Genomic DNA, 72,089 nt, shown 5'->3' on the forward strand with positions numbered 1-72,089 from the left:
ATATGTAAAAATTGGGCTTTGTAAATGGGCGAATTAGCCTGCAATTATTTGCTTTGCAGAATTGAGCACCGTGGGGTTTCTTTGGATGGCAGGCTCCCATAGGTGCACTTTAAAAAGAAAGAGCAAAGCTGCCAAGGGCGATTTAGTCACCAATGTTAACAAACTGTGGCAGAAGCTCACAGATCTTTCTCTTCCGTGTGGGGGCGGGTGGGTGAGTGAAAAGAGAGAATTAAGGCGTAATCACCCAGACTAGTCAGGGCTCCTCAAAGCTCCAAGAGCCTGGCATCTCCCGCTGCTGTTAAGTATTGCCCAATGTGGGTGGAGGGAAAGCCCGTGGAGAAGGCCGGGATGAGACTGTGGTAAACCCAGCTGTCTCAGAAACCCAGTGTCTCAGCAGGGAAAGCGGGAGACGCCTGAGGAACACCCAGTCCCAGCTTCTGCGTGTATCTCAAGAGAACTCTGCAGATGCAGATTCTGGGAAGGGTCTAAGATACTGGGAGGAGACGGAGGTGCTTAAAGGGACCTGAGATGCTGGGAGGGGCCAGAGTGATAAAAGAGGTCTGAGGTGCTGGGTCTTGTTTTTTTTCTTAAACACCCGATGAGGCTACCCATGTGTGCACCACACACCAGACAAGTACCTCACATGGACTAGGCCGCTTAATCCTTCACACACTCTAAATGCACATTGCTGTCCCCAATGTACAGGTAAGAAAACTGAGGCCGAGAGTGGCTAAGTCATCTATATATCAGGTAACTCTGGATTCAGGCCTATCTGACTCTAGTTACAGCTGCCAGACAGCCAGCCAGGGATAGAGCAGAGCCAGAGGCTATGGAGTCTTCCACTGTCCCCCAAGATCCACCCTAGTACTCCAAGGGTGGACATTCAGCCAGAGGCCAGCCTGGAGCCCCATGCCTCCAACTGTTCAGTTAGAATCCCAGCACTCTTGGCGACAGCATGCGGAGAGGACCCTTGTAACCTTCCTCTTCCTGCTGCAGGCTGGAGTTCCCAGAGAGCACAAGATAATTTACTGGTTGGCTAGAGGCCGACTTCACACGATCCCCATTTTTCATGGGTGAGTTTGGTTCCTTGGTGTGTATATGTCTTTTTCACTTCCTCTGCTGTTCCCAACCCTGGAGACTTTTTAAAATAATCACATCTTCAGCCCATTCCCCTACCTTTCTTCCTACTTGAGAAAAAAAAAAAAAAAGCTGATCTCCAGTAAGGAGTCAATAGATTAGCAGGACTTGAGGGACCTGTGATGGAGGGGGAGGGTGACTAACGGGTACAGGGTCCGAATGGGCAGGAGAAATAACTTACTGTGTTTTACAGCGCAGTGGGATAATTGTGGTTGGCAAGCAATTAAGATTTATTTCAAAAGAGCTGGGAGAGCGACCGAATGCTTCCAACACAAAGAAGTGGTATCTTAGGTGACAGTTATGACAATTGCCATGACCCCAGTATGGCACTCTGTATGGGTGCACTGAAAGTCCCACTAGACCGCACAAGTATGTGTTTTCATTGCTGCTAGAGTTAGGATCAAAGCCTCTCTTAGTCACAGTTACCATTGTCATGAGGAAACATAGTAACACATCGACAAAAACACTCCGGGGAGGAAAGGGTTTATTTCATTCACAGGTTGGTAGAAAAGTTCATCATCAAAAGCATTGGGGGGGGGGGGCAGGAACTCAAGCGAGGCAGGAACCTGGAGGCAGGAGCTGATGCAGAGGCTGTAAGGGGTGCAGTTATTAGCTTGTTCCTTATGGCTCACTCAGCCTGCTTTCTCATAGAACCCAGGCAGGACTGCCAGGCCAGAGATGGCATCATTCACAGTGGACTCCCACATCAATGGCTCCCTCCTGTCTGATAACTCTATCTTGTGTCAAGTTGACCTAAAACTGGTCCCAGACACCTGGGGCCAGGCAGCTACCTCCACTGCACTGATAAAAGAGACAGTAATGGTGAGGGGCAGAGAAAGCAGGTGGAGTCGGTGTGACCATCCCTCCCCCTCCCCCAGTCTCAGGAGTCCTGGCAAAGGTTTAGGCTTAAATAGATGGAACTGAGTCTGCGTTATTCGGAAGTTCTAACTAAGGTGGGGTCCTGAACACAGGGGCCCACGTCTCACCTTTAAGCTCTCCTGGAAAGTGGTCCCACCTGTCACAACTGTTGAAATGTCTTCCTGGGAGGCCGGTTCCTCCTCTGGCCAGCATCCCCTAGCATGGGCAGATTTTAGTCCCCTGAGCGTCATTGTTCCAACAGTCTGACAGTCAAGGGACGAATGTACACGTCTCTCTTTAGAATACTTTTTCTGAAGCCAGACCTACACCATCTTCACTTGTCAAAAAAAATTTGAAGATCCATTAAAATATATTATTAATAATCTCTAAAATAAAATTAAAGGTGCCATGAGAGGCCCAGGACAGACAGAATCAGTATGAGGGGAAAAGTTGCAGAAGTCGCATGGCTCTGCTTCAAGACTCACTACGGATTGACCGTGACAGAGATGAATGGGCCCGGTGAGGGGACAGCCAGATTCACAGATCAGCGGAAAGGGCCAGAGTCAGCAGTGGCCATACACGGCAGTGGCGGCCGATTGAGGGAAATGTGTTTCCGTGGGAAATAGGTGCTCTTGCCCCAAACTGCTGATATATGTGAGCATTCGCAGAAGGCATTCACTGTCCTTACACCAAATTTAACACATACCCAAGTATCCTCAGATTGGATCCCCACAATGCACATGAAGTCAGGACTTCAATACTCCTAAAGCTCAGACACTGCTGGCAACACTGAATAACTCGCCTCAAGTCACACAGCACATGGTAGAGTACCAAAGTCTAGTGGTTCCTTAGAAACCTCACCTTCTTCATTCATAGCAGGCACATTGGCCCCAACTTCTAAGGGTCAGTTACCAGGACAGATATGGTGGAAGGAGAAAACCTAGTCTCACAAATTGTCCTTGACTTCCACATGTATGCTGTAGCACATGCACATACACAGGGACACACACACACACACACACACACACATGTCATAGGGTTTTACTACTATGAACAGACACGATGACCAAGGCAACTCTTATAAGATAACTCAATACTTAATTGGGGCTGGCTTACAGGTTCAGAGGTTCAGTCCATTATCATCAAGGCAGGAGCATGGCAGCATCCAGGCAGGCATGGTGCAGGAGGAGCTGAGAGTTCTACATCTTCATCTAAAGACAGCTAGGAGAATACTGACTTTGAAGTAGCTAGGATGAGGGTCTTAAAGCCCATGCCCACACTGACACACCTACCTCAACAAGGCCACACCCATGCCAACAAGGCCACACCCACTCCAACAAGGCCACACCTTCTAATAGTGCCACTCCCTGGGTCAAACATATTCAAACTATGACAACATATGTGTGTGTGTGTGTGTGTGTGTGTGTGTGTATACATGAACACACAAAATAACTAACCAAATAGATGTAATAAAAGAGGTAAGTCAGAGAGCAAGAACACCTAGCATTCACTTCTTTTTTACATGCGTGTGTTCATATGTGAGGACACATACATGCATGTCTGGTATTGTTCCTCACATGCCATCCACCTAGCCTTTTTGAGACAAGGCCTCTCCTGGTCCGGAACTTGCCGAGTAGGCTGGGCCGGCTGGCTGCAATGCACTTGGAACGGTCAGAACAACTTACCATTCAGTTTTCTCCTGCTATGTGAGTGTCAGGGATCAAACTCTGGTTGTTGGGATTGGCTGCAAACCCCCTTACCTACTAAGCCATCTTGTCAGCCCTTGTATTGTCCTTTGTATATGGTGCAGGACCCCAGCCCAGGAGTGGTGCCACCCACAGTGATCCTAATCTAGATAACCCCTCAGTCACATTCGGGCATTTGTCCAGGGATGATTTTTAGATCCCATCAAGTTGACACTGGAGATGAACCATCACAAACTCCTCTGAGGTGGAGTTTTATTAGTCTTTATATATCTAGTGCTTTATGTCACAGAGGCTCAGAGAAGGGAAGTAACTTACCCAAGATTTCACAGCTTCTGAGAGTCCGTACTCCCGAGCATGATACCCACTCACAGCCTTACTTGGGGGTCTGTGGGTTTAGACCCTGAAAGAATGGGTGTCTTCTAAGCATGGCACAAGCTTCAAAAATCAGCAGACGCTGGAAAGTACTTAGCATGTGTCTCAACAGCACCCAGAGGTCACAATAAGACAGAAATCCCCAGAGTTTTTGGAGAAGTGCACACACTCAGGTTTTAAAATGTTTGTATCTTGAGCATAGGGCAGCCCTCTGTAGGAGAAACAGTTGTGTTTACACTGTAGGCTTAAGTTATTTATTTATTTATTTATTTTAAGAGCACAAAAAAAGTAGGCTAGGAGAAAAAAGTTAATAGTGGCTGTCTTTGCCTGACAGGACAATGGGTGGATTTTCCCCCCTCATTAGTGATTTTTCCGTATTGTACCATTTTTTTTTTTCTCCAAGAAAAAAATGTCGCAAAGAAGGGCATCGGGTGCAGCAAGGGCAGGTCTCTAACACTGTCTGTATGGCCCGAGACTCTGCTCCCTGCTCGGTCTTTAAGGGGCAGTGGGAGCCCGATGCTCAGAGTCCCTGCTTCAGAGCCCAGCCCTGAGGCCACTCGGTCCCTCCTTGTGGACCCAACGATTCCCTATCGTTCTTGACATTCAATTTCATCCAGAAAAAGAATGAGACGGGGATTCTAAATTAGAACACACAAATGACGTTCCTATTCATTATTTAATCTGCTCTCGGATTTGAGCGAACATCTCCAGGGGTAATTACTGCCCGGCTCCAAATTCATTTCTAGGAAGCAGTTGCCAGAGGCCTGCACAGAAGGTAAGGACATGATTCAATATTTATGAGGCAGTGTTTCCGGAGAATCTCAGCCCCAGGAGGAATCTGGGAAAAATGCACCCAGTGTACAAGGAAAATATTGGCTTAGCTTTGTTTTTTACTGTTTCAGTAAAGAAATAAACCTGCCCCATCCTCAGTGCATGCGCACTGATGAAGCCCTGTCATCCTGAGAAGGGACCAGGGCAGGTGATGCCACCTGACTATGCCTCTGAGTTGTAGAAGGAGTGTGGGCAGGTGGCCTCTTCAAGGACAGGCAAGTCACTCCTGTGCCCAGTTGAATTCAGTGAGCAGCCATCCCTCCATTCCCTCCACAGCAGGTACATGGTATGCTTTTACAATGTGACGCTCGGTGCCAGCCAACAATGCAGACGCGGGTAGGTTAATCTCTATCAAAATTTGAATCTTCAGCCGAGATCGCTCAGTGGATAATGATGCTCACTGCCAAGCCTGGGTCTGAGCTCCAGGACCTCCATGGTGGAAGGAGAGAACAGACCCCCTCCACAAGCGCACTGTAATATGTCAGTACCCACAACATACACACCCCCACACACAGTATAAATGAGCTTAAATGTAATGATTGTTTTAAATCATTTTAAAATCATTTAAAAATAGTAACTCTTGCCTTGGCAAAGGCCTATTTAAAAACAAGCAAACAAACAAACAAACAGAAATAGAAGGAAAGAAGAAGAGGAAAGACGGGGTGCCATCCGGAATGGACTGATCTTCACAACATGTCTCTGCCAGAGGATAAATGTGACACTTAATTTGTCAACTTGACTATATCTAGAAACAACCAAATCCCAAGCCTCTGGGCAGATCCGAGAGGATGTTCCTGATTGGCTCATCTGAGATGGAAGTCCCACTGTAAATCTGGCCACACCTTCTGGTGGCAGCCCACATAAAAGGACATGGAAGAGGAAGGCATCTGCCTTTTGCCTGCTTGCCCTCACTCTCGCTGGCAAGTTCATCTACTCTGCTGCTGAGGCAGACATGTCTTCACCGGTCCTAGAACCCGCTTCCTTGCAATTTCCACACAGGGGGAGGACCAGCAGTTCTCTAGGAATTCTCCAAGAAGCCAGCTCCAGGCTGGGACAACTGACACATCCAGTCTCAGAAGCGGAACAACTGGACTCTGGCTGTTCTGACAGTAGGTAGCCATTGTTGGACCAGCTGTAAACCAGTCATATATATCTCATTATCAATCATGATGAGCTCCTAAATGCTAAGCTTTACCTGATGCTCTCTCCCTATAGAGAAAATGAAGAATATAGACCTGGCGCACAGGCCAGCGGGTCTCAGGAGTGGCCATGCTCAATCTATCTCCCATGGATCTGTACTTACAGAGTCCTTCCTGTGTGTGTGCACATTTGTGTATTGTGGGAAAACTAATTAAGGTTGAAGTCTACCATTGACTGGATAGGCTTCTGGGCCCATTGCAATGTAGAGCACTCTCTTCATTGACAGGATTTCTCTTTCTGACCTTCTCCAGGGAGTTCAAACCCCCACCCCCATACACCTACATAGCCTTAATTAAGATTACAGGTTCAATTTTTTTTTCTCCCAGTAAGAGCCCACTCAGCTAGCACCCGAGGTTCCTGAGATGCTTCCCCATGCTAAGGAGGCGCTTTGGTGCTCATAGTCTTCAGCCAATGGACTTCCCTTCCTGGGTATTCCTTCTTCCAAAGGCATATAATCCCTGGTTGATCCCAAATAAAGTGTTTTTGTTCATATTCACGACCAAATAAAGCAATATGAACAAGCAAGGATAGTCCAGAGAGCTGAGTCTTTAAAGATTGCCACGGGGAAGGCCTTTGCCTAACAGAGTCTAAGACTCCCGGAGAAGGCTTTCTCTCCTTCAGCCCCTCTGGCACTGACTCCCAATAAGACCAGATCCTGTTAGTCTCTGGTTCTGCTCTTCCTTACTGCCTGGCAGGTAGACGCCTCAAGGAAAAGTAGACCTCAGACCCCCATTTCTGATTTCCTTTTCTGGCTGGCCTATACCAGAGGTAGAAGGAGGGGCAGGGAAGGAGAGGGAGGGGGAAAGGAAGAGGGGGAGGAGGAGGGAAAGAGGAGGGGAGAGGAGGAGGGGGAGGAGGACCGAAGAAGGTGGACAGAGGTGAGGTAGTTAACATGGGGTCTGGGTTGTGGCCCCTCTAGGCCCTGTGCAGGGCTTGGGACTCTGCCCAGAAAACATTCAGAAGCCAGTGGGTGAAGCCAAGTGCTAAAGATTAGGTCAGCATCTAGTCAAGCATAGCCCCTGTAGGGATTCCCATCACAGGCACCAGACACCCTCCCCTCTGCTCACCCACAGTATGCGTATCACAGCAGGAGGGTGCTTTCTAGGCTGAGAGTTAACTAGGCATCATGGGAGGGAGATGCAGCCAGCCTTAAGGTCCTGGGGAAGAAAATGGCTGACAAATGAGGCTGAGGAGCTGTGGCTGGAGAAATGAGCGGAGTAAAGATGGCAGACATGTGGGGGTGTGCTGGGATGAAGGATTGGAATTTGGGGCTGGAGAGATGCTCACTGGATAAGAGCACTGGCTGCTCCTCCAAGGATCTGGAGGGCCCAGCATCCACATGGCATCTCACAACTGTCTATAACTGCAGTTCCAGGGGATGCGATGTTATCTTCCAACCTACACAGGCACTGCATGTATGGAGCACACAGATAAAGATGCAGTCAAAGCTTCCGTTCACAAACAATTAGAAACTAAACCAAACTGGGATCTTATCTTCAGAATAGAACACAAAAGATCCTGAAGTGGTTGGGGAGAAACCTTGACCTTCTTACAGAAGGTAAGAAAAGAGGTCACCTGGGGCCAGGTAATTTCTGCCTGCAGAGCTTAGGGAACGGCTTTGTGTTTTTACTGCGAGAAGAACACAGCACTTTGTATTCCTGAGGCAGGATGGATGGAGCAGGGAGCGGCTGGTGCCAGCAAGGCTGGGCTGAGTTTCTATTAGATCAGCTCAGACCTGATGGAGAACTGGAGGGAAGGTATCAGGCAGAAGTGAGAGGAGGAAGGTCGGGCGCCTGTCAGAGGTGCATTGCAGAAGGGGGCTGGAAGCTGGACAGGGTTGGTCATCTGTAGAGGGGAAGATCCCAGGTCCCTATGGTGTCCCGATGGATGGACAGGCTGGGGGGGGGTGCACTGGGAGGAGGGAGCGCCACGTGTTGCTCTTGAGTAACAAGCCCTGAGTAACCCACTCAGAAAACATGGGCTCGCTGATATGAAATAAAGAACAACCTTTGCGTCTCTCAATTATTCAAAGCCATCTAAATTATTTATCCTGGACTGTCTGGGAGGCCAGGGATAGAAATGTCTCCACACACACTGAGAAGTGTTGTGGAAAAGCCCCAGCAGCCCCTCTCTCCTCCCCATGCCTCCTGCGGTGACGCTTTTTATCTTGGACAGCTCCTGAGGACCAGTTGCCCACCTCATCTTGTCCTGACACTGAAAGCACTGAGGCAGAGGACCTTGTGAAGTCAAGGTCAGTATGGGCTACACGGGGAGACCTTGAGTCTGGGCCCTCAGCTAAGTGGTAGACGGTTTCCCCAGCCACGTGCAAGACCCAGCAAGAATAAATAGCCTCCTCAATGCCACCACCCCACCTCCCTGTCCTCTATAGACACCTCAAAGTCGTCTTCATTTACAACTCCTTCCCCCACCTCTATGGACTGACTCCATTTAGGATTGCCCCCCCCCCAGTCATCCCTGGAGACAGTTTTTGTCCATGTCTCATGTTCTATAGACAGTGACCCCACGCATGGAGATCAGGGGACAGCAGCTCTTCCCTTGTCCCGGTAGGGAACAGGTTGGCACACAAAGTCCAGAAGCCACCTGCTGGGAGAAACACTGAGGTGTCAGTGGAGAGACAGGCAGACCAGGAACAATACCCTAGGAGGCTTCCCGAGACCATTTCGCAGGACAGGAGTCGAGAAACCCCCATTTGGATCCGGCATGGTGGCTGAAACCACTTGTGTCCCAGAAGCCACCTGACCTATTCCTTCACAAAATGGGTTGTAATGATCCAATGACGTGACTTGCCTGCACCACACCCTTGGTGGGCTGGAGGGTGACAAAAATGACCACCTCAGTGACAGGCCCATTGTCTGTCCAGCTCCCAGCCCTTGGCAGCCTATTTATCACCAAACATCCCCACGAAAGTGTCCTAGGAATTCCCTACGCCCAAGCTGCTTCCCTTTGGAAAGTCTTACTACACACACACAGAGAGAGGGGGGGGGAGGGAGGGAGAGCAAGCTACCCCTCCACCTCTGCTTCCTTTCTGGAGGATTCTTTGGGAGCAGCTCCCAAAGCTCATATTAAACCTCCACAGAATTCCATCTGCTGCACAGCATAGCGATCAGAGCAGAGAGACATGGTGGTTTGGAAAAGGCAGACTAGACTGCAGCCATCTCTCTCCTTAAAAAGGTCTCTGGGGAGATGATTAGCAAAGGCTCTGCTGCTGGGGGGTGACGGGAGTGACAGCTCCTTGGTTTTCCAGATGTCTTCAGCAAGCTGACCATGACTTGGAACCGGCATCCGGGCGGGGAGGTGGATGTGAGGGACAGCCGATAGCTTCTGCTGCCACTGAGTGCTCCCACCCCCCCAACCCCCGTGTGAGACACAGAAAACACAGTCATGCTGCCACAGGGCCTAGGCCTGCCTGAGATAGGAGTTTCCACAGCCTCCGTAGCCAGGACAGTCTCACACTGTGAGATGCTTCACGGCCGTAGCTCGGCTGACTGCCTGTGTATGTGGTGAGATCAGACACCGAGGAGGAAATACTTTCTAAGTGCCAGGAACCTCACGATGGCAGGCCACACCCCTCTCCCTACCCCCACCCTGGACTTTTCTCCTTAGAAACCACCCACCTTGAGTAGGCTAGGCTGAGCTGGACAGCCAGTGGGGCCACAGATCCATTTGGCTGCCTCCCCAGCACTGGGGTTCCAACCTTGTGACCCCGCCCGGTTCTTTTCCACGGGGTCTGGGGATCTGAATGCTGTCTCACTTGTGGAAGGAGCACGTTACCCACTGGGCTGTTCCCCCCCCCCACGCATTTCTTGACTTCCTGCCCCTTCCACACACATATCTTGACCCCTTTTCCAAATCAGGGTGCTGTCACCCTGTTCTGTTGTGAGGACACCAAACCTGAAAAGGGTCCTGGGGCTGAGCAGTCACCATCAGATAGGGCCAGGACAGAAAGTCACTTGGTCCCAGGGACACCATTTCAAGTGTCCTCTAGGGCAGGTAAGGAGGGTGGTGACAGAAAACACCCCCCCACTGGAGACAGCAGGCTCGGCTGCTCTGGGTGAGTCAACATTACACAGAAAATCAGCTTCAGGCTGAACCTGGCCTCAAATGACTCTGGTTTACAAGGAAACAGCTTTGACCTGGTAACGGGTCAGTGGCATCTCCACTACACGAACAAACAAAACCACTGGCCTGAATACCGAAGGCTCAAACTGATAACTCATCTGCACTAATAAATTGTAAGGGTCTGAAGAATGAAACCCTGGACACGAATAGTCTGTAAATACACAGAGTGTTTTTATTCTGTAGAAGTCTGACATATTGGGGTCTACCATCTACCAAGATGGAGAGACCCTGAAGTGAGCTCACAGGCCTGATTTAAAGCATATTAGGGGAATTCTGGGAGGGGCAGGTGACCTCTATCTTAATTTTGGATCTATCTCTAGGGACATTTCAGAACCATTGTTAGTGCCTGGGGGTCTGAAAACTGTTGCTGGGGAAGTCTGGAAACTGTTGCTGACCCATTGTCGTTGTCTCAGGCCAGGTGGTGGGGTGCTTTTTTTAAAATTCAGACATTTATTCTAACAAATGTGAGCTGAGAAATTGAGGTGTGTTCCATGTTGCCAGGCACAGGTATTCTGTGTTCCCCATGAGGGGGGAGGAGAGGGAGAGAGGGAGTGAGTACACAAGTGCTCGTGCGCGCTCGCGTGCGCGCACATACTCACACATACATCAATACACAACACACTAAATACACATAAACACACACAAACATACAACCACTAAATACACACACATGAATATACAACACACACACACACACACACACACACACACACCCCTCTACCTCCCAGGAACTAAGATTACAGACATATACCCATACTTTGAGTAAAAACCCTCCCAATGGCCATGACCACTTACTTCATAAATTCTGTTGAGAGTGCCCAGTGAGGAACAAGCCCTTCAGTGCCTTATCAGAGTCAGCACAATTTGGATCATCACAGTGGGTACTGTTGACAGATGGCACCCTAAAGACACCAGAGCAGCACACAACATGTCCCCTACCATGAGGCATAGCCTGATTTTGGACTCTACAGTGTCAGTGCCTTTGACAGACACAAAGTAGGCAAGATCCAAAAGCCATAGCTCCCAAGAAGGTATGAAGCATTAGGCATCCAGGAAGGAAGAACCAAGCTTTGGAAACAGCACACACACACACACACACACACACACACACACACACACACGCCCCACATGACATCACCAAGTATGTCAGCAGTGGGACCCAAGAAGACCCCACTTCCCCCAAAGTTTTCTCGGATGGTTGTAGCCTGCTCCAACCCTATTGCCACCTCCCTGAAAGAAATCTGTAGTGATGAGATGGGACCAGAGGATGAGAAAGGAGCAGAAAAGAAATCTTTAGGGAAAGACCCATGGCCAGACTCTCTAACTGAAGACCAGAAAACCCTGTCCTCAGACATCACAGTGTTGCTTTGTCCAACCCAGGGGAGCTGTGGAGACAAGAGAAGATCAGATGTTCTCATTTCTGACTCAAACGACATCATGCTAATGTGGACAGCGCTCTCCAGTGTGACGTGGGCATCAGGATGAAGGAATGGGTTCCAACCCCTGCTCAGATCTCCTTGGCAGGTTCCTTCTGCCTGGAGCAGGAATTCCATCTACCAACACCATCCCCCTTTATTCCTGGAGCCAACTCCATCTCTGTAAGCACTGAGCCCTGAAACTGTCTTCCTTTATCCTATATGCACACACACGCATACACACACACACAGTACATGTACACAAACACACTCACACGAATGTATGCACACACATGCACATTTATGAGCATGCTCACATACATATGCACACACACAAACTCACACATATACACACACATGCACACGCACGCAGGCACACTCTCACCCATTCCTGCCCACTCCCTCTTTCAGAGAGAAGCCAATAACCACAGAGGAAGTCTGCTCAGCTGTGGGGCTCTGCCCAAAACACCCTTCAAATGGCCCGGGTAAGAAGACAAAGCACCATTTATTTCTGAGCTGTCATCTTCCCTGATCATCTAAACATGAACCCCTTACCCTCTGTCCAGCCTCCTGGGTCCTCTCAGGATGAGCTACACTGACTCAGGGCCTCTTGATCTCCAGCAAGATCCATTGCTTATCATATGAGAGCCGCCTCCTCTGACAAGAACCCTGTCCTCAGACTTCCACTTTGGGTCTTCCCTCCGAAAGGCCTGCTTCCCTCTGTTCTTTTATGGGTTTTTTTGTTTGTTTGTTTGTTTGTTTTGTTTCAGTTTTGTTTCCTGACAGGGTCTCATGTCACCCAGGCTGGCACCTCGAACCCCCTACATCCCCACGGATGACTTTGAGCTTCTGATTCTTCTGTCTCCACTTCCCAAGGACTGGGATTACAGGTGTGGCTTCTGGGCAAGCAGTCCTTCCAAAAGCATTTTTAAAATAATGTAAAAACATTTAGAACATCATTTTTACAATGCCAAAAATCTTGGGCAGAAATATACAAAGCACATCTCTGAGCAGAGGGGGCACTCTGGGAAAATGGACATCATGTGACCCACCCCTATCCCAGCTGTCTCGGGGAATCCATGTGGCAAGCTGAGGGTCAGCAGCAGAGCCACCAGGTACCTACATCCGTATGAGCTGAGCAGCCCATGGCCTGCTCTGACCCTGTCTTATCTTTGGATAAACAGAAACAACAGTACACACTGCTAAGGGGAGATGAGCCAGTCACATAGCGCATGTCACAGGATTAAAACAGCCTGGTACAAGACGAACACTTGGTGTTTTCTTGTGGTTACCATGACAAGTGCTTGGTAACGTATTAATATTTTATTACGAAGTTGCAATGTAATATTGAATCACTTTCAATGGTCTTGTCAGCTTGCCATAAGCTGATTTTTTTTTTGTCCCCACAAGGTCTGTTGGTGGGGGACAGCCACCAGCTACTCAATATGCATTGATGAGTTTGTTCCAATTCCAAGATTAACAACTGCTCTGAACGCTGTCCTCTGGACACAACGTGTCTGTCACCATCTTGACCTCAGGGCAGTTACAATGACCCTCAGAAGCCCCTCACGAGATCAGGCCTGTTACCACCACTTTGTAGGAATGAGGGGAGCATCCGATCCTTATGTGAGGTCCCAGCCACGTGTTCCCGAGCCCCACACCAGCATCCTGCCTATACTCGGTTTCTGGAGGGGTCCTAGAAGTAGGGCATTGGCTGAGTGGGGGCGGGGACCCACCCCAGCTCTGGGGAGGGCATCACTCCTGCAGGTATAAGACGTTCCAGTGATACAGCTGCTGGAGAATTCTGTAAGCCCCTCCCCCAACCTAAGCACACCGGACTTGAGTGAGATCTGTAGACGCTTTTGCACGGCTCCTCAGAAAATGTCACACAATAGCTGCAGATTCATTCCCAGCAGGGACAGCAGGCTGTTGCTGACCTAGCCGAGGGGCACACACTGTGTCATGGACTCCTCCCTCCATGTGGTCCTAGGACCTTGTTCCGGGCTCAGAGGACTCCTTCTTCCTCTCACTTCAAGGCTGATGCCTGCTCACCCCTCGGCCCTGCGCATTCCACTCCTGCCCCCTTAAATTGGTGAACTTTACACTGATTGAAGTCATTGGGAGGGTCACAATTTGTCACACAGAACTACATAACCAGTACAGCATGTAGTGACTAAATGTCTGACCCTTGAGTAAAAGACACAAGAGGATGGCAAAAGAAATACACAGGACAGCAGATGCACAGATGTTTAAAAACTGGCTTCTGGGAAAGTTTCTCTGCCTTCTCCAGAGTCCTGTCTTCTCCACAGGCGAGCCCTCAACGTCCACCTCTCCAGTCGTCCCGGCCACGCCTCCCTGGATGTCTTCTGATATATCCAGGGTTATTTTTTGTTGCTGTTTTGTCTTTTTAATCTGTGACCGCGGCTGGGTCCATCCAGAAGAACTCCAGGAACCCGTCACATGGGGACCCAGAAACCACCTCAGTCAGATTTATAACAACATCCTCTCGGGACACACCAGCTGCTCTAGGGATAACAGAATGCCTTCTGTGTCCCTGTGCCTCAGATGCTGTGAGGTCTGCAATGCCTTGCACTCGGTGGTGGTTTGAATGAGATGTCCCCCACAGGTTCAGGTCCCCTGTTGGTGGTGCTGTTTAGGTAAATTTAGGAGGTGTGGCCCTGCTGGAGGAAGTACATCGCTGAGAGCTGGTGTCTTAGTTATGGTTTCATTGCTGTGAAGAGACACGTGACTGTGAAAACTCTTATAATGGCAAACATTTAGTTGGGGCTGGCTTACAGTTTCTGAGGTTCGGTCCATTATCATCATGGCAGGAAGCATGGTGGCGTGCAGGCAGACATGGTGCTCGGGAAGCTGAGAGGTCTACATCTTGATGACCCAAAGACCGACAGAAAAAGACTCTCAAAATCTCCCAAAGACCCTGGGTGTGGCTTGAGCACCAGGAACCCTCAAAACCTCCCTACCTGGTGACACACTTCCCCCAACTAGGCTATACCTCCTAATAGTGCCACTTCCTATGGACCATGCATATTCAAACCACCATGTGTGCCTTGGGGATTTCAAGGCCACAGCCTTCCTAGTTTGCCCTCTCTCTGCTTCCTGCTTGTAGTTTAGATGTGAGTTCTCAGCTCTTCCTGCAGCCCGGCTGCCTGCTCTCGGCTCCCTACTCCCTGATGTCTGCTGCCTGCTGCCCGCTGCCTGCTCCCTACTTCCTGCTCCCTGATGCCCTCTGCCTACTGCCCACCGCCTGCTGCCCACTGCCCATTATGATGGACTCTTATTGCTCTGGACCCATAACCAGACAAACCCTTCATAAGCTGCCTTGGTGATGACAATCTGTCACAGCAGCAGAAGTGTAGCCTCACCCCCCATGGCTCTTCCCCAGCTTTTAGGTGCATATTTTATAAATTTAAGTAGCATTTTTTGAGTACCAACTGTGTCTCCAGATCCATGCTGGATGTTTCATCTCTGTTTCCTCGCTGGCCCTTACATAGCAGGCAGATGGGAAGTGGTGATTCCATTTGAGATGGGATTGCAAGTAGCCAAGGCTGACCCTTTAATGGCCTTCATGAAAATGACCTCCATCTCTGAATCTCCTGCCTCTGCCTTCTAAGTGCTGCAATTAAAGTCACGTCCTACTGACGTGGTTATAAAAGATAAAGGGGGGAATATATTCTATGGAGGTGTGATGAGGTGTGGGGGAAGGGGGATGCCATGTTGGGAATCCCTTCACCCTGAGGGACCAGCCACATGACGGTATAATATGGTATAAAGTTTATTCAGGGCATGGGGAGGGGACTTAAGAGGATAGTAGAGGAGCGGGGGTGGGGGACAGAGAGAGAGAGACAGACAGAGACAGACAGAGATGGACAGAGAGAAAAGAAAAAGAAGAACGAGGAAAAGGAGAGGAGGAGGAAGAGGAAGAAGAGTAGTGAGGCAGGCCATGAGCACATGGAGGGGAGGGGCAGGGAATGGGGAGAGAAGGGGCAAAAGGAAAAGAGGGTAAGAGAGCAAGAGACGCAAGAGAGTGAGGAGGGGCAAGCATAGGGTCGGGCATACTGGCTGTTGCCAGGTAACTGTGGGGTGGAGCTTAGACAGAATGCTAACACCTACCCTACCCAGTTTTGTGTGGTGCTAGGAATTGATCCCAGGACTTTCTGCATGCTAGGGGAATGCTCTACCAACCAAACTACTTTCTGGCCTCATGGTATCCTTTTGGTTTAAAGGTGAGAAGCTCACACAAACTGGCAATGACAGAGTAGGTGGAATGGTGCCTTTCCCACTCTGAGTGGAAGCGCTTGCTCGTGGAACAGTATACTTTCCTCTTGGCTGTTGGAAGCTTCTCCTGTCCCCTTCCTGCCTTCCAGAGCATTGAAACTGCCTCTTGTTCACTCCACAATAATAAATGCACTGTCAGCGAGGACATTAAACAGGAGTATCCCCAACAGCCTCTGGAGAATCCCTTGCTGTTTGGTTGAGATTCTCAAGCCTGACTGTCACTCTGTAACGGTTAGTGACCAATTGCTATGCCTATGCCTGGAGGTGCTAGGAGTCGCCTCTGGCTCTGAGGACCTTAGGATCAGATTGAGTAGTCCGTGCCTCTTAGGCCCACCCTTGCCCATGGGGTCAGTAAAAATGACAAGGAAAATCTATTCTTGGAGACATGATCCACCCAGCAAACCTCTAACCATGTAGTCAGTAAACAGCCTTGTTTCTGAGGGCTGGAACACAGGACAGCTCTGAGGGTGTGTCTCACGGGCACCGGAAAAGTGGAAAAAGCTTGCCAAGCCATTGGAACGTTTCTGTATCATCTGCATGGTTTGCCTTCTTCCAGCATGTCCCGTGATATCACACGATAGTTAAAAGTTAAACCCCTAAGTCAAAAATATAAGAGCAGACAGAGTTAATAAGTTAAGCAAGCAAAGTAACTTCTAAAAACATGAATCACACAACACCCGTGTGGGAGGTGGGCTTGGTATGGTGCTCAGGTCACCCACTCAGGGATGTCACTTATATAACGACACACACCACGTTAAGGCCAGTTTTCCTGAAGCAAATGGAAGTGTGGTATATACTCCATCCACAGTTATGCTCAGATGAGACACAAAAGTCTCAGAAACACTCAAGAAGGACCCTTCCCCTCCCTTTTGACCCTTGTCCCTTCCTGCTTCCTTTCCCCCTTCTTTCTGTTCCTCCCTCCTTTCACCCCTGCAGTCGGAGTTAAAATGAATATGTCACTTAAGTGAAGCATCTCTTTCCCTCTGTGTAATAACATTTATAACTCTTCTCTGAGTTCCTGTTTTAAAACCGTGACATTTTTCTCCAGCGGTGTTTGGAGAAGGGTTTACATTTAATATTAAAGGCAATAAAAGCCTTGTCAATTAGGGAGAAAGGGTTTTCTTAGGTTTGTAATTTCTCTTCCAGCTTGTGTCTGTTAGGTCTCACGGGCAAGCCAAATATGAAGAAACGAGCTCACCCTGGAATATATATGAGGATTTCTGGCAGTCAGATAAAGACCAGCATCCCTTGGGAACTTCCAATGTGCCAAAATGAAGCATTTCCCTTACCTCTGATAGAAGATACACTCCGTTGACATATGTCTGTGGTGCCTGTTAGCAGAGCAGAACCATGCTGGCCTCCGGCTCTCGCAGTAACGGGAGTACCTGTTACACATCTCAGAGTCCTTGCTAGCAACCTTCTCAGCTCCTTCCCTACCCTTCCTCTCTCCCTCCAGCTCATGGGCTTCCAACCCCTCAGCTAGGCCTCCTTCTCACAACCTGGACATTCTTACTATTCTGCACTATTGTTCTCACATTCCTTACTCTGTCTGTCCGTCCATCTATCTCTTAGTCTTTCTCTCTCTAATTCTCTCTCTTGCTATCTCTCCACTATTCTCTGTCTCTGTCCCTCTGTCGTCTCTCTTACTCTGACTTTCTCTTATTCTCTCCCTTCTCCCATCCCCCTCCCCCACTCTCCCACTCTCCTTAGCACTAGCTATTTCCAGGCTTCGGGCCAGGCTGTCTTCTTTTTCTCTCCTCTCTGGACTCCTCCAGACACCCTGGCTGTTCTCTCTCACATCTACAGTAAAATCTTTAAGCACACCATGGAACAGTCTCCCCAGCAGTGTCCTTACTGCGCCCCCTCCCATGCAGCTTCTCTTGGCTTTCTCCAGAAACAGCAATGATCCTTCCAAACCTGTGGTCACCCTGAATTCCAAGAAAAGCAAGCGCTTGAGACAGATGTCCTATAGCTGGAGTAGTCACTTACCGAGGACCGGCTTGTCACCTTCTGGGGACTGGCTAGGGACCTCCTGGAAACCAGCTTGTCACCTCCTGGGGACCAGCTTGTCACTTTCTGGAAACCTGCTTGCCACCTTCTGGGGACTGGCTAAGGACCTCCTAGGGACCACCTTATCCTTTAAACAATAAGGAATCCTTCACACTACCTCATAGAACCAGTTTGGAGAAAATGAACAACCTACACCCACTGACCTAGACAGACAGACCCTTGGTCAGGATGGACAAAGGTGGGAAAAGCTTAGGCTCTTGCATCTCAGACAGCAGCTAACCACCAGCCCACTTGATTCACCCAAGTCCAGTAGGCAGGCCCTCCCACCAAGTGCCTCCCCCACCCTAGGCCCAGCTGCCTGCACATCCCCAGAGCTTCTGGCCTCAGCAAGGACTACTTCCTGTGTGAGGCTCCCTGGACTGATCCCTATTCAAAGCTCTTTGCTGAGCCTTCTATTCCCACATGTGCTGCTGCTTCGGCTGTTCTGTGTGATGTGTGTGTGTGTGTGTGTGTGTGTGTGTGTGTGTGTGTGTTTATGTGTATGTATATGTGTATGTGTGCGAGCACATGCCCTAAGGGCACAGTGACTTTCCTGAACATTCGCCTGAGGTCCTAGCGGCTGCCTGATGGCCTTGGCCAGATTCCTTGAGGAGCCTAGAGGACCCCATGAACCACGTGTTCCCAGAGTTCTTCTGCAACTTTAATGCTGTTGCCTCTAGACGGAGAGCAAATAAGCAGCTATTGGTGATTTAGCTGAAAGGTCATTTTAAAGCAACCCCACCCCCAGCCAGCCTCTTCACCCACAGACTCCCTCCAACCCCACCCCCAGCCAGCCTCTTCACCCACAGACTCCCTCCAACCCCACCCCAGCCAGCCTCTTCACCCACAGACTCCCTCCCTTCCAGATGCATAGTGATTGTAAAATGCATTTTAATGGGCAAATGTTTAAATCTGTCTCTATAATAGCAAATATTGTTATAAAGGACTTTTAACTGGGATAGCTAAAATTCTAAAGCAGTAACAGAGTTTCCTCAAAGAATAAAGAAAAACCAGATGACCTTAGGACAGAAGATCGGGGCTGCATAAGGACACCTCTCTGTCAATGCCTGCCTGAAAATGACCCTCGCTCTGCAGCAGTGACTCTGGTTTTCCCTTGAAAAAGATGAGGCTGTAGCTGCTGCTGCTGGTGGTGGTGTTGGAAACAAGCGGTGGATGCCTCCTGCTGGAATTAAAGGTCCCTGCTGCCAGCTCAGGCCTTGGATCCCAGCAGGAGGCAGAGGCAGGTGGATTTCTGTGAGTTCAAGGCCAGTCTGGTTTTCAGAGCAAGTTCCAGGACAGCCAGGGCTAGCTCCACACTTATCTTGACAAACAAAAATTAAACAAGAAAGACGGTGTTGTAGGAGCAAAAAGATTCTAAAGAGAGACTACTGCTAGTCATCAGAGGCTCAAACAATGGGCCCCAAAGAACTGGAATCTTCCAAGAGTCTCGTGGGAGTGAGGTGTTCCCACAGTGGGCACTTGTCTCTAGGAAGAGATTCTACACTGTGATGGTTTTCATATGCTTGGCCCAGGGAGTGGCACTATTAGGAGGTGTGGCCTTGTTGGAGTAGGTGTGGCACTGTGGGTGTGGGCATAAGACCCTCAAACTAGCTATCTGGAAGCTAGGATTCTGCTAGCAGACTTCAGATGAAGATGTAGAACTCTCAGAAAAATTAAATTTTGTCCTTATGAGAGTTGCCTTGGTCATGGTATCTGTTCACAGCAGTAAAACCCTAACTGAGACAGTGGTTTTCTTCAAGCCTCTCTAATTCTGCAGGGACCAACTTTACTACAGACGTGGGGGCTCCATGTGTCATGAGATCACTGAAAGCGCGACCTGGAATTGTTAGTGAAGTCTGACTCGGGTGTCATCAGACCCAAGCCCCTGTGCTTACTGGGCCTGTTACTCTCACCTATGCTTCTGCCCAAAGAACGCTTCCGTAATTTACTGACTTTAAACCCTGTCTTATCCTAAATAACAATGTCCACAAGCTCTAGGTTGTCTGTTTGTTGGGGAAGCATCAAGATGGGGCTGCGTGTGCTGCAGTATGTGTGGGAAAGTCAGAAGATGACTTCCAGGTGTTTCTTTTCTCCTGTGACCCTGAGTTTTAAAGGCTGAAATCAGGTTATCAGGTTTAGTGGCGAGCACCTCTCCAGCCTGAGTTTTGCTTTCCTCAGTGATATGTTAAAACACACAAACCAATAAACACACCAGTTGTAAGGGGTTGAGGAGATGGCTTGGCAAGTGTAAGCACTGGCTGTGGAGACCTGGGGACGGGGCTGGGGACAGGAGCTGGCATTCCCAGCAGTGTCAGTAAGCATGGCAACCCCGCCCCCACCCAGGTATCACAGCCTTCAAGAGGAAGACACTCAACATCAGCCTTTGGCCTATATTCACAGGCATATGTGAACACACACATGCATACACACACATACATGTGTGTGCACAAACACATTCTCACATACACACACACACATACACACACACACACACACACTCAAACATGCACACACATGCTCACAAAATACAGACACATATACACATGCACACACACTCACACATGAATACACACACTTGTGTGCACAAATGCACTTCCATGTGTACCCATATACATACATCTCTCCCATACATGCAAATGCAAAAATAAATATTATTTTAAGTTTGCCATTTAAAATCATTGTGTAGATGGGTCATACCCACGTTATATCCTAGAATTCCTGTGTCCCTGCCAGTCTTCACAACACCACAGTCTATGGTGAGGAGCCCTGGGGACCTCACACAAGATCCCTAGGATTTTCGTACACACTCAGCACACACGTTGTCAGGGCCTAAGATGACTTTCTGCAGGATGTTAGGTGTGCACACATTTTGAGATGTTTAGGTGTCTATCAATACAACAAATCAGAGGATCTCTATACACTGGATTGTAGTGGGGGCTGCCATGGCCCTCACTTCAGAGGAAAGAAGAGCGGGGAAAGGCTGGAATGTAAACATAGCCAATTCCATTCTGCTATGCTTTCCTAACCAACCTGCCAGCTCTTTACCACTTGCTCCTCCTTAGTAATAGAGTGCATAGATTTTTTACACCCAAAAGCCTCACAGGAAAAAAAAAAGTGTGTATCAGCTGACCTTGCAGCTAGTAGTGACCGTATGACTAAGTGCTGACCAACTGGGATGTCAGTAAAAGTGTGGGCAGCTTGTGGGAGGAGTCTTCAAGACAGTGCACGTATTTCACTTTGCCCTTTTGCCTCCCCATGGCCTGAAATTCAGGTGTGATTGCAGGAGCTGCAACAGTCCTTCTGGATAAAGAGCTGGCTGTCCTGGTTGCCTGTCAACTTGTCATAGCTAGAGTCACCAGGAAAGAAAAAAACATATTTGAGAAATTGTCACATCAAATTGGGCTGTAGGAAGTCTGTGGAGGCATTATTATTATTATTATTATTATTATTAATGATGGATGTGGGCGGGTCCAGCTCTCTGGGTGGGGCCACCCCTAGGCAGATGGTCCTGGGGTTTAAAAGAAACAGACTGATCAAGCCAGGAGGAGCAAGCCAGTAAGCAGCACCCCTCCACAGCCTCCTGCCTTCAGGTTCCTGCCTTGAACTCCTGACTTTTCTCAGTGATGGAGTATAACCTGAAAGTGTGAGCTGAAATAAGCCCTTTCTTCTCTATGTTGCTTTTGACCATGAACATCCAAGCAAAAGAAACCTAACTAAGACAGTGACCTTGAAAATGAAAGCCATGTAGAACACAGCAATAGGCTGGGAGGGGCCTGGATCCCTAGGGGACATCACAAAATAGGATTTCACATCCAGCCCTACACTGCCTCCCTTTGGACTATTTATTACAGGGAAATGACCTCTGCCTGCCCAAAGTTGCTCTCCTTGGGTCTGTTTGTCATAGCCCGGAGGTTTTACGATTAATAAATGCCACAAGGAAGGGGTTTCAACAGCCTAGTCTCAGAGAGCAAGTCCCCTGTTTTCTTGGAAACAGAACAGCTGGCTCACGGTGGTGCTATGGGAGTCAAGAGGCAGCTGAGTTGGGGTTCACAGGTGGTACTTTGTAAACACCCTATTCTCTCAGGTGGGCCTGTCCCTGCATCGGCAATACCAGCCACCCACCAGCCATCTGGCTCCTCTGACAGCATCAATTAACAGTTCGCTTCCTGCAAGCCAGATCTTCCCCAAGAATTACAAAACAAAATAGAAACAGCCCTCTCAAGTGTGGGGCACGGGTGGATGCCAGATCCAAGGAATCCAGACTGGCAGATCGTGGGCTCCTTCTTTCCTGAGCGCTCCTGACAATTCGGGACTCACCAATGGTACAGCAGGGAGTTGAAGACAAGCCCAAGTTGGGCAGTAAGGGGCGGGAGAGAAGGGGCAGCTTCTGGCAGGGACATGTTAGACAAGCAGGGAAGGTGGCATCAGACAGCAGTGAGAACTGACATTTCTAGAACCGTCTCCAACATTGATGGAACACCAGAGTCACGGTGTAGGTCCAGTGACAGGATCCTGCCACAGGGACGGGATTTTCTCCTTCTCATTCACATAAGCTGAAGCCCTTCCGGGAGCACTGTTTCCAGCTCTGTTCCCACCTGACTTCTTCCCCGGTTTCTCTTTAAAAACTTTTATTTATGCTCATGAATGTTGCACCTTATGTGCACTGTGTGTGCCCGGTACCCTCGGAGACCCGAAGGACCTCTAAGAACTGAAGTTACAGGCGGATGTGAGCCATGTGGGTGCTGGGGCTAGAACCTGGGTCCTTTGCAAGCGCAGCTGGTGCTAGGAGAACCATCTCTTCCACGTGGCTTTTGAGGACTTATGTCCATATGCAGGGCTGACCACTGATCCTAACTGCCCTCTCCATTCATACCAATAGGAAGAGAGGACTTGGTTGGCCCAACCAAGGGAAAAGCAATGGATTACGTGTCAGTATCCAGACCTTTGCTGATTGTTTCTGACAGGGCAGGAAGTGTGTTTGTTTATGACCGGGTTCTGATATTTATGGAGACTTAACTGTGTGTGCAAGTGCTCACGTAAGTCTTTCAGAAACCTCTTATCTCTGTGTCACCAAGAAGGAAATAGATGTGTTCCTGTGGGGACTTTACAGATTTCTGTATTATGGTTCTTCAAGGTAAGGTCCCATGTGACTGTCTGGTTTCAAACTCCCAATGCTCCGGCCTCCGTCTCTCATGGGCTTGGATGGCAAGTGTGTATTACCACGCTAGACACTGGGGATTTTCCCAGAGACACGGAGCTGAGAAGCGGCCAAAGCCAGAGCTGACCCAGTGAAGCACTCGCTGTCATAAGGGATGAAATGCACAAATCTCAGAATAGCAGGGGCAGTGGGGAACTGAAGCTCAGAAGGTGCAATGCCCTAATGCCCTCTCACACAGCTTTGCCTCTCTGTAGAACTCGGCTCTGTGACCTGATCCTTGTAACAACCCCACCTACAGGTCTCAACTCCGTGAAGGTCAACAGTGCAATGTCTACTTTACTGCAGAGTCGCCAGTTTCCAGAGCAACCTGCGAACATGGCAGATGTTCAACTACTGTAGGGTGGAGGGAAAGGCGGTCAGGAGTATAGAAAAGGAAGCTCCAGGGAGAGGGCCCATGGCAGCCTGACAGAGGAGAGGCCAGGAGTAGCTGTCCCAGGAGGAGGTGGGGATAGTTTAAAGGAAGGTGTATGGCTCTCCCTTGACTGTCAGACTATTACCACTGTGGTTTCCAAAAACACCCAGGAATCCTAAGCTGGAGAGAGAGAAAGACTGGAGCATAGTGCCGGCCAGAGGTGACCCTTCCTCTGGTGTGCCCTCTGACAGCAGGAGTGTGTGCAATCTCCACTCCTGGTTTTTGCCTCTTTTACAAGACTGTAGAGACCTGGGAGTCTTTCTGAGCAAGTCCACTGTGATGGTTTGAATATGCTCGGCACAAGGAGTGACACTATCAGTGCCCTTGTTGGAAGAAGTGTGTCACTGTGGGGTGGGCTCTCAGAGATCTTTCTCCTAACACTCTGGAAGCCAGGTTTCTTCTGTTTGTCTTCAGAACAAGATGCTGAACTCTCGGCTCCTCCTGCACCATGCCTGCTTGGATGTTGCCATACCCCTGCCTTGATTATAATGGACTGGACCTCTGAACCTGCAAGCCAACCCCAACTAAATGTTGTCTTTATAGGAGTTGTCTTGGTCATGGTGTCTCTTCACAGCAGTGGAAAATCTAACCAAGACAGAAGTTGGTAGCAGGAGTGGGGTGTTGCTGTGATAGGCCCGGTCATGCTTTTGTTTGGAAGAATGTGGATTTGGGGACTTTGGATTTGGAGAACAGTGGAATGCTTTGAGTGGGACTTAATGGACGATCCTAGTAGGAATATGGAAGATGGTATTGCTGAGGGTAATTTAAACTGTGGAGATCTGCTGGTTCAAGAGGCGTCTGAGGAGAGTTTTAGTATGTAGCCTAGAAACGGCTCTTGTGATGTTTTGGAGAAGAATAAGGCTGCTTTTTGCCCTTGTCTGAAAAGTCTGCAAGAAGCTAAGGTGAAGATAATCAGATTAATTGCATTAACAGAGGAAGTCTCAAAAAAGCCTAGCATAGACTTTGTCCTCTGGTTTACTATCATGAAGAGTGTTTTGATAAAGGCTACCAAGTTTCAAAAGGAAAAATATAAAATGTTTGGTTCAAAAAATAATGAGACACCAAGAAGTTGAGTGGAGCTGAATCCTTTGTTCAAGGAGATAAACACATTAAGACAGTGGTGACCTCAGGGCAGGATCCCACCCAGCAAATCTTACTGTTTATGTGTTTGCAGTTGAACAAGGAATAGTTGTGTCATGTTAGGTGTTACCTGGCTATCTTTTTCATTTAGACTTTTAATCTGGAATGAACTACAGGCTAGAAATAAAGAGGCACACTTGTGATCCAGATCTTGTGGCTGGAAAGACACAGGCTATTTTGGATTCAGATCTTGAGGAATAGTGGCCACGAAAAACTTTGGCCCAGGCCTGGTGGTACACACCTTTAATCCAAGGAGATAAAGGCAAGCAGATCTCGAGTTCAAGGACAGCCTGGGTCAGAGCAAGTTCTAGGTGAAGAAAGATTTAAATCCAGGTGTGATGGTCAACGCCTTTAATCCCAGCATTTAGGAGAGGCGTGGCCATACTCAAGCACAACAGAAGGCAGGCCTAGCCAAGCATCATAGCACAGGGGTCTCAACACTCAGCTGTAAGTCTTTATCTTTTACCTTAAGATGGGGGTCTCTTGTTGATTAACACTTACTATGACAAACAAGATGGCCTGTGAGCTCCCAGGAATTTATTGTTCTCTGACTCCAGTCTGACTCCAATCTTCTCCCATGAGCACCGAGATAACAGACCTGCACTATTTCATCCAGGACATTACAAGTTTCTAAGGATTCGAACTTGAGTCTTCACACTTGTACAGCAAGGACTCTATTTACTGAGCCATCTCCCCAGCCCTGGACAGCATGTCTTAAATAGCAGAACATTTTTGAAGGTTCTAAAAGCAAGTAAAAATGAGTATGCACAGAGTGAGACCCTGTCCTTGGAAAACCTGGAATCCGATGTGTAGAGTTTTCGTGGTGGAAACTTTTGGCTAGAAGCTTCACACCAGTCCAGAGCAGTTTGGGGTTGACAGAAGGAGAGGGTTGCCATCTGAAAAAAACAGTCAGAAATTAAGAATAGAGTTTTTGCAGAGAGAGACAGAGAGACAGAGACAGATGGACACACACACACACACACACAGTGTCTTAGTTAGGGTTTTACCGCTATGATCAGACACCTTATAAGGCAACTTTTATAAGGACAGTATTTAATTGAAGCTGGATTATAGGTTCAGAGGTTCAGTCCATTATCATCAAGGTGGAAGCATGGCAGCGTCCAGACAGGCGTGATGCAGGAGGATCTGAGAGTTCCACATCTTCATCTGAGAGCTGCTAGAAGACTGACTTCCAGGCAGCTAGGGTGAGGGTCTTAAAGCCCATGCCCACAGTGACACACCTACTCCAACAAGGCCACACTCACTTCAATATGGCTACACCTCCAAATTGTGCCACTCCCTTGGGTGAGCATATATAAAGCATCACAGAGAGAGAAACCCATATGTATGCACATGAACACACACAGATACACACACTCTCTCTTTCTCTCTCTCACACACACATAGAGACAGAGACAGAAAGACTGAGAGACAAAGAAACGGGGAGACAGAGAGACAAAAATACAGAGACAGAGGGACAGAGAGACAGAGAGACCATGAGACCTGGGAGAAGCTGAAGTGACTCCTTACCTTCTCCAAAGCCTTGGCAAACCACAGAGCCTTGTGCAGCTGGGCAGCCCAGGGACGGATGTGCAAGCCACAGCTGTGTGAAAGCCACAGCTGGGAAGTAAGACCTCAGCTGGAGGTTTGATCCTGCAGAGATGGTTTGGCTCAGTCTACCCACACATGTCCCTGAAAGGGAGCATGTCACTCTTTGGGGAGAGGGAAAGAACCCTGGCTGTGCACAGCCCTTCCCTGGAGGCATCTGGTAGTGCATCACCAGGCACCACACTTGCAGGAGTGGAAAAGCCCGACCCATGCCCACAGCAGCCAGGCAGGAGTGGTTCCAGGCCTGCCATCCTAGCACTCAGAATCCGGGGCAGCAATATGCAGAGTTCAAAGCCTGCCTAAGCTACAGGGTAAGATCCCCTATTGGAAAATTAAAAACAGCCTAGTGGTGGCACACGCCTTAATAAATCCCAGCACTTAGGAGGCAGAAGCTGGTGGATCTCTGAGTTTGAGGCCAGCCTGGTCTACAGCCTGAGTTCTGGGACAGTCAGAGCTGCACAGAGAAACCGTGTCTCAAAAGCAAAACAAAACAAAAACGAAGATAACAGCAACCAAACCAAACAAATGAAAAGAAGAAAAAAAACAAACTAGAAAAAAAAATAAAGACAAATAAATACATTTAAATCAAAAGCCATTGAGAGAAATTGATGACATGCATCGCCATGGTATCAGGCAAGAAACTCAAGACAATATTACACACATATTCAGCCTTAAAATATGACCGCAGTGAGCAAACCTAGGGCATGTTAGTAAAAATGAAAGAAAAACTAACAAAGAAATGAACTATAGCTTCTAGGGCCAAAAAATACAAGTGCTAAAGTGGGACGGTGGCTGACAGATTAACCCCGACTGAGGCGGAAGGGCTGCTGAGCTTGATGGAGAAGAAATAAAAGAGAAAGAAAGAATGGAGAGAGGGGGCTTTGACTTTCCTTCCTGTATCTGCAGTTCGAAATAGGATAATGCAGGGTTGGCCTTGAACTTGCGGCAGTCTCCCCGCCTTGGCCTCCCGAGTGCTGGATCAGCAGAAACACCAGCACAGCCTACTTTTATAGGGTTTGGATAAACAAATATCAGCTCCTCAGGGCTCTACAGGAAAACCATGTCTACTCAAAATCTCAGAGGCCAGAAGACAGCCCCAGATCCCCTGAAACTGGAGTTACAGACAATTGTGAGCTGCCATGGGGTGCTGGGGATAAAACTGGAGTCTTCAGCATAAGCCATTTCCTAGCCCCCGAAAATGACTTTCTTATAGAAAGTCTGCCAAACTCAATAGAAATGAAACCACACAGTCATCATGCAAACATCAGAATGCACATCACCCAAAACGGCATTCATCTACCCAAATTGCCTTGCTGGCATTTGGCACGGCAACAGAGAGACCTGGGTGCGAATTCTCAGCTCTTCCCCCATCCACAGTGTGGAGACAGAGCTTCTGCAGGATGTGGGGTGGGTGGAGGTGTAGGAGGTGGGAAGGACTATTTGGAGATGTCTCACACACTTCGCTCTGTGACCCATAGTTACCACACAGTCTAGCATGACTCTTCATCTGGTCTCAAAGGGTTGAAAGTGGGCTCAACCCCACCCTTATACATGGATGCTCACAGTATATGCCATCCAAAGGGAAAAGGCTACCCAAATGTCTGCCATCAGACAGATCAACAAAATGTGGCTTGAGGGCAAGAGGGAGCATCATTAGATCTCAGAAACTCAGGAAATGCTCATGCATGCTGGACCACAGATGAGCTTCAAGAACAAGATGCCAAGAACAATTCAGAGGCGAAAGGAAGAACATGTCGTGAATGCCATGGTTCTATTTGTTTGTTGGCTGTTGTTATTGTTGTTTGCTTGGTTTGGTATTTTGAGATAGGGTCTTAATCCATAGTCCTTGCTGTCCCGGAACTCACTGTGTAGACCAGGCTGGCCTGGAACTCTGCCCTCCAAGTGCTGAGGCATGCACTACTACCCACCCAGTTTAAGATCCTACTTGTCTGAGCTCATGTTGGTTCCTGGAATCAATAAACAAACCAGCAGTGGGGGAGGGGTGCTGCAGGAGGTAGGAAGTGAGGAGAAATGAGGGAGCTAGCGTCTCATAGGGGTAGGAAGAAAATTCTGGCAGCTGTTCAGCGGGTCTGAGGGGACTTAGCAAACTGCACGGTCTCAATTGCAAGCTATATATAACAGAACATTGATTATTACATATGTTAATATTGTTTCTATATTAATGAGTTACGAATATTACAACAATATAAAAAGCAAGAACTTGGGCTGGAGAGATGGCTCAGAGATTAAGAGCACTGGCTGCTCTTCCAGAGGCCCTGAGTTCAATTCCCAGCAACCACATTGTGGCTCACAACCATCTGTAATGGGACCCAGTGCCCTCTTCTGGTGTGTCTGAAGACAGAAACGGTGTACACATACACGCAGAATAAACAAATACATCTTTAAATTTAAAAAAAAAAAGGCAAGAACTCAGAGTGAACTCTTGGGAGCCCTTAGGACACAGTGGATATTTCTAGACTGAACTGTCCCAGGGAGTGGACACCATCATCCCAGATCTCAAGAGGAATCAGGTGTCATTTCCAAGCACAATGTCACAGGGACAGCTTCTCAAAGGCTGCCCTGGCTGTGACCAACATGCCCCTCAAGCCCGCACTGAGTACACATCATATTAATATAACCATTAGTAGGTCATTTTTGAGGCCGGAACGAGAAGATACTACCATTGCTTTCTGTTTACAGATGAAAAAACTGGAGGCACAGAAAGGCCTACCCACTTACATAGGTTACCAAAACTGGCTGCCTCCAAAGCTGCCCTTTGTCCCAGCTCCTGTTGCCTCCCTGAGACAGGCAGCACACAGCACTCTGTCAGAAGACTTCCCGAAGGAAAAGGAGGGCTCGCTGTACTTCTTAATGTTTGGGGTAAGTTGGGCCTCACCAAGGCTGCTTTGGCTCCCCACAGTGAACACAGTCCCAGGTACCTGTATGTTTCCTCCTCTCCAGTGCTGCAGGCTGGAGAAAGCTTCTGTTCTCATTTCCAGAGTAGGGTCAGAGCTCACTGGCTTGGGTCCATATCTAAGCAGAGATGGGAAGTCAAGTCTAGCTGATCTCAGCACCTTTACCCCCAAACCCAGAGATGCTCATCCGGAGCCAGCTGGTACCCAGAAATACCTAGAGATGGTTTTGATGTTCCTGGACTGAAGGACACTACTGGGGTCAGGTGGGAACAGTGAGTGGACCAGGAAAGTTTCGAGCATCCTTCAGTGGGCAGGGCAGAGCCATGACAGAGAACCGTAGTCTCAGAGGCCTACTTCTGTGAAGTAGGAAACCCTGCAGAAGCCCCAGATGGTGGCTAAGAGCCAGCAGGGCACCTCAGTGTTAGGTTCTAAAGTTTCCCCCGAGGGCTGAAAATATACATAGCAGCCTTGGCGGTCCCCATGCGGTGAGAATGCTCGTGGGCTTTATTTTCTTCTCCTTGGCAAGATTGCATGTTCTAAATTATTGTGGATGAATATGCATCTGCCTTGCAACCTAATGAGCTTCTGTTTCTTAGACGAGTCCCTGGGCCTGCTGGGCCACCAGTTCATGGGTTGATGCAAAGGTCTAAGACCTGAGATCAAGGCCCTGCCTACAGTGTCAGACTCATCTCCATAAATCTGGCTCCTTGTGGGTGGAGATAGTGAGCCCTCACACCTGTACAGGTGCTCAGCACCCTGGAATAGAGTGTGTTACACACCTTAGCTCATCTTAGCTCCTAAGGCACACAATACTGGCCTCCGACCTCGGAACGAAGAAAAACCTGCGGGAAGGAGGTCAGATGCTGGCTGGCGTGCAGAAGGCAAAGGAAGAGCCCAGCTCAGCCCCGGTTTCCTCAGAGGACCAGTGACTGTGGAAGGATTGATTTCACAGTGGCCGGAGGTCGGACCATGGACTGTTTGAGCTGACCTAGATAAACAAGGGACCAGCACCATCCCCCTTCTACAAGACTTTCTACAAGTCTTAACTCATCCATCAGAATTCAGAACAGACTGGTTTGCAAATTAGCTTCTCAGCCCATGACTTGTCCCAAAACCTGGTCTTTGGAGGAGTCCTCTGTAAACCCACTTATCCCATGGTGTTCCAGATTTGGGCACCCGGGCTGAAATTTATGTCACCCAAATAGATATGATTTCCTTTTAACCTCAATTTCCTCCTTTAAGTTAAGAGCAGTAAAAAAAAAAAAAAAAAAAGATAAAACAAAACAACCACGAAACCTCGCATGGAGGTAGGTTTGAATCCAGTAGGCCTATGCATAAATAACTTTAACCTTGTAGCCACAGGGCACCCAGCTCTGGGAAGCCAGTGCTAAAGGAACATAGCCACTGTGGCCTCTGCCCTGCCTTGAAGGACACAGTTGGAATCTGATAGAGGGTTGCAATCCCAGCTCTGTTTCTTCCCAGCTGGGGGAACTTCTGCACAGGCTCCTCCCCTCTGAGCGCCTGCTCCTTCTTACGGTGACAGTAATCAGGTCCACACTGGAGGGAGGTGGCCCTGTGAGGTCACTGCCAGCCAGGGCACACTTTATGTGCAATCACCATTCTCAGTCCCGTGGGGCACTCTTATCCAGTCTCACCTGGCACACTTCTGACGTGAACGTTTGCATGGTTAAAAGACAGCCACAGTTTGGCTCCTTGGAGACTGGAAAGGGGTCTCAGGTATGGGATGACCCATGGCATGCCACCTCAAAATGGCCGAACCCTCAGCAAGATTGAGCCCACCTGATCCTCGCAATGGCCTAGGGCCAGCGGTTTCCGTACGCCAGCGGTTCTCCATCTCAACCGTCCTAACGCTGCGACGCTTAAGTGCCATCCCTCGTGCTGTGATGACCCCCGACCATAACATGAGTTCCTACTGCATAACTGTAATGTTGCTACTGATGCGGATCGTAATGTGAATATCTGATATGTGGGATATCTGTATGTCTCACTAAAATCTTCCTCACTGCAAAGCTCTGAGATGCTCTCTCTAAACCAGTGGCTTTCAACCTTCCTACTGCTTCCTAATGCTGGGCCCCTTTAAGACAGTTTCTCATGTGCTGCCTGTGCCCTGGAGTACCTCCTGACCCTACCTGCCCTTGGGGGTTGGAGGTGAGGTGCTCAGGGTCAACGACACAGACTCCAGGAGCAGGTGAGAAACGCTGCAGTAACTCCTCTGAGCACTGCTCCAAGCTCCTTTAGTACCCTCCACCCGGACCCCATTGGTCCCAAGAAAGCATCTCTTCTAAACAGCAGTTCCTGATTGGCTGGCACTGTCTGCACCAGCAATCCTTGGTCTCTCCTCAATTAGGTCCTCCTGCAGGAGATGCTTTGGTGGCTTCCCTGCCTCTCCTCCTCTACCCACTTTGTTTATGTAGAGGTGGCTGCTGCCATTCCCCTACACTCACATTGTGATGACTCCCAACCATAAAATTACTTTCATTGCTACTTCATAGCTGTTATGAATCATAATGTGAACATTTGTGTTTTCGAATGGTCTTAGGGGACCCCTGTGACAGGGTTATCTGACCCCCGATGTGGTCTCGACCCACAGGTGAAGAGCTGCTGCTGTAAGCATCATCTTTGTGCAGGCAGCCTGTGAGAAGACCGAATGCAGAGGTGAGGTGGCCAGTGTGGGTCCTCTCGCTCTCCTCCAGGGTTCCAGCTCCAGTCCTGATGCATTCACCAGACCCAGACTGGCTCCGAGTGAGTGTCTGTTACCCTTGCAGATGAGGGGAAAGCTAGGGGGGAGCTCACCTCTGCACCAGTACACCCCCATTTAGCAAGGGGCAAGTCCTAGGCTACAGCACAAACTGCCATCTAATAATGCCTCCAATGCTTTCCTAATTGACAGTAAAGCTTATTTATAGAACAAGATGTTGGCTCTCTGTTTACAACAGTGGCTTATAATTAAATGTATACAGCTTTATGCTAACAAAATGTTAAGTTAACAATAGCCTGGTTTGTATACAAATACGGCAAAACAATGAAAGATATGTTAATATACCAAAGTGGATTCCTTCACACCGAACAAACAGACACCAATCAGAATGAAGCTATGAGCTGGGCGCTCAGGAAATCAAACACCAGCGCCCGGGGATCTGGCCTTGGGGTCCCTACACCTAACTGGGGGGATACAAGGGTGGGAGAAGGGCCTGAAGATGGTGGCACCTAAGTGCCACTAGAAATGTGAGGTGATCAAAGAAGACACAGGACCTCAGGCTCTGGTCTCCGTGTGCACATATGTATACCACACACACAAAATGGAGCTAAGAGGAGACCATCCTCACGGGGCCACTGTGATGACTTACAAAGAGATGCTTACACGTTCTCCAAGGTTCCCAGCACGGAGCATCTCAGGGATGCCTGTGTTGACTTTGTTAAAGGGGTGGGAGGATTGGAGCTCTACCACCTCCCTTTGTAAGTAAGGGACCCCAAATTCCGAAATCTTACAGGAGTTTTCCCCAAATCACCCACTTGACAAGAAAATAAGTAAATGACTAAAGTTGAATCTCAATCTCCGTCTTTCTGGTTCCAAACCCCGTTCTAGAAAAACGCAACGTTGCTTTGAAGCAGAGAGGTGCTTGGGATGGGAGATGTTCGCGGGTTGGAGCTTTGCTTGCAACTGGTGGCACCCCGGGAGGGCAAAGAGCTCTTTAGGGGGCAGGGTGTAGTTGGAAGAGGTAGGTCCGGAGGAGTATCCTTGAAGGAGCGATTGGGAGGCCTGCCCCAGGTTTCTCTTTGCTTCCTGCTGTGAGGTAAGCAGTTTTGTCCAATCACGTGCCTCCTGCCATGATGCCTGGACCCTCTTCAGTCCCAAAGCAATGAGGCAAAGTAACCCCTAGCTGAACTTTTCCTCCTGTATAATATTCTAATCTCAGGTATTGTTATCACCACAATGGAAATCTACCACAAGCAGATACAACAGCCACTTTATATTTAGGCCTCTTTTTCATTTTTATTTATGTAATACATGTGTGTGGGGGGTGTGTATATGGTGTTGGCGGGGCACCCATGTATCAAAGTACATGTGTGTGGGGTCAGTTATTGCCTTCCAAGATGTGGGTATGGGGTATCGAACCCAGGTCGTCAGATCCAAAGCAGATACTTTTACTCAGCAAGCCAACTTGCTGGCCCTGAGAGTCTAATGACAAAAGCAAAAGACCATCCCGGGGTAGCGGTGTACTCCTTTAATCCCAGTCTAAGGAAACAGAGGCAGGCTGATCTCTAGGAGTTCAAGGCCAACCTTATCTACAGAGCTAGTTCTGAGATAACCAGGGCTACACAGAGAAACATTGTCTTGAAAAAAAAAAAACCAATAAAACAAACAAAGAAAAGCAAAGGGCCAGGCATGGTAGTATATACAAAACACTGGGAGGTAGAGGCAGGAGGATCAGGAGTTCAAAACCAGCCTCAGCTACATAGTACGTTTGGGGCCAGAAAAACAAAACAAAACAAAACAAATGATCATCGGAGCTGAAGAGCCATTGTGTTGCTGAGACCATTGATTAAAGATGGTTGCCTGGTGATGGGCAAGGCACAGAAGGTCACCTGCAAAGGCTCATGGGATCAATGTGCACATGGATGCTGACAGATGCTCTCTGCCATAGAACCACAGGCATGAGTATAGTGGCTGTAGCAGGCCCCAGGCCCCAGACTACAGGACAACAAAATGCACTTTTCAACGATTGTCTGATGGCTGCAATTAACTGTGGCCGAGCAGGGCAGGTAGTTGGATAAGCACGGATCTTCTGCACGTTAACGACATTTCCTCTGCCCCGGGCTGTCCCGGGTCTGTGTGCTGAGGAAGCAGATGGTCTCTCTCCTCTCTGTTGTTTGCAAAGGGTCAGGTGAGGGTTTGCCACTCCCTGGGAGCATGGCGCTATGCGTGTGTGTGCATGTGTGTGTGTGTGTGTGTGTGTGTGTCTGTCTGTCTGTCTGTCTGTCTTGTCTATAAGTCTATGTGTTTGTGTCTGTGTCTGTCTTTCTGTGTGTATGTCTGCATTTGCATCTGTCTTTGTGTGTGTCTGTGTGTCTATCTGTAGGTGTGTTTATGTGTTTGTGTCTGTCTTTCTGTGTGTGCATGAGTCTCTCTGTGCATGGTGCGTGCATGCATGTGTGTGTGTGTGTGTGTGTGTGTGTGTGAGTGTGAGTGTGTGTGTGTGTGTGAGAGAGTGTGAGTGTGCGTGTGTGTGTGTGTGTGCACATAGTGCATGTCTTATCTCTATGAGATGCTTTTGACTTGGGATCCTGAGGATCAAACCCAGAACAGGAACTTTACCCATTGAGCAATCTCCGTAGACTGAACATACCTCATGTGTCCTGCTAATGTGTCCTGCTAACATGGTTGCTTCCTAATCACCCTGGGCTGGCAGTGAACTCTGACCTCCGAGCCATTTGTGTGCCTAAGAGCATTTTTCACTAAACCACACCTCTTTATATCCTGTAGTACAGAGGAAGGTGGAGGAGCTGAGGTATTGCCAACCTATGTCCAGCAAAGCCCTTTAAGAAACCGCTTGCTGATCCCTCAGGGATGTAAGCAGAAGCATTTCTACAAGGAATAGTTCAGAAGGAGAGACTTTGCCCAGAAGAAAATAGGGAGCCTCTGACAGCTTAGAAGGAGAGAGTAGCCTGAGTACCAGAGAACAGTCCCGTCCCTTGTCACCTACTTTGCATAGATGTATCCCCTTCCTGCACATGCCTGTCATCAGGCCTGGTCCTCAGCCTCACTGTGGGCTCTCAGCAAAGTGGCCACGTGCCCAGAGGTCGGGAAGGCTCACCTGGTCCTGTGTTCAAGTTCCACCTTCCCAGATTGCCTGCTGGGTGACCTTATGCAGGTGGATAAACTTCTGTGATTTGGAAAGGTGGGTAGGTAGGCCAGCGCTCCAGAGAGGCATGTGAGGAGAACCAAGTGGCACAGTTGCCAAGGACAGTTTGTTCCTGTTTGAACGTGATGAGAAGTAGAAGAATGGAAATCTGGGATTTGAGCAAGTTTCCACCCCACCTGCTTATGGGTCTAGCAAACAGAGGCCATTTTTATTACAGTCTCATTCGAGCAAATGTTTGCTGTCTTCAGGAAGGCCCACAACCTAAATAGGCTTCGAGGAGACATCACAGAGATTCTAGGGACAAACCCATTCGCCTCGAGTGACAGTAAAGTACATTTGAACTTGAGAGAATTTAATTCCTTCTTCCGGTTCAATATTCGGGGTAAAGATTTGTAGCAGCAAAATTAGATTTACAGGGATAGGGGCGAGACTTAGCTTGTGTCACAGCTGGGCAGATGTAATCACTTTCTCAAAGGCTTGCTGCCCCATCACGGTTCAAATGGCTCCCAAAAGACACAGAAAGTAGAGAGAGCTTTAGGCAGGATCAGAAGCACTTTATTCCCAGGGCCTCTGTTCTTGTGAGGGGCAGGACTGAAAAGGAGCCCTGGATGTCCCGACTGCGCCATCCTTTCACTTCCACACTGCAGGCTTCAGCTCGAGGACCAGAGAAGTCCCGATGGCTGGACCTGCCCACATCTGACTCCCACACGTCATCTCCGGCATCGGGGCTTCTGTTCGCCCAGAGCTTTCTGGAATATCTCTAGCTGGAAGTCACATTCCTGTTTTGGAATAGAGAGAGAAATTGGGTCTGCTGTGATTTTACCCACGAGATCTGCCCGTTTCTAGAGCAGCCCCCCCCCCTTTGTGTTACAGCGCCTTCATGTACATTTAAGTGTGTTCTCTGGGCCATGAACCTTACAGACACTGTCTTTTTAGCAACATCACTGTCACTAACACGTGGCAAGAACTAACTGAAAGAGGACGGATTTGGATAGGCTTGTGGCTGAAGGGTCTGTCAGGTCAGGGAAGGCACAGTGCTGGGAGCGGCTCACAGCTGTGACACAGAGGGTGAGACTGCTTGCAAACATCTGGACAGACGAGATGCAGAGAAACCAGAAGTGGGGTAAGGATATAAACCCACAAGCTTGTCCCCAGTAACCCACTTCCTCCAGCAAGGCCCATTTCCTAAAGGTTCCATGGCCTCCCAGAACAGCTGGTGACATTCACACATTCGAACCTGGGGCACAGTCCACATCTGCACAACAATCCAAGAGGCTGCAGTGTGAGCCCCCGGGGTCCACGTCTCTCCAAGCCGGAGTCATACCCGGGTCCTCGATGACCCCAACAGCCAAGCCCAGGACCGCCACGCCACCCTCCCCTGAAGAACCTGCTCAATGGATCCCGTGCTGTCTAATTGTGTCACTCCAGTCTTTGCTTTATCTTTACACACACAAAGAACTTAAAAAGCACAGAACTCAGCCATAATGCCAACACCAGGGACGAGTACTTCACTACTTCCCCCTCATTTACACATGCGGGTATAGACGCAGACATAGATGGTCCTGTTTGCTTCTTTGCAAAAACGAGCTGAGACCATGTGCACTGTTTTCTAACATATGCTCTACCCAGCGATATATCTGGACCATCTTGCCATAGCAACGTAAAAAAGCAATGCTTCCCCTTAGCAGGCCTGCCCAGGAGCTAGTGACTCACCCCAGCTCCTCATCCTGGACACTGTGCCTGATCCAAACACAGATCTCTTGAACATGTATCTTGATGCTCACATCTCACCTTTGAAAAGGTGTGTGTGCGTATTTGTGTGTGTGAGTACATTGTGCAAGTATGTGTAAGTATGTGTGTATATAAGTGTGCATGTGTGTAAGTGCTTGTGTATACACATGTGTGCAACCTAATTGTGTACATGTAAGTGCATGTGTATAAGTGTGAGCGTGTAAATGTGTATGTAAATATGTGTGTAAGTGTATGTGTGTAAGCACATTGTGCAAATGTGTGTGTAAATGTGTGTGTGAGTGTATGTGTGTAAGCACATTGTGCAAGTGTGGGTAAGTGTGTGTGTGTGTGTGTGTGTGTGTGTGTGTGTGCAGGCATGTGCACGCCACACTATGCATATGAACATCAGAAGACAAGCAGGCTTTAGTCTGTCTTCTGCCTTCCTTGAGACAGGATTTCTCATTTGCCACTACACGCACCAGGCTCACCACCTGAAAGCTTGCAGGAAGTCTCCTGTCTCCGCCTAGGGTTGCAGACAAGCACTACCAAGTCTGGCTTTACATAGATTTCTGGGGCTCCAAACTGAGATCCTTATATTGACCTGGAAGTAAGGCACTTTACCCCCTGAGACTTATCTCCCCATTTGTCAGAATGCTGGGTGTATGATCACATCCTTCAGGGCTGGGGAGGTGGCTCACTGTGTGAGAGCACTTGCTGCTCTTGCAGAGATCCAGTTTCCAGCACCCATGTGGCAGCTCACAGCCATTTGCAGTTGCAGTTCCAGGGGATCTGGTGCTCTCTTCTGGCCTCCGTGGGCACCTTGCATACATGTGCTGCACAGGCATGCCTGAAGACAAAACGCCCATGCATGTAAAATAAGTAATTAAGTAAATCTTCTTTTAAAAAGGATTAGGTCCTCCGCCTGAGAAGTGCTACGTGATCCCAGACCCCTGCCTATGGGCTCCTCTCTCTCCCTCAACCTAATCACGGCCAATGTCACAGGCCACACAAAAGTAATAAACAGTATCTTGCTTTTACTTCAAGCTGTGTGTGTGTGTGTGTGTGTGTGTGTGTGTGTGAAGAGGACATCAAATTCCCTGGAACTGGAATTACAAGCCATGCAGTTCTCCCCTCAAACAACACACTGGGTTGAGGTCCAACCTCGGTCTTCTGCGAGGAGGTCCAACCTCAGGTCCTCTGTGACAGCAGCTAGTTCTCTGAACCCCGAACCCCTCTCCAGCCCCAAGCACCTTGCTTAAATGTGCTGAGCTTTTATTAGCCAGGAGGTTGAAGGTCTTCTAAGCTCAGACAGTTAGAATCTACCTCGAGCCTCCTTGTGTTACTGTTACAGTAGCTCAGAGGGCACAAAACTCTCCAGGCAGGGTTCCCACCAGCACTGATTCCAGAGGTGTCTGCAGGGTGAGTCTCAGCCCAATGGTCACTATTCCCCAGGGAGTGGGGTCCCGGCAGGTGGAGATAGACCATCTGGTTAACAGTGTGTGTGGCCCCGTCGCTCTGGGGTGGTCTTTTATGGCTCTCTGGGTTCTGTCAACCTGACTGGGCTATGGGCTCAGCTACAAGCTCACAGCTGCCTGTGTCCCTGGAGCTCAGCCTGGGAACAGACACCCGTGTGGCTCTTTCATCTCTGTGCCAGCGCCGGGTCAGTTCAGCTCATTGGGGACTCACCCACGGACTGCTCGTGCTACTGCCCTTGGAACACTGGAGAAACTTGCCCAGCTCTGGATCTGTGTGGAAGGTGTGACACACTTAATAATACTAGGGAACATGGAGGGACAAGCCATTCGTCCCTGTCCCGGCACCTTGTCTCCTACTCACTGCGACACCATCTGTCTCTACTTCCCACAGTCCACTCCCCCTTAGAGAATATGCAGTTTGGCAGTGTGCTGGCTTAGTCCCACATCTTCTGGGAGACTCAGTTTACTCAGCAGCAAAAATGGGTACAGCAGTAACACCAACGTCACAATGCCACAGAGACTGAGAGCACGTTGCACAGCACACGCTCAGAAGCCCATGGGTTATACTTCATAGCTACTGACAATCACCTTCATTTCTCTATAAATCACCCCCAAACAGAAACTGAGGCACACCTATGCTATTTTTGTGTCCCCGTAACCAAATACCCATAAAAACAACTTAGGAAGAATGATTGATTTTGCCTCATGATTTCAGAGGTATTTTGTGGGCCAGTCATGGCAGAGAGGGCAGCACAGAGCTGAGCAATTCACCTCAGAGTGGCCCCAAAACAGAGAGAAACAGGAAGGCTCTGAGAGGAACTGCACCCAAGGACCCGCCCTGTGACTACTTCCTCTAATGAGGCCCCACCTCCGGAAGTTTGCACAACCTCCCAAAACAGCACCATCAACTGGGGATCAAACACCCAATACGTGAGCCTCTTTTAGGGATAGTTTGTACCCCAATAATGGGTGTCTATTGCTGCGATCAAACGCCAAGACAGCTGGGTGGATTGGGTATAATTATTTTGAATTTAAAACAGTCTGGGCTGGGTTACATGGTTCAGTTCAAATCTACAAATTCACTTTTAAAAGCCAGACACAGTGGAGTCTAGTTAAATTCCAGTCCTACTTGGCGAGCTCCAGGCCAGTGAGGGACCTTGTCTCAAAATTGTGCCTGTGTGTGTGTGCGTACATGTATGTATGTGTGTGTGCATGCGTGTGTTTGTGTGTGGGTATGTGTGTGTATGTATGTGCATGTGTGTGTGCTTGTATGTATGTGTGTAGGCATGTGTGTGTGTGTGTGTATGGGTGTGTGTGTGTGTGATGAAGGTTGTGAGTCTCACTCCTGAATCAATTCTCTGGTTCAAATGTGCTCTGAGAATCAAATTCCAGAAGGTTCTGAGGCAGGAATACAGTGAGTTAAAGAGTCCCGTGTGCCGGCCTCCACCCGTGGAAACTCATTAGGACATTTTTATATGGCCTGCCTTTGGAACGAAGTTCTATAAACCTGAGCAATGTTCCCCAACTTAAAATGTCAAACATAAACCACCCATAAAGCAAAGCTTGAGCACCCAGCGGGACTCATTCTCTTTGTGACTTAGCTTACAGCAGGGAAGCTTGCTCATGCGGTGGCTTTCTTAGAAAACCATGCTCCCAAATGAGGCCAGCCTTGGGCTGTATACCCTCTTCATCAAAGACCTGTGGGGTTCCAAGAGCTATACAACCACCAAACAAAGATCCTGAGCTAGCCAGGAGGAGCACTGTACTGTGAGACCCTTTCGGGGGGGGGCACTGTCTGGAGGCCCAGTGGATAGTGGGGTGGGGGTTCCGACGCACAAGCTGAGCCCACTGCTGGGGAGGGGGCAGCTGAGTCTCCCACCCCCACCCCAATTCCATAAAATGGGAATGGCAAAGGTAATAAATGGGAATGTCATCCAGGCAGCTGGGAACATAAACGGCCATAAAAACAGGGTCCTCTTCCATCAAATGGATCGAAGGGTAGCAGGTTTTACAGTGGGACAGTGATGCAAGCTCTGCCTCCTGTCCCCAGCTGAAGCCCTTTCATTCTGGCTTCACAAAGCTGTGCTGGCAACTGCAGCAGCCATCCAACCGCAGACACAACCAGAAGGAGGAGTCCTTCGGGACCAGCAAGTTCTACACGGTCCTTTATCAAAGACGAAGAGTCCAGGAAGGTGCTGCTTAGCAGTGCTGAACCCTGGGTGAGCCACGAAGGCTGGCTAGGGATGAGTGCGGGCACCACAGAGAGAAGGCAGATTTTCAAAGATCAAACAAATTAGAGAGGTGCTTAAGACCCAGAGCTGGGGGAGGAGAAGCAGCTACAGCACGTGTCGGACTTTGCCATGCATTTTTTAAAACGCAGAATAATCGTAAAACATCAAAGAACTCGTCGCTTCCTCCCCCTTCTCTTCTCTTGTCGCCTCTCCTCCCCTCCTCTTCTCCTCTCCCCTCCCGTACCCCCTCCTCTCCTCTCCTCCCCTCCCCTTTCCCCTCTCCTCCCCTCCCCTTCCCTCCCCTCCCCTCCCCTCCCCTTCCCTCTCCTCCCCTCTCCTCTCCTCTCCTCCCCTCCCCTCCCCTCCCCTCCCCTCTCCTCTCCTCCCCTCCCCTCCCCTCCCCTCCCCTCCCCTCTCCTCTCCTCTCCTCCCCTCTCCTCCTCTCCCCTCCCCTCCCCTCCCCTCTCCTCTCCTCTCCTCCCCTCTCCTCCCCTCCCCTTCCCTCTCCTCCCCTCTCCTCTCCTCTCCTCTCCCCTCCCCTCCCCTCCCCTCTCCTCTCCTCCCCTCCCCTCCCCTCCCCTCCCCTCCCCTCCCCTCCCCTCTCCTCTCCTCTCCTCCCCTCTCCTCCTCTCCCCTCCCCTCCCCTCCCCTCTCCTCTCCTCTCCTCCCCTCTCCTCCCCTCCCCTTCCCTCTCCTCCCCTCTCCTCTCCTCTCCTCCCCTCCCCTCCCCTCCCCTCCCCTCTCCTCTCCTCCCCTCCCCTCCCCTCCCCTCCCCTCCCCTCCCCTCTCCTTTCCTCTCCTCTCCTCTTCTCTTCTCTTCTCTTCTCTTCTCTTCTCTTCTCTTCTCTTCTCTTCTTGCAGAACTGGGGAAGGTCCCCTGAGCCTCTTGGTCCTGGGGACCTGACTAGGCTGGTGAGGGGATGAAGAAAATGCAGACGCACAAACACACATCCAGGAAACAAACCCAGAGGACCATGCATGCTCCACTGGAGTGGCACTGACTACATGATCACCCGGGGCCTCAGAGTGTGTAAGTGCAGTAAGGGGTGAGGACCGGTCTTGGTAGGCGGTGTCTGTAGGTGAGCAGTCTTTGCACGCAGTGGCCAATTGTTCATAGTCACTCCTTCCTATACATTCACATGTGGACCAAAGACATTGCCAGACAGAGCCTCAGGAGGGACAGTGCAGAGAGACATTGCCACTCTCATGGGCCCGCAGCATTAGGTCCTTGACATGGCTGGGTGCATGTCAACAACATACATTCACTCAGGGCTCCATCTGTTCTTTATGCATCCAGTCAAGGCCCCCAGCTCATTCATTTCCCTCCTCCTCTTGCTCTCTGCAGTGATGGGGATGGAACCCAAGACCTTGGACAACTTTGGCAAGCACTCAGGCAGCGAACTTCATTCCTGGCTGTCTTGTTATGTTGAGACAAGGTCTTACTGAGTTACCCAGGCTGGCCGTGAACTCATTCTGAAGCCTAGACAGGCTCTAAACTTGCAATCCTCCTGCCTCAGCCTCCTGAACAGATGGGAGGACAGAGGCTTGTGCCCCCAGGCCATCCTTCTGTCGGGATTACCTCATTTCTCATAATGCACATCTAATCTTATAATTAGGAGTAAAGAATTTATAATGTTTAGAAAAATATATTTCTGGTATTTTGCCCAATTCTCTATGTACAATATAATATACTACCATCTAATATCTCAAGATTATTATATTTTCTAGTGATGCCAGTATGGACACATGTGTTCTCATTATTTGTGCTCTCTAAGAGGGGAGGTGAAGCTTCTGGTGTTCAGAGTGTCCTGCCTACAGCTCGCTTCACGGTAGGGGATGGAGCTGGTGGGGTGTCTGTGGTACCGACGCTGAGTTTCCACCAGAAAGCGGTTTCTCAGATAAGCCGCAGGGAGCCCAGGTGGACTTGTAGATCTGGAGACACAACAAACAGCAGTGTGCGTCTCCTGCGGTAGAATTCACTAGGTCTGAGATTCTGATTTAACCAAGCATCATCTGTCTTCCAGAAATGGGTTCTGCTTGCACATTGCTGAGGGAGAGAATCAGATGTAGCATGCATCCCAGGGGCTCCAGGGACAGTCCCCAGGTTTGGACCCCAAAGCTTTCCAAACAGATCCAGAGCAGCAGGCCCCTGCCCTGCCCAGGCCCGGGGGAGGGGGGTCGTCTGCCATGTCTCCAGCTCTCTTTGGTTGCTCCCATTTAGGAAGGAGAGAGACACTTGCTCACACAGGCTGCCTGCTGGAACAGGTGGCCTCATCAAATAAAAGATGTCTGTGATTCACAGTTGGCAGCAGAAAGCCGGCACGTGGAGCCTGCCCACACTGGCCCCAACAGGTTTCTGATTTCACCGCAGGTCTGACTTTGCCGTTAGGGTGAAAAGTACCTCACAGTTACCTGGTTCCCATAACATCCAGGGTTTACTGCCACCCCCATAGGCTGTGGACCCCCCTCGAGAGTTCAGAGTACACAGTGAGCGGGGCCCTGGATCTGGTGGGACCAACCCCAGGAAAGATGTAATCACTACAATGGCGGGGCCACTCTGGGGGTACTCGTGACAAAGAGGACATCGATACATTTGTCCAATGAAGCCCTGCGGTGAGCCGGGCTGGAAGGCTGTGCACAGGCGGCTCAGACAGGATGCTGTTGCCTGGGAAGCTCTCTGTCAGGGTGCCTGTCAGCACACAGCAACAGTTCTCAGCCTTCCTAAAGCTGAGAGCCTTTAGTTCGCTGCCTCATGTTGTAGTGACCCCCCCAACTGTAAAATTATTCCCCTTGCTACTTCGTAACTGTAACTTTGCTACCATTATGAACTGTAATGCAAATATTTGTGTTTTCTGGTGGTCTTAGGGGACCCCTGTGAAAGGGCCATTTGACCCTCGTAAAGGGGTTTCAACCCATAGGTTGAGAACCATTGACCTAGGGTGTCTGGCCATCAGAGTAACCATAGGTGAGCCAGAAGCCCAGAGACCACATTAGCCAAAATAGCTGGGTTAGAGAGGGATCAGAGAGGTGGAGGGAAGGGAAGAACAAACCAGTCCCTGGGCTGCAGAGTTTAGGGTAGGGGACAGGGTATGTCAGCCAGGTTGACTCCGTAACAGGTAGGAACTGAGGTAGGGTGGTGTCAGAGTCCACTTTGAGATGTTGAATAGGCACCTCGGCCATTTGTGGGGTTTGAGACTCTACCCTCTCCCCTCCTCCCTCCTTCCCCTCTCCCCTCCTCCCTCCCTCCCCTCTCCCCTCCTCCCTCCCTCCCCTCTCCCCTCCTTCCTCTCTTCCTTCTTCTCCCCTCCTTTCTCTCTTCCTCCTCTCTCCTCCTACCCCGCCCCCCCATCCCTCCAGGTTAGTCCTGCACTACTTCTAGCTAGAGTTCCAAATTTTGATGGGGAAAGGAAGCTTCTATAAGAGTTTCCAGCCCAGTCACCCCGTCACTTCTACACCATGCTCTGCAACCTAGGCTGGAGGCTCAGAGAGGGAGCAGCCTGATGTAGTCAGGGACAGATGAGGCCACTCTAGGCCTGGATCCCAACTCTGACACTTGGTTTCTTGATTGGACTATAGGCCATTATCCCCTCCCATCCAATGGAAAAGACCCCATCAAAGAGAAAGTTGCCTTGTCCATCACTTTAAGCCTAGATGGTCTGAGCTGCTTGGATAAGAGGCATGGAAGGGAAGAATGACTGACAGACCTTAGCCCCCCCACTCTGAATCCTGCCTGTCTACCCGTCCACTGTGCCTGTGTGGCCCTGGGCCCAGTTCTTTCCCTCTCTGTGTCTCAGTACACTAACGGAATAAAGATATCCTGGCTTAGAGTCAAAAGGAATAAAAACCCACAGCCTGGGAGCTTCAGAGAAAGCAGATTAACCCAGTGGCCAGCATTTAAGAATGTCTTAGTCAGGGCCACTGTTGCTGTGATGAAACACCATGACCAAAAAGGGCTTGGGGAGGAAAGGGTTTATCCAGCTTATGTTTTCATATCACAGTTCATTAGTGAAGAAAGTTAGGGCAGGAACTCAAGCAGGACAGGAACCTGAAGACAGGGGCTGATACAGAGGCCATGGAGGGACGTTACTTACTAGCTTGTTTCATATGGCTTGCTCAGCCTGCTTTCTTATAGAACCCAGGACCACCAGCCCAGGTTGGCAACACCCCATCACCCCAGCCACCCACCACCAGTCAATCACCAATTAATAAAATGTCCTTCAGGCTTGTCTACAACCCGATCCTGGGGAAGCATTGCTTAGTTGAGGCTCCCTCTTCTCTGATGGTTGTAGCTTGTGTCAGGTTGACATAGAACTAGCCAGTACAGTGCTCTGCAGTTAAGAGCACTGACTACTCTTCCAGAGGTCCTGAGTTCAAATCCCAACAACCATGTGATGGCTCACAACCATCTGTAATGGGATCTGATGCCCAGTGTGCAGGCAGATAGAACACTCATATATAGAATAAACAAATCTTAAAAACAAACAAAAGACAAACAACAAAAACCCTAGCCAGAACAAGGAAACACAAGAGCTTTAGACAAAGGCTTTCTTTTTCTTTTTCTTCTTCTTTCTCTTTCTCTTTCTCTTTCTTTCTTTCTTTCTTTTTTTTTATGCTGGATTTTAATTTTTTCCCCTTGTCTCTTCTTTGTTTATTGCTTAACTTTTGGTGTTTTCTCTGCATGTATGTCTGAGTAAGGAAATCAGATCCCCTGGAACCAGAGTCACAGACTTGTGAGCTGCCAGGTGGATGATGGGAATTGAACCATGGTCCTCTGAAAAAGCAGCCAGTGGTTTTTAACTACTGACTCAGCCGTCTCTTAGCCCCTGGACAAAGATTTTCAAGTCCAGCTTGGTTTGATGGTCAGGCAGCTGCAGGGCCCGGGACACAGTAAATCATCACTGTGCCTCAGTTTCCTCATCTGTGAAATGGGGCAGTCATGGCCCTCTCTGCAAAGGGTCAAGCAGGATACATTGCTTATTCTCATCCCTGTCCGTGGGCCAGACTCAGCTGACCATTGGCCTCAGAGGCAGATATGACGGTCAAGCGTCTTCAAAGGCCTTTATACTTTGGCCAGCCGATCAAGTTCATGTTGCTGGGGCCATCAGATAGCCGGACAGAGGAGCTTCGGGTTGTGAGGAACTAGACCCTTGCTCTGCAATAGCAACTCAAGAGGCTTGGTTTTCACAGAAGTGGGCACCAGTCTGCAGAAAAGGCATGTGCCTGGAGCGGCGATTTGGTTTTCGGCAGTGGTTTTTAAAGCCCTTGATTTGAGAACCCCCCTCCCCTGTCCCCCACAGGTTGGCACTTTTGAGAGCTGCAGTTGTCCCAACAGTGTAGCAAAGCTTCCTTGGCAAACATCCCATCCTACCGATTCAAAGCACAATGCCCTCACTAACGCCTATCTTAGGACTCCAGGTTGCCTCTTTTTCTGATTGTGGGCTCAGTCATGTAGCCGACTATGGGAAAACTCTGCTAATTAAGGTGCAAGTCTACCATTGTCCAGATAGCCTCCTCCTTCTCTGACCCTGTCTGAGGAGTTCGAGAACCCCTGCACCCCCTACCTGCAAAATGTCATCTAGCCTTGGTTGGACTACAGGTTCAACTTCCTTTTTCCCAATAAAAACTCACTCAGCTAGTGTTCCTAAAATGCTTCTCTATGCGAATGAGGCATTTCGGTACCCTAAGCCCTCAACCAATGACCTTTGCCTATCCTAGATGTTCTGACCTCCAGTCCCACAAATTATATGAGCCTTGAATCACCCCAAGTAAAGTTGGTCTGCCTCCCTGCAGCTGCCTCCAGTGTGTCCTGCATCTGTATTGGCAACAATCCCTGAGGGCAGGGAATATCACAGCACACTGCTCTCCATTCTTCACCCCTGAGAGCTCTGGAACACGCAGGTACCAGCTGAGGATGAGGGGGCTCCTGCCCCCCTCTGATGAGCTTGAAGCACATCTCATACCGGACCTCATATTGAAAAGAGACTAGAATAATTTCTTTCTTACACCCTGACTTTGTCCAGTAGTTGAGACTCAGCATAGAGACACCCCCAGGCTCTGGGTGTGTACTTGTGTGAGGCCTGGATCTTCCATATCTGGCATATGACTTGGGTAACCTCTCTGTGCCTCAGTTTCTCTGTCTTCACAATGAAGACATTATGTCCTACCCAGCTGGTGTACTGTGAGATTGGAATAAGCCATTGCAAATGGCCTGTGTCATGATCTGAATACGCTGGGCCCAGGGAGTGGCACTATTAGGAGGTGTGGCCTTGTTGGAGTAGGTGTGCCACTGTGGCATGGACTCTAAGACCCTCACCCTAGTTGCCTAGAAGCCAGTCTTCCACTAGCAGCCTTCAGACAAAGATTCAGAGCTCTCAGCTCCTCCTGCACCATGCCTGCCTAGATGCTGCCATGTTCCTGCCTTGATGATAATGGACTGAACCTCTGAACCTGCAAGCCAGACCCAGTTAAATGTTGTTCTTATAAGAGTTGCCTTGGTCATTGTGCCTGTTCACAACAGTAGAATCCTGGAAAAGTTTCCTACCAGCTGACTGTTTTGTTATTCCCCAGATTGTTTACTCAAAGAGCCCTCTGTAGACCACTCTCTCGCCTGCACACCCCAGGACCCCTTGTCTCCATATACTGACTGTTCATCTCCTGCCTTGGCACCACCCTGAGCTTTGAGGTCCTGACTCCATCCCTAGGAGGCTGAAGTTGTTCTTCCTTCCCTCTGTTGGCAGGCAGGTCCCTGCCGTGTATAAACACACTTAACTTTTATGGCTATCCAGGGCCCTCAGCATAAACCATAATCTCAGTCCCACAAGATGAGCAGGCTGGGACACAGACCTACCACAGCAAAGCCCAGGCAGACTGAGGCACGCCAAGTGTCTTACAGCATAACAGGTGGCTCCCTAGCAAGGTCACAGGTCACCAAAGGCTTCCAGCTGGCCCCATTGAAAACAGTATGACAGGCAGACTCTTCAGCCACCTCCTTGTGACTCTGAGTTCCTGTGACACTGTCGGGGCTTCTCATAGGGAGTCCCTGTCTCCATTCCACCTGGCTTTACACTGTGCCTCGCATAGGCTCCTGGGTAGTGTTTCACAGCCCAGTCTCAGCTGGTCACAACATTGCTCCCCAGGTCCTTATCTTCCTCAGAACTGCTCTAAGGATAAGCGCCACTGGCCAGGCCTCCAGAGTCCTCCTCTGACCTTGGTTTATAGTCTCAGAGATCCTGGCTCTGAAACCTTAGTGAACTCTTCTTTCTGTTCACAAATGAAGCCATGGTTTTTGTGGTGGTTAGAACAGGCAGGGCCCCCATAGACTCATGTATTTGAGTGGCCTTTTTTTAGCAGGTGTGGCCTGGCTAGAGGAAGTGTGTCACTGTGGAGGAGGGCTTTGAGGTGATATATGCTCAAGCAAGGTCCAGTGTGAGACACGGTCTCCCTCTGTTGCCTGTGGATCAAGATGTAGACCTTTCAGCTCCTCTTCCAGCACCATGTCAGTATGCACGCTGCCATGCTTCCCGCCATGATGATAATGGACTGAACCTCTGGAACTGTGAGCCAGCCCCGATTTAATCTTTTCCTCTGTGAGAGTTGCCATGATCATAGTGTCTCTTTACAGCAATGAAATCCTAAGTAAGACAGCTCTGAAGTCTGCCAGTTGGACCACCCCAGAGCCATTCAACAACAAATACATGCAGAGGGTCTCCTGTACACCAGCCTTTGCTTGTAGCCCTTGGGGCTCTGAGCACAGTGGCAGAAAGTCCCAAAGTTCTATCTAGGTCCATAGCAAGAATGTATAGCAAGGTAGGGTTGAGATGGGCACAGCAGGTCACAGCAGGGCACAGCAGGTCACAGCAGGGCCCAGTGGGGCACAGCAGGTCACAGCAGGGCCCAGCAGGTCACAGCAGGTCACAGCAGGTCACAGCAGGGCCCAGTGGGGCACAGCAGGTCACAGCAGGTCACAGCGGGGCACAGTGGGGCATAGCAGGGTACTGTAGGGCAGGGATTACAAATAATCCAAGTTGGCTTTAATGCTCTGTCCTTACTGATGGCAGAGCCCCAGGCTGATAGCAAGTATCACAGGTCTCCCTAAGGAGGTGACAAGAAGAGCCCAGGTGAGCCTGTGAGATACTTTATCCATAAAAGCACATGCCACCAAGCCTGATGACCTGAGTCCATAACCCCGTCTCTACCCCAGGACCCACATGTTAGAAGAGAGCCAACTCCTGTGAGCCATCTTTTGAGCTCTGCGTTTGAGTTAATTTAAGCTTTTTAAAGTGAGGCCTATAGAAGGAAGTCAGCTTGTTCTGTCTTTGGGGTGTGCCCATGGAGGGGGTACTGGGAGCTTGGTCCTTTCTGGTTAGGCTTTCTGGCCACAATGGGGTGAGCAGTGATCCTCTACCCAGCAACCCTGCCATGATCTTCTGCCACAGGCCCAAAAACAACGGACTGATTTATCTTAGAGTGAAATCTTTAAAAGCATGAGCCAAAATACCCACCTGTGCATGTGCTAGTGTGTATGTGTGTGTGCATGTGTATGTGCTTGTATGTGCTTGTGAGTACATGTGTGTGAATGTGTGTGTTTGTGAGTACATGTGTGTGTGTGTGTGTGTGTGTGTGCTTATTTGTTTGTTTAAGATGGCTCTCTTTTTAGCCCAGACTGCTTTTCAGCCAAGGCTGGCCTTGAACTCCTGATCCTCCTGCCTTAGCAAATAAACACTAGAATCCCAAGCACACACCATCACACCCAGCTCAGAACTATTTATGGACTGACAAACTCAGGCATTCTGCCAGCTCGTTGGAAGCACAAGACCTAAGGCAGGACATCGGGAGTCCAAGGCTATCCTGGAATACGGTGAGGTTCTATCTTAGAATAAAGGTGGGGGTGAAGGCGGGGGGAATGGGGTGTGGCTCAGTTGGTAGAGCACTTGCCTACCATCAAGCTCTGAGTTTGATTCCCCCTACTACATAAACTAGGCATGTTGGCTCACACCTGCAGTCCCAGCACCCAGAATGTGGAGGCAGGAGGATCAGAGGTTCTAGGTCATCCTCTGCCACATGGCGAGTTGAAGATCAGACTGGGCTACATGAGATCCTGTAGACAAACAACAGAAGTATTCTTGGGCTCCCTTGCTGACTGTTCCCACAGCAGCTGGAGCCTGCTCTGTCTCCATCCCTGTGCGGTGCTGGGGCTGGGACCTGAGTGGGGGCTGTATAATAAGCGCACGCAGGGTAAAAGAGCTTCATATTATTTTATACAAGACAGGAAAATACAACCCCTGTGTGATATGCAAGCTTCAAAAAGAGTCTCCAGCAACAAAGTGTCTCCTGGTTCCGTCTGCACATCTACACACACAAACACCCACATGCATACAAACAAGAACACGAACACACACACACACACACACACATGCACACACATGAACACACACACTGCCCTTCTCCTCTGCCACTTGGATGAGAAACCGAGGGCTGAATCTCTGCCCAATCTCTCTGATTATGGCTGTATGACTTCAGGCATATTATCTCATTAATAAATCGATGGGGTTTGATTGATTTATTGATGGATCCCACTTAGACCAGTGTGTCCAGACCAGGTGTTTCCCTTTCCCTGTGGACATCTAGGCCCTGTACTGGTGCTGTGTGAGGTGGACACACACACACACACACACACACACACACACACACACACACACACGGGTTCCTATGGAGAGACTGAGGCACGAGGAAGATTTCATTACTTGCCTTGGGGTTGCAGTTGGTAAGGTGGGGCCCACTACCCCTCGGGTTTCACAGTAACATGCTGCACCCAGAAGATGCCTCCACCCAAGAACTCTGAGCTGTGGAGAGTGACTGAAGTCTCTCTTTGTTGTCTCATCACTGTAAAGGGGGGACAGTGACATCCTGGCCATGTCATAGGACTTATGGCAACACACAGAGAGAACGGGTTTGGAAACTGTAAAGTGCTGTACTCATCCAAAGAACCATCACATCCTGCACAGGAACATTCTGGCAAACGGATCACAGACACGATACCATCTGCCTGCAAGTGATGGGCAGAGGAAGAACTAATCTTTATCCAATTATCTTCCCCGGAAAGACCAATTCCCTCCTCCGGCTTCTAATTAGTGGTAAGAACAGGCCTTGCTTCCGAGGGCCCTAGGCTGCTATTCACCAAGCGTTGCTCCTTGTTGTAGTATGCTAATATGCTGGTAATTAAAAGCTTCAGTGCTGTTTAATAAGTGTGTTGGCTTCAGAGAGGATAATTGCCTGATGCTCCTCCCACAGCTCTGGAGTCTAGGCATCTAGGGCGGTACATGACACAGGAGGCCAGAAGCCTCCTTTCTGGTGGCTGCCCCTCCTGGCCGCCTCCCTCAGCGGCTGCCAGCTTTTGTTTCAAAGCCATTTTCAGCTACACTGTGAGTTTGAGATCAGCCTAGGTTACACGAGACTCTGTCTCAAGAAAATAAAAATAAAAGCGATCAATATGATTTTTCAAATGAGCCTTTGGGCTGGAGAGAAGGCTTACCAACTAGAACCATTTGCTGAGCTTCCAGAGGACCAGAGTTCAGTTCCCAGCAGCTCTGGGTAGCTCACACCACCTGTAATTCCTGTTTCAGGGGATCCAATACCAATACTCTCTTTCCCTTCTAGACTCCAAAGGCATCTCAAACGTGTCATAGACACTCATAGTGATTTAAAAATAGAAGATAAAAGTTAATTAAACTTGAAAGCAAAGATTATTTAGCTCATGGGCTGGAAGGGACAGTTTCAGTAGAGTCTACGTCTTTCTGCCCAAACCAACCCAGACAAAATGCAAATGCATCGTACTCTGGGTGGGGACAGATAGGCACATGGGATGGACATTCTCAGTGCGTCCCACCTTGAGTACTCTACAAATCCCTGCAGCCCCACATTCCCTGGACCAGGCTCCACTATCTTGTTACAGATAGAGAAATTGAGGTCTGGCTTAAGAATGCCAGACCCCTAGCCGGGAGATGACTCTGGGGGTGGGTTGGGCTCTGTGACATTTCAGAGCCTGGCTAGATGCAAGAACTGAAATTGGAGCTCCCAGTGATGTGCAGGGGAGATAAGCCTGAGCCAGATTTCGCTCGTGGCTTTAAACGGTGGATTTAATTGGAATTCCCCCAACAGCGAGCCTCCTTCAGAGTCCAAGCCCACTTCGCCTTCAGAGCCTCTTCCTACCATACATAGTGAAATCCTACCACCCCCACGGGTCAGATGATGGGTCCCAGAGGAGGCTCTAGGAAGAGTCACTTTAACTTTGTAATGTCAGTCTCATTTGTCAACCAGGTGCAATCAGTGCAGGTAAGCCCCGCCCACGCTGCCTCTCTGTTGTGGATGGGGAACTGTCCTCCAAGACTTACAGCAATCATCAGGGGATGTGTGACTTCATGCTAGAGATCCCTAAGGCCAGATTTGTTGTCTCCTGAGAATCCCTCTAAGGAGAGTGTGGGGACCTTCACCTGAGATATAGTCGTTCCCCTCACCTTGCCTCCAGTTGCATATAATTCTAACTACATGACCTGTAGTCACAAGAGATGCTAGCGTGTGTATACTGTGGAAGGTCATCTGAGCTGTGGACTCCATCTTTGCAGCTACTGGTGAGGGACACCAAGGGCTTTTATAGTACCACACCCTCCTTACAGCTTCCCCCTCCCACTGAGGGTCTTTACTGTCCCACACACTTCAGGAAGGAGTGCTTCAACCTTATCTGGACAGCCCCTGGAATGCAGGGGAAGAACCTTAATATATGACCCAGGCAGGCGCCAAGTAGTACTCCTTCCCAGGGAGAAGAGTCTTATCTGGACAGCCCTGGAATGTGGGGCATAGGTCCTTAGATGCAACCCACGTTGGTAGCAGCCAAGCGATTTAAAAGTCAACTAAACCCAACAATGCTTGCACGCCTAGTCACCATTGCTGTAGCCCACCCATTACTAAGTGTGTTAAAAAAATGTACAAATGGATATCAGGGGTTGCCTCTCCTCGGGATGTAGGCCACCCCAATGCACTGGACTAATAAAACTCTTGCTTTTGCATCGATCCCCTGATCTCTCATCTCATTCATGGGAGCCTCAAATAGATAAGACTCGAGTTGGGTCTTACACTGGTAAGTCTCATTATCCATGCTAGAGCAATGTCTCCCAGACGCCTCTGAGTAACCCTTCATCCACCCCTGCAAGTAGGACCAACGAACTCATTGCTCTGGGCAGACGTTGGTGGAATTGTACTTTGGCTTGTCACTGGAGACCTATGAAGAGGGTGGAATGTCTGCGACCCTTCTCTTGGGCAACATAGAGAGAGATATGGGTCCCACTCACCTGTGAATTTAGATGAGGAGAGAAAATGGCTCCATGCTTCAAGAGGCACGCAGGAAAGAACAACACGTTGTGAGGAACGGTGCTCAGACTGCAAGCCTCGAGACTAGAAAGCACCTGCTCCTCTCTGCCCGGCTCCTGTCCTGCTGTCCCCGTGAGTGTCCACAAGGGTCCTGCGGTCCCCACGGTGATGCTATGCTGCCTTTGGGAGGACACCTGCAACGCACTCATACAGTACTGAGATTGATCCCCCAGTGCTGCAAAATAAGCCAAGTAAATCCTGGTTTCCCCCAGTCAGTGGTCAGGTGATGAAGAAGAGCTGATCTCTGGTTTCCTTGGTGTGGATGCTGGTAACAAACATGGATGGCGACTTAATTATTAACCCATAGCTTGCTGCCCTAGCTCTGCCTGCTTTACGTCTGTTCGCTCCGTCTGCAGAAGCTCTGGAGTGTGAATGTCCCATCAACTCCTTTTTCAGATGGGGAGCTGGGGACCAGAAAGCTTACATATCTTGCCCAAGGACACACATCTGACACATAGCCCTCCCGGTCACACTTGTCATACCTGCAGACTAGAAAGAGTGCTGAGTCATGCGGGATTTGAAGAGAACTCTGGGTAATTATTGCCAGTGAGCATGGAAGGTTATGTGACCCCCATGACAGGATGGGCACCCACCTCAGATGACAAGGATCTACAAGATGGATGCTTTGCTGGGAATTCTGCAAAGCCCAAATTCCCACCCACAGTCTCTTGGTAGATCTCTTGTCTTCACCACCCAACCCATGCCAATCACTGTGCGGGGGGGGGGGGGGGGGGCCGAAAAGGTGACCTTGACTCAGGAGCACAATGCCTCTTCACCCCTAGGCAGGAATGCAGCCTTAAGCATTCATTCTCAATTCCCTTTCCCACTGAGCCTCAGGGCTGATACACGGTTTCTTCTCTCTCTCTCTCTCTCTCTTTTTTCTAATACTACATAATTACCTTTCTTCAATCATCCTGGCAGAACACAAGCTTTTCCATCTAACACTGAACTTTTTTTTTTAAACACAGGATAGGGAATGAAGAAGCTGTATTTGCAATGCCCAGAAAAAAAAATCATCTTGTTTGGCCTCTAGAGGGAAGACAAGCGGGGGAGAAAATGTTGGCTGTACTTGTGGTTCCTGGGAGAGGCCACAGTGCTTATGAAGTAAAAAGACAAAGGACGGGATAGAGCAGAGCCCCACCAAAGCCACTGACACCCCCCCATCAACCCAGTTAGCCCTAGGATATTTCTTCTGGGACCCCACTGTTCCAGCCTCTCTCCACCCACATGGTCATTGCTATGCAGGTCTTTATTGGCATCCACAGGAAGAGGCTGAAGGTGCAAATGAATCTTCCCCAGCAGAGCCAGTGATCGAAGCTGAAACTCAGTGTCAAGAGGCTTGCAAAGCTGGACAACAGGGAGAAGTGGGGAGAGATGGGAGTCTGGAGGGACCAAGAAGGTAACACATGCCTTTGTGGCCACTCTACAGACAGTGAGCTCGGGTTAAGTAAGAAAATGCCAGGCCATCCCTCCTCACACCAGGCTGGGTCGCTATTAGTGTCCCCTGGCCACTGAAGTTTGCAATAGTAGCTGACTGTTATTTTACAGCCCTGATGACTACCATAACCATTCCTGGTGATCTGTAAAAGCCAAACTGTTGCGATTATGTGCACACACCCCTGAGTTGGTAGTGGTTACTGGCTTCCTTGCCAACGGGAAAACTGAGGCCACAGAGAGATGCATTACTCACCCAGATTACTAAGGGAAGGGCTGACTGACCCTGTCTCCAGAAAGATCATTACAGTGGCCTACGGCCCCACACTCCTGATTCCTTAAGGCCACTTTGTGACTCCTTGGCTCCTTATGAAATCATAGCCTCCCCCATGTGTGTATGTGTGAGTCCAGTGTACGTGCATGGTTTTGCATGTGAGTAGTGCATGTATGTGTGCCTGTGGTAGCCCTGGGTTGATGATGGGAATCATTCTCAGTCTCTCTGTGAGACTAGGACTCTTAGTCAAACCCAGAGCTCATCGATATAGCCAGTCTTGGGAACCAGCTTGCTCTAGGGATCCCCTTCTCGGTGTTGTGAGACTGGAATTACAGGCAGTCCACCGCACCCACGTGACATTTATGTGGGTTCTAGAGATCCAGTCTCCAGTCCTCATACCTGCCTGACAAGCACTTTTGCCACCAAACTATAGCCCCAGTCCTGAAACCAGAGTTTTAAACCCAGACAGTCCCCTGGAGACATCCTTGATCTCTTAGGTAGTGACAAACCCTGGGAGCAGAAGGAAGCCAGTGTTTGAGTTCACACATGGGACACTGTTGTCCCTCTGGACCCTGGACATCTTGTACTCAGTTGTCTGCAGAATGGGTGGTAGGACCCATCCCTCACCCAACACATGGGTTCCTCAGCCTGGGTCCTGCCCTGGGGATACAGACAATAGACTCTGGAACATCACAGCCTCCACTCAATATCCAAAGACCCTGCAGTTACAGAGTAAGTCCCCCAAAGTTTCTGGGTCTGAACCCTATGAGCTCCCTCTAGAGGACCAGCTCGCCACACCCAGGTGAATGCCAGACTTCACTTTCTCGGTTTGACTGACTGTGAAGCCAGCCGAGAAAGCCAACCCAGATGATACCCAGACGATGCCCAGCTGATGCCCAGCCCAGAGATGGCTCAAAGTCCATGCAAGATTCCTCTTCTCGTTCAAAACAGAAAGGGAAAGGGGGATACTCTTTCCTTCTCCCTCCCAGCCCCTTCCTCTGTCAAATGAATAGAATAATGTCCCCAGCTCTTGGGATTGTAGTAAGCATGAAATTTAGTAATGTCTTCAGCGATAATCAGCACCCTGGATCTCTGCTGAATCTGGGTATTTTTATAATTGGACTGTTACACAGCAGTGTCCTGACCTGGGCTGCAGACTGGGATGGTCAGACTCTAGCTAAGCAAGAGCACAGGGCTTGGGAGGAGACTCCAGTTTTATAGGCATGCCTGATCTCAACTGCGATACACCAGGGTTTGCATCAAAGTGCCCATAAGCTTATCTGAATGGCGCAGCATACCTACCTATCATGGGGTTTCCCTCATTACCCTGCCTCCCCATTTTATAAATTCAAGAAGGGAACCCACATCCAGGTTAAACTCTTTGTCCCAGGTCAGCAGTGGAGAAGTTGCTGAGGTGGGATTTGAACCCAGCCTGCCTGACTTCAGAGACCAGATGGATAACCACTGTATCACACTGCCTGCCCCAGTCAGCCCCGCGCTCGGCGCCTGCTTCCTATCAGATTTATTTTTAGCCCTTTGTTTTCATTGTTTTCTTTTCCATTTTCTTTTTTCTTTCTTTTAGAAAAGGCATTAGTCCTGAATGAAACCAAGTCACAGACTTGCCCACGGTTGAAAGCTTCTAATTTTGAGAACGTTCATCTCTGGGTGAGTCTCCTCTCCTCAAACCAAAAATACAGTAACATTTGCAAAAGAGAATTTATCTTTACCTAAAACTATAATTAAATGGCTGCTGGCGGTTACCTTGACGACATTTTTTTAAAAAGTCCTCCACTACAGCTCCCCACTCTGGATCATATAAACTTGGCAGTCAAATAAGTCAACAGGTTGCCCAGGAAACTGTTGCCTTGACGACCATGAAGATGGAAGGGGAATGGCAGGGTTGAGGAAGTGTCAGAGTTAGGATGGCACATCAGAGAAGAAAAAGCCCCTTGTTACAGCCATGAGGCTCCCCAAGCCTCACAGGGCCTACCTGCAAAAGGCCATGCCAAGGACACCCCAAGCCAGGGACACCCCAAGCCAGAGACACCCCAAATCAGGGACACCCCAAGTTAAGTGTCTTTTAATGTCCATCGAGGGCCACAGCATGAAAGACTGAGAGATTAAGTTTTCTCCCTAACTCCAAAAGCATGTAGAGACTACCAGATCGATTTTTGGCAGTTTGACGACTTGGCAGGTAAAGGTGCCGCTATGCCTGGTGACCTGAGTTCAATTCCCAAACAAACCCACATAAAGATGAAAGGGGAGGACCAACTCCACAAAGTTGTCCTCTGAGTGCAATGTGTACAGAAGATGCTCTCTCTCTCTCTCTCTCTCTCTCTCTCTCTCTCTCTCTCTCTCTCACACACACACACACACACACACACACACACACACACACACATGCACATCTAATAACAATTGTGACTAGGTGAGCCTTGTCCAGTCACCTTCCCATCCCCCACTCTAAAAGGCTGGCTCTACTTTGTCAGGAAGAGGTTGGGTAAAAACTGTAGAAGAGAGAAAGCTGAAACTTTGAACAAAGTCCCAAGAGTTCACAGACGAGAACCAGCCATGTGTCCCGGCACAGCATGCGAGGGGACACAGTGATGGAGGTGTTGGTGGTTGTCTGGGGGATTGTCGAGTTTATTCCCTGGCATGAAACCGAGAGTTGAAGACGGGAAAAGGCTGAAACCCAAACCTCAGAGAAAAAACCCAACGTCAGACATTCAGGATGGGAGAGGCCTATGGCTGGGAGCTGTTATACAGTTGCTGACTTGGGTATTTCATGGGGTCCCGAGACCTCTGCCTTCCCTCTTTGTCCTAGGTACCCAACCCTGGATCTTCCTGCAGGTTCTTGGAGTTTCTGGAGTCTTGGAGTTTCTTGGAGTCTTGATCTACCTATATTCCTATACCATATATATATATATATATATATATATATATATATATATATATATATATATATATAATCTGCACCATTCCTGTAGACTCTGAACCTCCACCAGGTCCTAACTCTGGCCTGTGGCTGGGCTGCAGGTGAAAATTGCCACAGGGTCTCAGCCTATCTAAGAGTGGCCAAGGACAAAGAGCAGACCTGGGTTAGCTGAGTGACTGTTGTGGGTTGGTAACCCCGGGAACTGGCTATGCAAGATGCCCAGTGCTTCTCCACCTGGGCAAGGTCAGTGTAGGGAGGTCCCCCAGATGAGTGAAGTCCTTTGATCTATACTTGGAGGGTGTGCACACACTTGTTTCTCCTGCTGGTGTGTGAACAGAGTAGCATACAGTACTTCATCTGGAGCTCCCAGAAGGGGCTTCGGCTGAACCGAGGGCCACCAAGGAGAAGGAGGCAGGAATGTAGGAATGCAGGTAGTGCAGGGACTCCTGTAGTCAGAAGCCTTACACAGTGTTCTCTTCTACAACACTGTCACCTGTGCCTGGGCTCACACCACTCCTGTCTCGGCTCTATCCAGATGTGCCTGTCATTGGTTTCTGCTCTGATAGTGACTAAGGGTACAGCAGTGGCAGAGAACTCGGAATGTCTCTGGATGGGCCCAGACAACACTAAATTACAAAGGGGTCCAACTCCCAGCTGATGTCAGCAGCAGAGTCAAGACAAACCACTGCACTTCATGCCACAAAAGGTAGCCAAGTCTCTCTACAGCACACCCGAAGGGACAGGTGCTCAATTTGCAGGTGGAAGAGCTGTATGGGGGACCTCAGGGTGAGGGCTGTCTCAGGGTCCCCTCACCACTACAGCCCAGAGCCCAGAGCCAATCTAAGCCCAGCCTGGGTCCCTCCATTCCGCCCCATCCTGTTTTCTCCTCCCACTTCTGCCCTGGCTTCCCTCTACCTCCTTAAATACTCTAGTTCTAGGTATGGGTGATGCTCCCTCCAGACTCGGCAATGTCCATGACACTGGGTTGTCATTGTGGAGGAGAGGCCCCAGACGCCACTCAGCAGCCTAGGTGTCCAGGACAGCCCTGCACAGCAAAGAACTATCCGAGGCTGTGGTTGAAGATGTTGTTCAATAATGAGTGTTCATCCAGCACACTCAAGGTCCTGGGTTCCAACCCCAGTCCCATAAAGGAGAAAAGAAGAAGAAAGAGAGAGAAGGAGCGAGGAGGGGGAGGGAAGAGAAAAAAAAATGAAAGGAAAGGAAAAACAGGAAAAGGGAGAGATAAAGTACCTGCTTTGAATCATGAGGACCGGAGTTTCTTCCCCATAACCCACACATAAGAAACTGGATATGAATTGGGAGTGGGGATTCACATGCCTTTAATTCCAGCATTTAATTCCAGAAGCCAGGTATCTATTGGTTTAAGGCCAGGCCTGGTCTACATAGACATAGGAGAAACAAGGAAGGCTACACAGAGAAGGAGGAGGCAGAAAAGGAATAGGAGGAGGAGGAGGAGGAGGAAGAGGAGGAAAAGGAGGAGGAGGAAGAGGAGGAGAAAGGAAGAAGAAGAAGAAGAAGAAGAAGAAGAAGAAGAAGAAGAAGAAGAAGAAGAAGAAGAAGAAGAAGAAGAAGAAGAAGAAGAAGAAGAAGAAGAAAAAGAGAGGAATGAGGAGGGACAGGAGGAAGAAGAGGAGAAGGAGGAGGAGCTGACTGTGATGGCTTAGGCTTGTAACACCAGCAGTGGGGAGGCAGACATAAATAAGTAGAACTCTCAGGCTCACTGACCCGCCAGGCCACCAGTGAGAGACGCTGTCTCAAAAATCAAGGTGGGTATCTCCTAAGGAATTACACCAAGGGTTGGCCTCTGACCTCTACGTGCACGTGTGCACACACACTAATTATTCTGACCCAGATACCATAACTAGATTTTTGGGGCAAATGCCTCAGCTCCAGCAGTCCCAATAAGCTAGACCTAGCTACCAGTGGGGCAATGGTAGAAACAGAGATAGTCGATTCAACCATGGCCTTAGGAAACAGGTCTAGTGACCTCAAGTTTGTCTTGCAGGTGCTGATACAAACTCTATGTTTATGTAGAGGAGAAACTGAGTCAGACCCGGGTCTGCCCAACTCTGTAGTCCTGGTGGTCTGTGATCTTCCCATCACTGTTGGCTCAACCCATGCCCCAGGCAGACTAATAAGTATTAATCACCTGGGACCCCATCTGGATCCACCAAGATGTCCTGTTTGAGGGTTCAACCTCCCCATCTGAGAGAACTATACTACCTTGGGTGCTGTCTGCTGAGGTTATGCTGCTCCTGAAATCCAAAAGGATTACAGGTGTTCAGACAAAGGCCTGCTTCTCTGCCTTCAACCTCCAGGGGGCGTGATCAGAGTTAGGCAGACTCCCTGGCAGTGAACACACCTCTGTATGACCAGCCATGAACTCAAGCAAAGTCAAGGAGTCAAACCCACAGTGAAGATAGAGGTTCCAGGCTTCATCCTTCAGACTCAATGGGTTCTTCAGCTACTGAGAGAATCCCTTGCTGGGAAGACAGAAATGATGTCTGCCCCCTCCTCCTAATTTCCCAATGCCACCACAGTTCACCCTGGGGTGACATGGCTGACCCCAAAGCAGCCACATGGAAAGTCTACAGCCAGTACACTTGTGGTTTCTCCATAGCTCCATGGATGAAGCCCTTCCATTAACCTTCCTCCCAATACCCCTCCCAGCCTATGCACCCTGAGGCATAAGCATCTGGGGAAGAACTGCACACAAATAGCTGGAATCTCAGGTGAGGGTCCAGTGACCCTTCCCACCCTAGCCTGTAAGACAATGCCAGTACTTCTCAAACAGCCCAATAACAGACTTTTTTAAAATTTTGAGACAGAGTTGCTCTGCGCAGCCCAGGAATTCGCTCTGTAGACCAGGCGGGTCTTCAACTCACAGAGATCTGCCTGTGTCTGCCACCCAGGTGCTGGGATTAAAGGCATGCGCCACCATGCCCATGATAGACCATTGTAAGTAGGTACTGGCTGCTCTGACAAAGATGGCGGCTGTTTGACTCGCCAAACAAGGTTCCACAGCATCAGCCAAGGCAGCTTTAAGTCCCTTTTAGGAATGTAGCATCAGAGCTGACACACCTGCCAGTCACAAAGATGGCACAGGAGGCCTTGGAAGACTGTCTGCCCTGCAGTGCACATTTGTCATTATCAACGATGCTCCCAACCCCCTGGCAGCGGGGAACTCTGGGGTCATTCATGATCACACGCATCAAACGCTCCAAGACTTCTGTCCACTAGAAAATACAGCTCTCAGCTCAAAGGGAATAAGAGATAGTTTATTCTGGAGCCGAATACAAGAGGCTTATGAAAACAATATGGGTTGCTTCAAATCCCAAGCCCCACTGCAGATGTGGTTGTATGAGATTTTATTAGTTATATAAGAAAGGAAGTCATAAATCAAGGCATTTACCAAAGATATTGCTGGGAGCCACAGATATTGCTGTAACAGACAGTGGGTTACCTGTCTGTTACCCCTGAAACCATGTCCTGAGCTTCAGATGCTATCAAACATCTTAGCTTTAGAATTGGTGAAATCCAGGGGGTTGCTAAGATCACATTGTGTGTGCGTGTGCGTGTGTGGTGCACAGGTGAGTGTGGGGGTGCACTCACCCATGTGCACATATGTAGTGACCAGAGGACGTCACGTACCTTCCTGCCTTGACCAATTGTCTGTCCAGTGAGCTCCCAGGATCCGTCTGTCTTCACTTCCCAATGTACACACTTTCATATTCAGCTTTTTTACAATCTTCTGGGAATTCAGCCCCTTCCCCCACCCTCCTCATTGCTTGCACGGCAAACACTTAACCACTGAGCCATCCCCCGGCCCCTAAGAATACGCTTTATTCTTTTTGATGGTCACAAGGATGTTCTATCAGACACAGGGGAGAGCAGCGAATGGCTTTCAAGGGGACTGAAAATAGCCCAAGATAATTCGGGTCTGGTCTGCAACATTTTAACGCTCCATAATCGCCAAGCTCAGTCATTTGACCCTGTAGACTCTTTAACGCAGGCTCAGCCCTTTATGCTCTGGGGACTTCTTTTCACAGCTCCAAAGTTGGATAATTTAAAAAAACAAAACAAAAAACTATTGGCTTCCTTCTACAGCACAGTCCCTGGAGCAGAATATTTCTTTTGTGGACAGAAATTGCCCTTTAAGCCTGAATATGTGTGTCCAGAGCCCTGGGGATGAGGCTCCCAGGAGGTCTATTACCCTGGCTTGTGGTGTAGCATGGAATTTACGGAATCATGCTGAATTCTTTCCAAATGCCAACAGGATTGTTGCAGGGAGAGGGGAGAACACCAGGCAGGAAACTCACAGCCTTCAGCACCCACCAGGCACTGCTTAGGAATAGGAGACCCTGGCTTCCGAAGAGATGTGATGTTTGCCTAACCACAGGGGACAGTACTAAACAAGTTCTGCAAGGCCCAAGGCGTGGCCTGTGGTCTGCACACTTGGCTCTTGGCTCTCCCTCCCATGTGTCTAAACGGAGGCCTGTTTAGAGGATGCGTGGCTGCCCTGTCACTCACTGACCCCGGGAATGATTTCCAACCTTATTTGTAAGTGCCAAACAGCAGCTTCCTGGGGGAGGGTGGTCTTGTTTTGATTGGCAGTGCCAATTCCAGCTCCGCCATCCCAGGCACTCAACTCTGCCACACGGCTGCTAGAGGAAAGAGGGGACCTAGGCCGAGGATGAATCCACTGAAGAGGATGCCCCTGGTCAGATAGCAACAGCAGGCCTGAGGGCTAGCCATTAAAAATACCTATTGCCCTCACAGAGGACCCAAGTTCTTGCTCCAGCTGCCTAGAACTCCTGCTGCGGGGGATCTGAAGCCCCCTTCTGGGCTCCCTGGGCACCAACACTCACATGAATGAACCTGCACTCAATCCCATAAGTATAACTCTGCTCTGCTGCTTTGCCCCCAAACCAAGAAAGGGGCAAGAATGAAGGCAAGTGATAGATTTAAATGAGGGTCACTGGGCCAGGGATGGCAGAGCATTTCCCCAGCATGAACCCTGGGTCCCATCCTGTCATGGTTTGTATATGCTTGGCCCAAGGAGTGGCATTATTTGAAGGTGTGGCCTTGTTGGATTTGGTGCATCACTGTAGGCATGGGCTTTAAGACCCTAGTCCTAGCTGCCTAGAAGTTGGGATTCTGCTAACAGCCTTCAGATGAAGATGTAGGACTCTCAGCTCCTCCTGCACCATGCCTGCCCAGATGCTGCCATGTTCCTACCTTGATGAACCTCTGAACCTGTAAGCCAGCCCCAATTAAATGTTGTCTTTATAAGAGTTGCATTGGTCATGGTGTCTGTTCACAGCAGGAAAACCCTAACTAAGACACATCCCCAGCACCACATAAATCCAGGTATGCTGGTAGAAACCTGTAATTCCAGCCCTGTAGAGGTGGAGGCTAGAAGAACAGAAGTTCAAGGTACACCTGGGCTACATGAGATCTTGCCAGATAATAATTAAGTATTCCTTGTCACAAGGTTTGACATGCAGGGAGGCTGAGTAGTTCCTGGACTCTCCCTGAACTTCTTATGGGTGTGGATGAAGTTTAACAGCATAACAGCTGTAATCTGTCCGTGTTGTATGAAGACAGGAGAAAGGGGTGAGGGAGACTCTGTTTTGGGGGAAGAGAAACAGTGTCTGGGTTTTCTTCAGGGACTAATGAAAATGTTGTTAATTCAGAATGTGGTGAGGATTGATTAATCAGTAAACCAGAAATCATTGGGTCTCACCAGTGTGGGAGCCACAAGATGGTTCTGTGGGTAAAGGTGCTTGCCACCAAGCCTGATGACCTGACTTCAAACCCCAGCACCCACACGGTAGATGCAGAAAATGGTCTGGCTTGCCACAGCATGTGCACACACGCTTAAATGTAATAGAAAATTACATTATATGGGGGGGGCTGGGGTGTAATAGAAAATTACATTTATGGGGGGGGGGCTGGGGTGTAGCAATAGAACCGTTGCTTTCACCAAGGTTCCATTTTCAGCATCATTTCAAACTATTTAAAAGACTCCAAGATAGCTGAACTTGCTGGCACATACCTTTACTCCAGAGGCAGGGGGATCACTATGAGTTCAAGATCAGCCTGGTCTAAGAGAGTTCCAGGACACCCAGGACTACATAGTGAACGGTCTCAAAAGAATGCCAAAATTGGATGTATGTAAGTAAATTTTGATTAGACTACTAGCACACACACACACACACACATACACACACACACACAAAAGGAAAATAGATATAAATCAAGAAACACTATCCTCTTTTCTAAAAAGAGAATAGGCTTTCTTGTTTCTAAAACATGGCTCCAGATTCAGGTCCGCCCTCTCCTTCCATGTGGGTTTAGGACTCCAAGCACATATTGAGCCTCCCGGGTCTTAACCACCTGCAAAATGGTTGTATATTAGAGTGTGCTCCCCTGGGGCCTTTCTGAAGGATGCGACTCTGTTTGGATGGAGCAGGGCACAGGGAGAATGGTTGAGGTGGGTGAAGGAATGAGCTAGAAGAGCCTAGAAGGGCTCACTCATGGGGCCTGGTGGCAGGGCTGGAGACCAGCAGTACCATGTGCCATTGTGAGGATGTCTGTGCAGATCAACTACTGTCAAGGCGGCCGACACACACTACACACAGGGCAATCGCTAGCACTTATGAGCTCTGGCTGTTTGCAAAGTGTTGCCTGTGCACTCTCTCCACAAATCTTTATTTTGGTCTAGGAGAGTCTTGTTCTGTTACAACACCAGTGCCCAGATTACGAGTAGACATGGTAGGTCAGCTGCTGATACGGGATCCCAAAGACAGCCAGGGGCAGAGCTGGTATGAACCCAGGAAGCCCATTGGCTGAGCAGAATCTGGGTCTGGGTGAGAAAGAAGAGCTAATGATAATGAAGCAAGTTACTGATTTGTTGGGGGAGGGGTCCAGAAAAAGGCTTATACTTTAGCCCAGGTTAGAGTTGAACTCAAGATGTAGTAGCCCAGGCTAGCCTCAAACTCGTGGCAACTTGCCTGCCTCAGCTCCAGGAGTATGGCAGGTTATTAAGTCATGGAAGCAGCTCAAGGATGTTGCCCTCCATGCAGAGATTTATTCCAGGGAGATATGTAGCTCTTAGTGCTTGGGCTCTTCCTGCTTCCTCAAAGCACCACTCCACATCTGGGTCTTCTTCTGCACACGGAGAAGAAACTCTGCCATCTGCTCGGCACTTGGGGATTTACAATGAGCCTTTTTATCCATCAAAGTCCAACAAAAGCTGGATGTGCGAACCTCTTATTTATGTCAGAAACCATCAAAACAGTGTGCAAGGGAGGGTGAACCCAAGGCCTCCTGGACTGCAGCCCTCTGAGTTCTAGCCAGGGCCTTTTAACTTGGAAAGCAGTCGTCTCAAGAATGGGTGGCAGGTGGTATGTATTTCAAGACACCCCACATCTCCATGGCAATGTGAAGTCACTGCCCCCATGGACTCTGGGGACAACAGCTCCCCACTCATTCCACAGAGTGAGACTCCAGGAGCCAAGAGCCTAGGGTGTAGGCGAAGGTTTTTCTCAGTTTCCACGTGGAGATGATCCGGAGGTAGAGAGTGAGTGGGTGTGGATCTGCAAGCAAGGGAAACTTTAAAGTCACTTCTGACAGCCCAGGGCTGAGTGCAGAGAAAAGTTAAAAAAAAGTCTCATGAATGAATCGGGGCGGGCATGAATGGCTGAAGAGTCCTGCCTGTATTCAGTTGACGAACTCAAACTCGGGCTCAGAATCTGAAGTCAATGACAGGAGAGTATGGACCTTTTGCTGAAGTTGAAAATGGCAGGACAGTGCTTGGGAAACTGAGGCAGAAGGATTATAGGTTCAAGCAGAACTTGGGCTACGCTATGCCTCAGGGGAAAAAAACGAATTCCATGTGACCGATACTTCCACGCAGTGAGAAACAGAAGCAAGCTAGGTGTGATCTGCAGACTAATGCGTAAAGAATGTGGTATATAAGACCCACAGTGGAATACTACTCAACCAGAAAAAGAGTAGATTTCCATTGCTTGTGATGAGGTAGGTGAACCTAGAGAGTATTTCGTTTAGTCAAATGGACTAAGAACAGAAAGATAAACATTATATGTTCTTGCCATGCCTGGGAGGTAAGTTGGCTTAGAAGCAGAAAGAACAGGGGTTACCAGACCCTGGAGATGGAGGAAAGGCGACTCTCAGACAGTTAGGAGCTGGTGACTCAGTTAGGAAGGTAGTTGTTCTGCAAGTACAAGGATTTGAGTTCCAGTCCAGAGACCCATGTTAATAACATGCAAAGACAGTGGTGAGCACTTGCAAGCCTAGGGCTGGGAGGCTGAGAGCTGAGCCCTGGTACTAGCTGGTCAACCTTGCTGAACTTCCAAGTTCCAGACTCACCGAGAGACCCTGTCTCAAAAACCAAGACAGAGAACAGTCAGCAGTTGACATGGCCTTCTGGGGTCCACACATAAACATGGGTGCACATACATGCAGGTAGGAGAGCTAACTCCTAGCACAGGAGATCATCCCATTTAGCAACTCTTTATGTGTTTCCAACTAGGCAGGAAAACAAAGCAGGATTTTAAACTCAACGGGAAATGTGATTTATACGAGGGTGAGGCTTAATCATCCTGATTGATTCTAACAAATTCTTTACTTTGCTGAAGTACTATACTCCATAAACATGTACACTCATTAAGTGTGAACTAAATTGTTTTTTTTTTATTTTATTAACGTATATTAATCACATGTGAGCTTCAATGTGGCATTTTCATAGACATATAATGTATATTCATACCTCAAGCCTTTGTTCCCAGCACTCGGGAAACAGAGGCAGGTGGATCTCTGTGAGTTAAAGGCCAACCTGTGCTACACAGCAAGTCCAGGACAGCCAGGGCTATTACACAGAGAAACTCCATCTTGGAAACACATTCTCTGTTTGGCTTTTTGTTTTCTTTAAATCATGAGCTATGTGGCCAGTGACTTTCACCCTGGTCCTAGCTCCTACAGGGAGCCCTGTTGCCACCCTGCACCCCTGTTGTACCAGGCTGCAGCAGTGTGGAGTGGGATAGCCCCAGAGTTAAAGGCTTGGGTCCCAAAGTGGTACCAGATGCAGCCATTATGAGGAGGGGCCTCAGTCACTGGGGGGTAGGGGGCGTCTTTGCAAGGGACCATGAAGTCATCCACTTGGGTCCCAGGTACATGGGGGAATCTTGTCAACCGACTAGACTGAGAAGCCCCTGAAACCATGAGGACCTAGTCTAAGTAGTGGACCAACCCTTGGTGAGTTCAGAAAATGAAGAATGATTGACAGGAGGTAGAAGGTAGGAGGAGGGCCTAGTTGGAGGAAGTAGATCTCTGGTTATATCCTACCCCGGCCGCTCACTTTATCCCCTTTCTTGCTGCTTCCTATTCATCATGAAGTGAACCGCTCTCTTCCACCATACACTCCAGCCCAGAGCAGCCTTCCTGCCCTCAAGTTGTCCCTCTTAGTAATGACCACAGAGGTGACAATAGACTAAGGCACTGGCCCTGGGACAAGCAGGTGGCTCGCTCACCCTAGGCTCCCTGCCCTGGCATCAGAGATCCAAGCAATGGATTTTCCAACCCCAGACAGGAACCTCTACCCATAACACCGTGAGCCAAGCAGACCTCTGCTCTGTAGGAGTTCTTTATGTCAAGTCCTGTCAGAGACATGTGACACTGGTGTCGGTGCTGTGTGAGCTGGTGTGGCGCAGACAGTGTGGAAGGTTGGGAGTGTCCCCTTCTCCTGAGTGACTGGCTAAGTCCTCTGGGCCACTGGGAGGAATATGGAGACATGAAGAAAAGTCCATTCTAGCCAGTGGCAGCCACACTGGACCCCCAGTCCCCCGAGGGCCTGCAGCCATCCAAACACAGGAGCAGCTGAAGTGGGTATGATTGCCCAGGTAACCCAATGACTCAAGAGGAAACGTGAAAAACACTGTTCTAGCTTTCATTTTTTTCAAATGCCCAATGGTGCTGATTTTCCTAAAGGATGAAGAATTATGGATGTTTAAGATTTACTTCATAATGTTGTGGGTTTGATGTAGCCAGAAAATGGTGTGAAAGGCTATCATTTGTTTGAAGTTGCAGGTTTGGGGCTATTTGTTGCACGGCAGTAGCTGACTGCTACAAACTAATCGCTCTGTACAGCTCCAGACCGCAAAGCTTCCTCCTCTGACTCCACTTGACAGCAAAATGGAAAGAAACACTCCACAATGGCTCTTTTCACTGAGACATGGTCTCATGGAGCCCAGGCTGGCCTCGAACTTCTGATCCTCCTGTCTCTACCTCTCCCCACACTGGAATCACAGGTATTCACCCCACACCTGGTCTATGTAGTGCTGAAGATGAAAACCTGGGGGTTCATGCAAACTAAGCAAGCGCTCCATCAAGTGAGCCACACCCCCAGTCCTTAGCTTGGCCCCTCCCTATCTGAAAAAGAACCTAATTGACTTTGGGGCTCAGTCAACCAAGACACCACTGCCACCACTCCCTTACTCCCTTGAGACAGAGGATCCCAGGGATGCCACAGACAGGAACATAGGAAGTCAGAGGCTGCCTTAGTTTACCTGAACCCTGCTTTCTTGTGCTGCCTCTTCCCAGTCTGTTCCTTTGCAAGGTTAGGGCACCACTGGAGCCCAGCAGAGGCTCAGATAGACATTTGGGTTACACCCTTCTCGCGGGGCATCCTTCCCAGGACTGTGAAGAAGTCCAATACAGAGGACCTGCAGGCCCCTGCCCAGAAAAGCACTCTCCCAAAGAGGCAAACGAAGAAGCTGCCTGTAGGCGCCACCGAAAGCACAGGTAGAGACCAGCAGTGTGGGTTGACTTCCGGACTTGGTTACAAATGGTGAGTCCTCGCCTCAGGGCTGGAGATGTGGCTGGGTTGGTAGAATGCTTGACCTGCACCCCTGAAGCCCTGGGTTCCATTCCCAGCAGAACGGAGCATGCCTGTAATCACAGAGTTCAGGATGGGAAGGCAGGAGGATCATCTTCAGTTATTAATACAGTGGGAGACAGGGTCTCATCAGAGAGAGAGAGAGAGAGAGAGAGAAAGAGAGAGAGAGAGAGAGAGAGAGAGAGAGAGAGAGAGAGAGAGAGAGAGAGAGGGCGCCAGGCCTCACCCTTCACAGGCAGGAAAATGGCCAGTTGTTCAGATTCCAGTCCAAACACACCACAGCCCTGGTCACTGGTGCGGGACAGTCACCTCTGATCTTCAGCCAAATGTCACCTTCGTTTGTCAAGTGTCACAAGCCAGGACAACAGAGCTCAAGGTCCTCTGCCCTTTGTGTGCACACATGTGCAGACACACTTGCTGGACCAGCCCAACACCCCTCCCTCACCTGGTGGGGGACAGCCCACCCTTTGTACACCGAAGGCCCACCCGAGGAGCACACGGCCCCTACTGACATTTCCCAGAAACCCCTCTGATCCCCACAGTGCCCACCCTGAAGGACAAGAGCCAGATGAAAATGACTTCTGAAAAACAAAAATAAAACACATTAATTTAGCCTATTAGCAAGGAAAGAAGATGCCTAAGGACAGGGTAAGACTTTTAAAATACCTCTGTGAGCTAATGGCAAGGAAAGCAAGGCGGTTCCAAAACCCAGAAGCCCCTGTAGCAAAAGCTGAATTCAAACCAAAATGCTGAATTTTAACAATCCTATTTCAAGATCTTAATAAGCCCTGGAAATCCTGTTAATTTAAATTACTGGCCACATACCAGCTCCCCTCCTGAAATCATTTACACCTTCTATCATCTTGCAGAATTTTTCCCAAAAATACATATACATTATATATATATATATATATATATATATATATATATATATATATATATATATCATATACATGTATATTATATATACTTACACACACATATCTGTGACAGTTTACTTGCCTCTTCTGCTGAAGTGATTTGCTAAAACTCTGAACTTCAGGATAAAAAGACAATTTCAAAGACCTCGGCTGTGTCTCCCGGAAATTTTTTTTTTTTTTTTGGTCCCCTTTTATAACCTTTTCATAAGACAAACCGTGAGGCCGAAGGTGACTGTAATTACACGGCTCTGCTCTGAAAAGACGATAAGGCACAGCGAGAGTACTTTAGGTGACATGCAAATGAATTCTGCTTCCCCCCCCCAAACCCCCTTCAGATGAAGAAAAAAAAAGTCTTGTTTGAAGGATGTCGGGGAGGCAGCGGTGGGAGGTTAGCAAGAGAGGAGATTAGAAGATCAAAGCCTGAAAGCTGGGACACAGCAGGAGATAACCCTCCTTTCTGTGTGTGTGTGTGTGTGTGTGTGTGTGTGTGTGTGTGTGTGTGTGCGTGCATGCATGTGTGTGTGCATGGTGTATTGTGATATGTGTGTGGTGTGTATGCGGTGTGTGCATGCATGCATATGTGTGGTGTGTGCATGTGTGCGTATATGGTGTGTGGTGTATATATGTATACATGGTGTGTGTGGTATATGTGTGTACATGGTGTTTGTGGTGTGTATGTGGTGTATGTGTGGTGTGGTATGTGTATATGTGTGTGTTTGTGCATGATGTGTGTGTGTGTATGTTTCAGGTGTCATCCTCAGGCACTGTCCACCCTGACTTGTCTTTTTTTTCTTCTTTGAGGCAGGCTCTCTCACTGTCCTGAGCTCACTAGGCCAGGATTGGTGGTCATCAAGCCCCAGGAATTTCTGTGTCTGCCACATGAGCCAGGATCACAGTGTGAGCTTCCGCTACTGGTTTGTTTAAATGTGGGTTCTGGGACTCTCGGTCATGCCTGTGCAGCAAGTGCTTCACTGTCTGAGCCATCTCCCCAGGAGCCAGCTCCTTGTTTCTGAGTGAGACACAGTGCCTGGACCACATCACCCTTCTGTGAGGCTTCTCTTAAGGGCTCTGTTCCAACTCACCACTGTGTTTTGGGACTGGCAAGTGCTAACCTCACCTCTGCCAAAGGGAAGCTGCTGGGCCTAGCCAATTAGCTCACTCACCTTTCCCAGGCCTTGTGGATGGACACATGACCCAAGTCAATCCAACTGAAGAGTGGTTCCCTGGTCTCGTTTCTGGAGCAGAAAGACCTGTTGGGTTGTTGTTGTGTAACCATGTCTTCCCATCTTCCAAGAACATCTCTGCCGAGTGTTGCAGGCACCCAGGCTGTCGCGCCCTTCCCACCGTGAGGTCCATGGTTCCCTGAAACTGTGACCCAAAACATTCCTTTCTTAATTTGCTCCTGTTGTTTCTGTGACTTTTTCCTGAAATGACCAGCAGGTTGTTTTGATGGCTCTTCTGTTGCCTGGAGACCTGCTGAACACAACTTAAGGAAGAACGGGTTTATTCTGGCTCACAGTTCACAACTTACAGTCCTTCCTGGTAGAAAGAGGAGGCAGCAGGAGTTTGAAGCAGCTGGTCACATTATGTCACCATCAGAAGCAGGGACGCAAATGCTGGTGCTCGGTTGACTGTTTGCTATTCCTTGAGGCCGTGACCTGCTCGTGAGGTGGCGTGAGCCCCAGTGGGCGAGTCTCCCCACATGGATGAAAGTGATCGAGATGTCCCTCCTCCAGGCTGGTGTACCCACAGGCCCATCTCCAGGATGTCTAGTCTGTCAAGTTGACTGCTTATGGGAACTCAGGTTCCCACACCCCTAGAAAATCTGACCTGAAACAGTCAGGAACACAGTTGGCTGTACACCCCGGAGCCTCCAGAGAGCCTGCCTGAGGGGAATGTCACTGAAGGAAGGACTGGATCTTCACAGCTGCCCCTGGATTCAGCCTTTCCTGAAACTTCTGACGCTCTCGTGTAGAGCCATAATGTCCTTGTGACTGCTCGCTTGGAGCTTATCTGGTTTGGGTTAGGCTCTTGTTCTTTGTGACAAACTATCTGACTCATTCTCTGGGAAACCCCTCAAAGTTCTTAAAATCAAGAAAATAGTGAGTATCTATTTCCAATTGACCCCAGAAATCAAGGTCACCTGGTCTTGCCCTCGTATCCAAGCATGTGAGTGGCCCATACTTTTGTTTCAATGTAAAACTGTCCATTCTTGGTAAAGATGCCCAAGGGCTGAGCCCCCACCCCTGCATCCAGCATCTGTAGAACATCAGGATGGATTCTAAGCCTGGAGGTACCACATGCATCTGTAGGTGGCTTGAGAAAGACTCTGACACACACACACACACACACACACACACACACACACACACACACACAATTAATTTAAAAAAAAAACAAACCCAAATCCTAACAGTAGATTTCATGTACAACCAAGTAAATTTTTTTCTCTTATAGAACAAATTGTTTCTATAGAAACGAATACTTTTCTAGTGACTCAATCCCTATTAGGGTTGCTATGGAAACAGATTGGGAAATTTGGGGG

Source organism: Micromys minutus (genome assembly GCF_963924665.1).
Source record: "Micromys minutus genome assembly, chromosome: 11".
Classification (NCBI taxonomy): Eukaryota; Metazoa; Chordata; class Mammalia; order Rodentia; family Muridae; genus Micromys; species Micromys minutus.